This window comes from Spinacia oleracea, chromosome 4 (assembly GCF_020520425.1).
Source record: "Spinacia oleracea cultivar Varoflay chromosome 4, BTI_SOV_V1, whole genome shotgun sequence".
Taxonomy (NCBI): Eukaryota; Viridiplantae; Streptophyta; class Magnoliopsida; order Caryophyllales; family Amaranthaceae; genus Spinacia; species Spinacia oleracea.
The window spans coordinates 135,015,795-135,087,883 of record NC_079490.1 but is presented as its reverse complement, the minus strand read 5'-3'; the positions used below and the strand labels follow the sequence as shown (position 1 = coordinate 135,087,883).

The 72,089-nt window shown below is 37.0% G+C and overlaps 4 protein-coding genes across 12 annotated transcripts; 3 read left to right on the top strand and 1 right to left on the bottom strand.

Moving 5' to 3' along the window:
- Positions 1-3,324: 3,324 nt before the first annotated feature.
- LOC110806088 (F-box protein CPR1) lies at positions 3,325-6,904 on the top strand. 5 transcript variants are annotated; one of them, XM_056843869.1, is made up of 4 exons: positions 3,325-4,574; positions 5,209-5,304; positions 5,799-5,951; positions 6,659-6,904. In XM_056843869.1, the coding sequence occupies exons 1-2, from the start codon at positions 3,463-3,465 to the stop codon at positions 5,255-5,257; spliced, it is 1,161 nt and encodes a 386-aa protein (XP_056699847.1). In that variant the 5' UTR covers positions 3,325-3,462; the 3' UTR covers positions 5,258-5,304; positions 5,799-5,951; positions 6,659-6,904. The 5 variants fall into 5 exon arrangements, with proteins under 5 accessions (XP_056699847.1, XP_056699846.1, XP_021867419.1 ...); XM_056843868.1 differs by having other exon boundaries at positions 5,209-5,951; XM_022011727.2 differs by having other exon boundaries at positions 3,327-4,574; positions 4,666-5,951.
- A 4,640-nt stretch (positions 6,905-11,544) lies between these two features.
- On the top strand, positions 11,545-14,580 carry LOC110806092 (uncharacterized). Of its 2 annotated transcripts, XM_056843867.1 has the most exons (4): positions 11,545-12,325; positions 12,443-13,406; positions 13,940-14,312; positions 14,421-14,580. In XM_056843867.1, the coding sequence occupies exons 1-4, from the start codon at positions 11,676-11,678 to the stop codon at positions 14,501-14,503; spliced, it is 2,070 nt and encodes a 689-aa protein (XP_056699845.1). In that variant the 5' UTR covers positions 11,545-11,675; the 3' UTR covers positions 14,504-14,580. The 2 variants fall into 2 exon arrangements, with proteins under 2 accessions (XP_056699845.1, XP_021867423.2); XM_022011731.2 differs by having other exon boundaries at positions 13,940-14,580.
- Positions 14,581-28,441: 13,861 nt separating this feature from the next.
- On the bottom strand, positions 28,442-51,521 carry LOC110780318 (uncharacterized). The gene is made up of 9 exons (XM_056842277.1): positions 51,432-51,521; positions 51,261-51,313; positions 50,759-51,113; positions 50,536-50,622; positions 49,717-50,412; positions 49,492-49,629; positions 49,192-49,413; positions 47,892-47,956; positions 28,442-28,511 (listed from the first exon to the last, which is right to left on the bottom strand). The coding sequence occupies exons 1-9, from the start codon at positions 51,519-51,521 to the stop codon at positions 28,442-28,444; spliced, it is 1,776 nt and encodes a 591-aa protein (XP_056698255.1).
- A 3,056-nt stretch (positions 51,522-54,577) lies between these two features.
- On the top strand, positions 54,578-60,058 carry LOC110778892 (F-box protein CPR1). Of its 4 annotated transcripts, none has more exons than XM_056843863.1 (3): positions 54,578-55,790; positions 56,460-56,555; positions 59,750-60,058. In XM_056843863.1, exons 1-2 carry the CDS (start codon positions 54,667-54,669, stop codon positions 56,506-56,508), a joined length of 1,173 nt encoding a protein of 390 aa, XP_056699841.1. In that variant the 5' UTR covers positions 54,578-54,666; the 3' UTR covers positions 56,509-56,555; positions 59,750-60,058. The 4 variants fall into 4 exon arrangements, with proteins under 4 accessions (XP_056699841.1, XP_056699839.1, XP_056699842.1 ...); XM_056843862.1 differs by having other exon boundaries at positions 54,579-55,790; positions 59,697-60,058; XM_056843861.1 differs by lacking the exon at positions 56,460-56,555 and having other exon boundaries at positions 59,697-60,058.
- Positions 60,059-72,089: the final 12,031 nt, after the last annotated feature.

The following is a 72,089-nucleotide window of genomic DNA, read 5'->3' as shown; positions in this document are numbered from 1 at the left end:
TACCTCTGTTTCAAAAAGATCTTTACACTTATTATTTACACGGACTCCGGTGTAATATTTGACCAAAAAATATATTCAATTCTGTACGACAAAAAATTATAAAATTTTGATATTTATAAAATACATTTTGAGACGAATCTAACAAGATATCTCATGATACTTTTTTATAGATAAAATAGTGAGAATTTATGGTCAAAGTTTTGATTATTAGACACATTTTCAAAGCTTAAAGAACTTAATAAAACTTAGGTAGTAGAAGATATTGTGTCGGATGAGTAGTTTTTTCGATTCTGTTACTTGGTCTCGTGTTAAAAGGAATAAAAATTGTGTTGCTCATCACTTTACTAAGCTAGTTTCTTTTGGTGTAGAACAAATATGGGAGAATCATTGCACTGCAGGGATCTCCCGTATGTACTCATGGACTCATTGTTACTTGATTAATGAACTAGCTTAATTTTCCCCTTAAATAAAAAAAAAAGGGTCATTATTATTGTTTTTGAGTAAATAAATTATTTTCATTTATACTAAGTAAGGAACAACTAATCAAATTTGGTAAATGTATCTTTTGATGTTAAATAAATGTTTTATATTCAGTCAAATTGTGTTATTTTTCTATAACTTTTTTGTTCCGTTTTTATTTCTTTTATTTTTTTTGTAAAATTAGACAGAGAAAAGAATGGTGGGATATTTTGTGAAAAAGGGAGACAGAGAAAAAGAGGGAATGAAAAAATGGCGGGATATTTTTGAAAAGGTGGACAGATAAAAATTAAAAAGTGGGAATGAAAAAATGTGGGGATATTTTTTTGAAAAAGGGAGAACATCCTATGATCATATCACCAATTAAGTTACTCCATACTTTTTCTCGTGGTAGCTAGGATACTCGACAGTCGACACATACGCCGGTAGAAACTGAATCCTTACAAAACAGGTATTTATTGTTCCTATTTGTTTGTCCTATATTATATTGAATTTTTTTCATAGTATTTTAAATATTACGGAGTATCTCATTTTCTTATATAGTACTCTCTCGTCTTAAAAGATTTCCCTATTGCAATTTTTCGGTCAAAATTTTAAAACTTTCACCATGAATTTTCATTAGCATAGAACAAATAATATAGTCATGTGATGTCTTGTTAGATACGTTTCAACATATTATTTTCAGAACATTAATTTTCTATAACTTTTATGCGTGTAGAATTAGAGAGACTTGTGTTTTAAGTCTGTATTGGAAACAATGAAAATGGATACTTCCGTTGTCCCTTAATACTTGCACCATTTTGACTTTTTGCACTATTCACATAATTCACTTTGACCCTATTTTATTTTTAGTATATGAAAACAAATGTTAGTATATAATATATTGTTGGCTTCATCTTAATACATATTTCAAATTTTATTATTTTTACAAGTTTTATAATATATAGTTAAAAATATTGGTGGTCAAAGTTGTGCATTGGCAAGCGTGTCCAGTCAAAACGGTGCGAGTATTAAGGGACGGAGAGAGTAACTTTTTAGGGACTGAGGTAGTAATAGGTTCTCACCATTTACCCATTTGCATAGAAACATATGTTTTCATACACTAGAAATAATATATGATTATAATAAATTATGTGAAGAATGCAAATCAAAATGATGCAAGATTAGGGATAGAGGAAACAAAAGTTAAAAAGACAATGTTACTCCATCTCTTTATCGATAGGATAGGGCGAATGGATTAGAGGGAAGTAGATCGAAGCAATTTGGGTGAGAAAACACCAAATTGGAGTCTTTAACCCATTCAACAAATTACATCTTGCCACGTTTAGATCTGTCAAACACTGACTCGACCTGAGTCAAATGTATCCGTAATCGAAACCCGAAATGTTGTTAAAACAAGAAACTCGTAACCCGACATATATGTACCGGACTCGATAAAACCGATGACCGGTTTTGACCTGGTACTGTTTGACACAAACCCGAACCCGACACCTGACCTGAAGATCAACGACAACCGAATTAACCCGACCCGACACTGATCCGGACTCGATTCAACACTCGACCCGATGCCAACCCAAAACGATTGTAACTACTCGATGAAACTTGTTATTGACCCGACCTGTGACAATCCGACCTTTCATTGGCCCGATTAGATAGCAACTTCAACCACAATTCTTTATTATTAATTTTATTACTTGATCCAGAAAAATGGAAACTTGTAGAACATATTAACGATATTATTTAAATAAACAAAAACTAACTGCTAGAAACCGTGTCCGAAAGTGAACTCGACCTGACACTGAACCGATTCCGATTCAAAAGATAGTTATTGGACTCGATCTTAATCCTTGTCCGAGATTGAACTCGACCTACTCCCTCCGTATTTATTTAAGAGATACACTTGGCTGGGCACGGGTATTAAGAAGAAAAATTGAATGAAATAAAATAATAAAGCAAGTGGAGTTGGATAGATATTTTAATAATTAAACAAATGGAGACCATGTCATTTTGGTGGGTGGGATGTGAGGTGGGTTTATGAAATTATTTGTTTAATAGGATGGTGGGTCATAGAGTAAATTAGATGTATTATTTAATTAGATGGTGGGGTTGATAAGTTACTAAAAATGGCAAGTGTATCTCTTAAATAAATACAGCCGGAAAAGGCAAGTGTATCCCTTAAATAAATACGGAGAGAGTAATTTCAACCGATTTAAAAATTATCCGATCCGAACATGACCCAAAGCCGATATTAGCTGTTTCAAACCCGACTATATAAGACACGAACCAAAAATTGAATTCGTCTGGCTCGATCCGATCTGACTTGTACCCAAAATGGGGTAAAAATCAGACATGACCAGATTGGAAACCAACACGACCAAATTCGAATGACAAAATAATCCGTCACGATCCCGACAATGACCCGAGACCCAAATAAGTTATTTTAACAGCTCTAGCCACATCTATCAAAGTCAAGTCACTCCAAGCTTTCGAAGTCCGAATCCGAAATATCCCACCGACTCAATATAATGGTATCTTTTAATCTTAAGTCTGCAAAACAACAGAGCTCGAATGGGTTGGGAGTTGGGAGAAGAAAGTTCCCAACTCCCCAGGATAATGCTTGAAGTTGAAGGGAAAGAGGGAAAAAATGGCGGGATATTTTCTTTTAAAAGGGAGAGCATCGTATAACCAATTAAAAGCTACGCCGTAGTATTTGTCGTGGTAACTCGACAGTCGACACATAAGCTTGTAAAAACTGAATTCCCAACAAACAGAGAAAGAGAAGTAAAAGCAAATTTGAGTATTTTAACCCATTTAACAAATTATATCCTGACACGTTTCACAAGTCGCCCCGAACCCGCAACATATCTCGCCGACTCAAAAATCAAAATAATGGGACGCCGTGCTTTAAATTAAAATTCCAAATCTGCAAACTACAGAGCTCCTACAATTTAAATTACAAAACTAAGCTCGACCAACAGAACAACAATGGCGGCACTACCCACTGAAATAATCGCCGAGATTCTGTCACAACTGCCAGTTAAATCACTTCTTCGCTTTAGATGCGTCTGCAAATCTTGGTATTTCTTGATTAAAACCCCTAATTTTGTCAAAATCCATCTCGATCAAACCATAATTTCCAACTCCGATCGTCATCTCCTCCTTTACTACCCCCGTCTTGACTCTGCCGAGCTCGACCAAAACCTCGTATGTTTCTCGGAGGTCCTCCATCCTCTTGAACCCCAGGCAGTCCACTTGTTTGGTTCCTGCAACGGTATCATCTGTATCGCCGACCTCCACAAAACCGACATCTTTCTGTTCAATCCACTAACAAAATCACATTATAATCTCCCTCTCAATCAAATCCTTAACCTTAAAGTTGGTTATATGCTGTTTGGGTTTGGGTACGACAGTAAGAACGACGATTACAAGATTTTGAGGTTGGTTCAGGGGTTTACAAAAGAAAAGGTTTTCTACAGTGAAGCTCAGATGTATAGTCTGAACAACAATTCGTGGAAATCTGTTCAAGGTATCTCATCCTATCTCCTCTTTAGTGATTGTCATGGTGTTCTTGTTAACGAGGCGTTACATTTCTTGGCGAATTCCGAAGAATTGGGTCTAACAGGTGAATACATTGCTAGTTTTGATCTTCAGACTGAGAGTTTCTCGCTTATGGACTGTTCCAAATTTGTTCATAAAATTGGGAATTATTTGATGATACTTTTGGCTCAATTGGGTGGATGTTTGTGTGCTTTGGTTAATAATAATACGAATTTTATACTGGAAGGCGCTGATTTGTGGGTAATGAAGGAGTATGAAAACAAAGAGTCATGGGTTAGATTATATAGTATTGGCCAAGAGTGTATCCAGAGTCGTGTTCAGATCAAGCCTATTGTTTACTCTGTAGATGGGAAAAGAGTTTTGTTACAGATAGACAGTTTGAAGTTCGGTTGGTATGATTTGGAGTCAGAAAATGTTGAGATGTTCACACCTCAAGGACTGCCGGATGGATCTTTGGAGACTGAGAGTTTTCTGGGCAGCCTTGTTTCGCTCGAAGATAAGCATCATTCTGACAAAGAAACTTCACCAAGGCAAAACAAGTATGAATATTTGTTTTCCTTTCCAATTCAATGCACATTTTTCTTAAAATAATGATTTCAACTCTGTGTTTGGTTCATGGTTGCTATGCAGGGGAAATTTACTACTAATACTTACCATTGATATGTAAAAGAGACGCCCACTGCTCTTGACTAGGAGATAGTCATAGTACATACATACTCCGTTCATCTCGTATTAAAAAAAACAGGTCAAATAGGGCAAGTAAAATGAGACGGAGGGAGTAGCTTTATCATTTTCAGGTGGTTGCTAAGCTATTCCTTTTAAGTACATTTCAATTACTCTTGTAAGGGGTTACACTTGCTTGCTGGTATAAGGTAGTTATGATTTCCATGAGAAGTCTATTAACGCAGAGGCCATTGGTGATATTTCACTCGGTTTGTCAAAGCATTGAGTATTTCTGAATATTACCTTCAAGATATAGTCTTAATTCTTAAATCTGGAATGTGTTCAGAAGCACGTACTTTATAACTTAACTTTGTGTCATTTTATCCTATCTTTTGGTTTCGTTTGCTTTCAGAACTGTGTTATGCATTGCTATTACCTTGGGAAGACCATTTGTATGTAATGGTACATGGCAGTAATAAATGCTTTGAAGCTCTTCCTTCTTTTCTTCAGAAATGATGTAGATAGTTTTCTGTCTTCGGAGTTCAAGCTGATACTGTGACCTGATTCAAGATGCCACAGCTAGGACTTTGTTCAGAACTGTGTATTGTAAGTATAAAGTATGAAGTCGTCTTGCATTAATTTGAAATTTCTGATCATTTATGGAGAATCCTTGTATATGTTCTCTTGCTAAACATTTAACATTGACTTTGGTGTGCCCCTTCACTTTTGAAATGAATGATGCTATAGTGTATTTCTTTGAAATTTTTTATCCTCATTTGATAAAATCTGTAAATAGAGAAGGTGCCGTTTAGATTGGACCAAACTTACACCTTTGACTACGGTATGCATGATATAATATCCTTCAAACTAGATGGTCATATGGGATTATGCACAAGTTAACATGAACTTTTTCACTGGTATGTCTCTTCTTCACTGCCTCTTTTTGGATTCCTGTACGAGTATGATGCTGTAAATGTTCTAGGGCGCTATTTTGTTTATGTCCTAGAAGTATGCGATTAGCTGCTTCATTGATGCTTCTTTTTATTAATAATGAAATTAGCTAATGCTTTTGAGCTCCCTGCCCCCTTCGACTTGTAAAGGAAGAAAATGGAAATCCACGATGGGGACGGAATAGAACAAAGACTGATATCTGTAAGGAGTAGAGAAGAGTTCAGAGTCATATTTTGCTGAAGAACGATAAGGCTTTGGTATTAAATCTCAAGGACTCACATGATGCTTACTATGTTCAATAGGTATGGAGTATATTTTCTTTTTTTATCAAAGTATGACAACATTCCTCTAACTGCCACATGCCCACATCACTTTGTTTAAATTCTCATTTGTATTGTTATTTAAGGTGATGTTTGGTTGCAAGTAAATAGAGGGGGAAGTGTGACTTCCTAGGAAGTGCACATTTTCCATGTTGTTTGGTTGACATTAAATAGGTAAAATGTGGGAAGTAGAACTTCCTAGGGAATTTGGACTTCCCATGGACATGGGAAGTGGCTTATCCATCCTCCACTTGGTAAGTCACAATTCCCATGTTAATTCATAGGAAGAGTGAATATCTTAAGCCAACCAAAACAAGTGTAAGCAACTTCCTAAGAATTTTACAAGGGAAGGAACTTCCTAAGTAAATAAACTTCCCATGGGAATTCAATTCCTATGTGAACCAAACAAGCACTAAGTATTTTCTTTCTCACTTGTCAAGAAAAAATCATAAACAAGATAATGCTCGTCTCTTTACAATTTCCTATAATATGAGTGTGATTACGTCCTATGAGCTACAAGCCTACAATGTTCTTAATGATAATTGCTGCTCGTCTCTTTGCAACTTTGGCGTTTTTGCATTGTCAACATTTTACATACTTTTTGAGTTTTTGGCCCTTTTGCCTTGTTGATAGTTATTTTTGGAGTTCTGAAGCTTAAACTAATGTCAATGTACTTTCTTTTTCCCTAGGAGTGACCCATGGACCATGATTGAGGTGGCATTGGAGCTCAGGTGATGCGTGGATGAGTACGTTTCAAGACTCTTCGTATTTTATTGCTTAATTAGATTTAGTTCATGAGTTTTTGGTCTCACTTGGGACGGTTTTCTCATTTCGAACTTAGTTTACATTGCAGTTTGTTTTATGTTAGGTTTCCTAATTCAATTAAAATTGAGAGTTGGTTTCCTAAACCTATTAGGATTCAGGTTTAGCTTTTCTATTGCGTGTTGGATTGGTTTTGCTAGTTGTACTATTATTAGGATTTAATTGTCTGCTTTTATTTCGTGTGTTTAAGGGTTCCTAAGCTAGTTAGGACTCCTACTTTATGTCTGTTTTGTAGGCTATATAAACTATAAAGGCACATTTATGTTCAATGAAATTTAGTCTTTGTGAGAATTATCATTCTTTGGATGAGCTATGTTATCTGAGGTTAAGGAATCAAACCAAACATACAATCAAGAGCTGATTGTTCAGGTTGTCCAATCAAACAATAATAATTTAAGTATGACATTCATTCACATATTTACATCAATTGACAGAGCCGGGCAAAGGGAGGCCCAGGTGGACCTACAGCACCGGGGCACAAAATTTTGGGGGCCTAAAAAAAATTTATATTGGTTAAACCCCAAGAACAAATATTATATAACAGCTGTTTTTTATGCATTATGTGATCTTTGTCCTAGTTGGTAAGGACTAACAATTGAGGCAGCACAGTCTAGAGTTCGATTCTTCCCCTACCCCCTTTTTATTTGTTTTTTTCATGTCCATCAAACATTCACATCAATTTTCTCAAACCATCGCACATAAAACGTTAAACAATATTATTAATTCGACTCTATATTTTGTATAAATAAAATAATTATGTGTTCACATTAAATAATTGCCCGTAAAAATATATAAGGGCTAAATATCTGTATTTTAGCACAGGGCCTCCAAATTGCCGGAGACGGCCCTGTCAATTGATATTAGAGCCATTTTCATAATGATGCGAAAACAAAGTGAATGCTTAAGGGTGCGTTCTATTCACCTGATTTTCACTTGTTTTTCATGAACTTTTTTGAATTTATTAGAACTGCTTTTAGTTATAAATTTATACATGGTTAACCCTTATTTTCCCTAAACTTATCTAAACTTAACTTATTTTTCCTGAAATGAGTGGAAATAAGGTGAACATAGTAGAGCCTGAGATTAATAATTTAATTATTACTTTTCAAATTCAATAGAAAACAAGAAAGAGTATTTTTTTTTTACCGTTAAATTCGTCAAACGGATGAAGGAAGGTGATCTTAGTTGGAATTAGCGGTACCGCAATAGGGAATCCTGTCAAAATTATATGGAGGAATCACGATATGTTACATAGGTTCTTTGCTTGAGTTTTTTTTTCTTCTAAATACATCTTTTCTACATTTGGTAATTTTCTACCATGTATTTTTTCTCTTTCATTAATCCAACTGAAAAGAAAAAATCACGAGTTTTAGGCAACGTAAAACAAGAATTTTAGTTATAAATTTGGCCCGGTCAGAAAATGACTCGAAAACCCCGCTATTTTTGGCTCGAATTAGCGGGTTTTGGACACACAAATTGCCCCGAAACATGACCCGGCCGACATAATGGGCAGATTTTTATGGTAGCAGCCCAACTCGAACCCGGCTCGGCACACCTTTTAATCAGGTCTATTAAAAAGGTTGGTACACTGAAACTCTTACTCCCTCCGTATTTATTTAAGAGATACACTTGGCCGGGCACGGATATTATGAAAAAGAATTGAGTGAAATAAAGTAATAAAACAAGTGGGGTTTAATAAATATTTTAATGAGAAAAACAAGTGGGGACCATGTCATTTTAAGGAGTGGGGGTGGGGGTGGGTGTAGATATATTATTTAATTAGATGGTGGGGTTGATAAGTTACTAAAAATGGCAAGTGTATCTCTTAAATAAATACGGTCGAAAAAGTATTATAATTTAGAAATTTAAGTGATAAAAATCTAAAATATTGTGGATGAATCTGAAATGGGTACTGATGCGACTCATGTGAGAGTAGAGGAAGTCCAAATACATGCCATGCATGTATTGGCAAATACATGCCAACCCCCAAAAAAAAGATAAATGTAATTGTGAAATAATTTTGGGGGGAAATGGATAACGGAATAGTGAAATTGTAAAACGGGATGGTGACGTGGCATTGATGAGTTGGCAATCATTAAACCCCTAGCTGAGTCTTCTTTCTTACTGAGTGTTGGGTTCCAATTGCTAGACTCACCATTTTCGAACATCACCAATTGGAAGAACTCCATTTTCGAACACTGTAATTCATACAAAGGGTGCACCGAGGAAGGCAGCGGCGCACCATTCTTCTTCTTTTCCTCTTTTTCTTCATCAAACCCATATTCGAACATCATTTTTTTCGAACACCACGTTGCTCTCAATTTCGCAAAAAATGGAGGGCATTGGTGACGAAATTGGTGACGAAATTGGTGAAGGTAGTCGCGAGGTTGAAGTAGAAGAGGAAGAAGAAGACTTCATATGGAGGTATGAACCACAATCCTCCTCCGACGAAGAGGTATGAATCTAGATCTGTTCTATAAATTATCCAATTGATTTTTCATGGAAATGGCACTCATATGTTTCTGGAAATGGCATTCAATGGCACTTCACTCCAATATTTGATGTTTTATGGATTTTGTAGCAATCATGTGTTAGGGATTGGTTATTTTGTAGCAATCTGATTGTTTTTCGTTATTTGAAATTTATTGCGATTGGTTAATGTGTTGATTGGTATTAATCTATTGGTTTGTTGGTATGAATTTATTGATTTACTGAATTTGTTGTTTGTTGAATTAATCATTAAAATGAATGATTGAATGCATTAATTAATCATTAAAATTAATACTGAACTTGGAAATGATGCTAATTAATGGTGTAAGATTATAAATTTGATGGTAATTAATAATAATGTAAGATTTCCAAAAAGATTATAAAGGATGATTTTTTTGAGCATTATATTGGTGTGTGTTCTGGTTTGGAATTGGTTGGTTGAGATTGGTAATTGTGATGGGGGTTGGCTTTAATGTAATTGTAGGAGGGTGGTGAGGATTGTTTCACAACCCCAAAAAAGCGAATGGTAGTAACTGCCCACGAGGAAGAGGAGGAAGTTCTTGAATTGAAGGTTGGTATGGTGTTTCCTTGTTGGGAGGAGATTGAAGAACAGTTTAGGGGGTATGCCAAACAAAAGGGTTTTGGTATTGCCCGTCGTTGTGGTACGGTGAAATCTGTGGTTGGTTCTGATAAAGAGAAAGGAATCGGGAAAGAGAAGCGTAATTGTTTGTGGACTTGTGAGTGTTATGGTGTGCCGGAAAGAAGGCGCAAGGCATCCGATTCACTCCATGAAGTAATTGGGAGTGGGGTACGCAAGTCTAAGAAATGTCAATGTCCCGTACATGTATTTGCAAGTGTAAATAAGTTAGGAGAGTGAGTGATACGTAGAGCAGTAATGGTTCATGAAAATCATCACCCCACCCCTAGTAAGTCTAGGATTATTCCTTATAACCGGAAGAAGTTTTTAAGGGAAAACCCTCATGTGTTGAGACAAGCGAATGTATGTTCGCAATCTGGTATGTCTGTAGCTCAAACTTATAACTTAATGGCGGTGCAACGGAATGGTAGAGGTAGAATGTCTTTCCTACGGAAGGATCTTAATGAAGTGGTTGCGAAGGTGAGGAAGGCAAGGACAAGTGGTGGTGATGCGAGGGCAATGTTTGACTATTTTAAGAAGATGAAAGCGGATAATTCTGATTTTTTTCACGTGTACCGGCAAGATGCAAAAGGGATGTTGCAGGATGTTTTATGGGTTGATGCTCGTAGTAGAGCTGCTTATGAGGAGTTTGGTGATGTTGTCTGCTTTGATAGTACGTACTTGACCAATAAATATAAAATGCCGTTTGCGAACTTTGTTGGTGTGAATCATCATGGTCAGAGCATATTACTTGGATGTGCGCTTGTTTCGCATGAAAATAGTGACACTTTTGAGTGGATTTTCGGCAATTGGTTAAAATGTATGGGTGGTAAAGCCCCAATTGGGATATTGACTGATCAAGATCCCGCGATGAGGAGGGCTTTGAGAACAACCATGAGCAATACATGTCATAGGTGGTGCATATGGCACATTCTTCAGAAGTTTAGTAGGAAGCTTGGAACGCATGTAGAGTACCCCGATTTAAAGGTAGACTTGGAGCGCGCAATATATGATAGTCTAACATGTGATAAGTTTGAATTAAATTGGGCAACAGTGATGGAGAGGTACCAGGTTAATGATGATTGGCTTGAAGGTACATTCTCCGTCTCTGTGAATTATATATTTAATTTGAAAAAAATAATCTAAACTGATGCGTGCACACCACCACTGATCTGTGCACACACCACCACTGATCTTTGCACACACCTGATCAGTGCACCTGATCAGTGCACCTGATCAGTGCACCTGATCATCAGTGCACCTGATCAGTGCACCTGATCAGTATACCTAATCAGTGTACCTGATCAGTGCACCTGATCAGTGTACCTGATCAGTGCACCTGATCAGTGCACCTGATCATCAGTGCACCTGATCAGTGCACCTGATCAGTGTACCTGATCAGTGTACCTGATCAGTGCACCTGATCAGTGTTCTTTGATCAGTGCACCTGATCAGTGTACCTGATCAGTGTACCTGATCAGTGCACCTGATCAGTGTACCTGATCAGTGCACCTGATCAGTGTTCTTTGATCAGTGCACCTGATCAGTGCACCTGATCAGTGCACCTGGTCAGTGCACCTGATCAGTGCACCTGGTCAGTGCACCTGATCAGTGTACCTGATCAGTGCCCTTGTCACATGTTCCTGATCAGTGCTTTGATCAGCCTATATGATCAGTGATCCTGATCCTGTGCAACTGATCAGTTACCTGAGTTGTTGGTGAAATTCATCTTATCAGGGTTGTATGCGGAAAGGAACATGTGGGTTCCTGCGTATGTGAAGCATTTATTTTGGGCTGGCATGAAGACGACCCAACGAGTTGAAAGTATAAACAGCTTTTTTGATCAATTTGTACACAAGCATACTCATTTGTATGAGTTTGTTGAGGCTTATTGTGAAGCAATGGAGGCAAGGGAAAATGAAGAAAGTATGGCCGATACGAGCACTGCGAGAAATATAAGGCAAATCGTCACCTGTTTCCCAGCTGAGGAACTTTTCCAGAAATTATACACGGACGCCAAATTTCATGAGGTCCAAAGAGAGTGTAGTAGGGTACTGTACGTGCGGTGTTTGAGCAAGAAAATGTTGGATGAGTCTGTTGAAGAGTACGAGCTTGAGGATAGGGTTTGGATAAAGCCTAAACACGCAAGGAAGGAGATTGTTACGAAGCATAAGACGAAGTTTTTTGCAACGTATAATTACGTTACCAAGGAAGCATCTTGTGATTGTAAGCACTTTGAATGTCACGGTATAATGTGTAGGCATATGATATTGGTTTATGACTTGAATAACCAGACTGAAATTCCTGGCAAGTACATACTTCGTCGTTGGCGGAAAGATGTTGAAAGGAAGCATACGAAGGTCAGGGTGATGTACCACGACCCATTGAAGACAGAAGTTGTGTGTAGGTAAGAATTATTATTTTATTAAAACAATTATTATTTTATTAAAGCTGACATACCTCATAATGTGTACATGTTGTCATTGTGTATCCGTTGTTCACATATAATGTTTAATATTGACAGGTACGATAAGCTAATGGTGTTGTTTGAGCCTTTACTTTCAAGGGCAGCTACCTACAAAGAGTCGATGGATGTTGTTGTTGAAATATCTCACTTGTTGGCAATGCGTTTGGATGAGAAGATTGCAATGCTTGACAGGCAAAGGAAAAATGAGGATGTAGTAGTTGGTACCCCGTCATCTGTGTGTTTGGAGAAAGGTGGTACGGAATTGACCCCCTCATCCGTTGGCCAGTTACAACCTATTAGGGTACGACGTACGATGGTGTTTGATTCCCCACAAACGAATGAACATGAAGGAAGTTGTGCTGGTGGTGGTGGTGTATCGGGAAGCGTTGGAGGTTTATCTGGAAGCTTTTCTCGGGGTTTATCAGGAGGCTTCAATGATAGAATATATGCAATGGATGCAATTGCAGCTGGTTTAACAGGTGGCTTTGGTGGCAGTCCTAGCCTTGAAAGCATAGATGTGGGCCTAGATGGGGTCCAAGAAAATGGCAATGAGGTTTTTCCTTTGTTAGATCCTCCAATACCTCCAAGATCGGCCCATAGGACTACTAGTTACCGGTATAGGTCATGTACCGAGCGTCTGAAGCGGCCAATTACCCAAGAACAACTAATGAACAGAGAGACTCTAACTCCTAGCTCAACCAATGATGTTGGTCCTTCTTCTCCTTGTCCTCCATGTCCTCCATGTCCTCCTCCATGTTCTCCTCCTCCATGTCCCCCTCCTTGTCCTCCATGTCCTCCTCCAGCTCAACCAAAGGCTGCACCGAGGAAGGCAGCGGCACCGAGGAAGACAGCGGCGCCAAGGAAGCCTGCGGCACCCAGGAAGCCTGCAGCAGCACCCAGGAAGCCAGCAGCACCCAGGAAGCCACGGAAGAGCAAGAAGGTTGATGAGCAACAACTTATAGTGCATCCGCAGCAACAACAACCGCAACAAAACTTCGTGCATCCCCAGCCACCCCAACAGGTAATTTACAAAGCTTTCATTATACAAGTTCATCTTTCGTCTGAAATATAGTTTAAGCTAGTTAATTAAGCTAGTTATGTAGTTTAAGCTAGTTAATTAAACAATTAAGCTAGTTAATTAAGTAAAATAGCACTAGTTGGAAATTAAGTCTATTTTAGTAAAATAGAACCAGAAGAATTGGTTTTGGCAGTTGGAAATTAAGTCTCTGATTTTTGGCAGTTTCAAAGTAATGATTTGGTTTTGGCAGTTGGTCTGTTAGTTTGGTTTTGATTTGGAAATTAAGCTTCTTATTTGATTTGATTTGGTTTGGTTTTGAATTGATTTGGTTTGGTTTTGATTTGGAAATGAAGCTGCCTTATTTGATTAAGTTTGATTTGATTTGATTTGGTTTGGTTTTGGCAGTTGGATCCTTATTTGATTTGATTTGGTTTTAGCAGTTGGATCTTTATTTTCAGAAATTAAGTCTAGTAGTCTGTTTCACTGTTGGAAATTAAGTGGACAAGTTGGATCTTTATTTTCACTGTTGTTTTTAGGAATTTGTACAAAGTGTTGGTGGTATACAAATGTTGGATGGTTCCTTTAGGTACTATGCCCGGCCTGTTTCAGCTCCCGGATGTGTATATCAACAACAACGACCATATGTTAGCGATGGATATATTGATGGCTACATAGACCCGTCTGTGGACCATGTCACATTTGGTTCTCCTCAATCGGGGCATTCTCAAATGGTGCATCCTCAAATGGGCCATCCTTGTCAAATGGGCCATCCTACTCAAATAGGTCATCCTTCTCAAATTGTCCATCCTTCTGAGGTGAGCCATCCGTCTCAAATGGGCCATCCGATCCCTGTTATAAACTCGTACCATCCTGGGTCGTCTTCTTGTCAAGGGTGTTCCTCCTCCGTAGGTCAGTTTCGTCCACTAAACAACATCAACAACAACACTGCTATTGTTTATAATAACCATTTTCCTTCGTTTACGCAAAATGGAAGTGTTTCTATGCAACCTGTTTCAGGCAACGATGGTGGTTCAAAGGCGACGATGGTGGTTCCTAGATTTATACAAAATATGTTGTTGGGAGGAAATGACGAATGTTAAGGACTTGTAATTCATTCAATTGGAATAGTTGTTGTGTTTGTTATTTACTCAATTGGAATGGTTGTTCTGTTTGTGAATTTATTTTCCTTTGTTAGTGCGTAATTTCGAAGGCCCATATGCATATTCAAAATTGGAGTATCCAAACATACGTTGTTTTTTATCACTAATTTACATAAAATGGCATTCATGTACATAAAATGGCACTCATTTACATAAAAATGAAGTTATATTGCATGACCCATATAAATGGCCCATAAAAATGATACTCATTTGCATGAAAATGGTTTTCGTTTACAAAAGTGGTACACAATTACAAAAAGTGGTATTCATTTATATTAAAATGGTATTACTTTTACAAAAGTGGTACTCATTTAAAGGTGTTATTCAAGATATATGGTATTAAATTAACACAATTACAAAATGGTTTTCGTTTACATAAAAATGGTACACAATTACAAAAAGTGGTATTCATTTATATTAAAATGGTATTACTTTTACAAAAGTGGTACTCATTTAAAGGTGTTATTCAAGATATATGGTATTAAATTAACATATATGGTATTAAATTATCTTTATTATGGGATTCTTTAATATTCTTTGAAAAGTTATAAATAAACTAAATTTATAAATAAACCATGTTCACTTGAATAAATAAACCATTTATAAATAAAAGTTATAAATTGGATTGATTATTAAACCATGAATTTTATAGATTAAACTATGATTAATCATTAAGTCCTTTAAACTAACAATGAATCATAAATCGAATACATAAATCGAGCTACAAACCCTTATTCAAATGATTTAAAGGGAACCATGTTCGCTTGAGTCACCATGTTTGAATCATTCGTGAAATCGATTCATAATCGAATCATTAATTCATCGAATTAATTCATCGAATCCATCGAATCATAATGAAATCATAATACGAATGATGTGAAATCGAATCATTATTTATAAGTAAAAGTATCGAATCGTATATCGAATCATTAGAATGATTTTTGATTCATATGCCGAATTAGAAATCGAATAATCTATCAACCTTAGGGTCAACCATATTCAAATAATTAACCATTTTACTCAAATATCACTCTAAATTCAAAATTAAAAATTAAAAATTTTAACTCTAACTTCAAAATTGACAATATTACCAATCCCTAAAATGGTATTTAATAATTTAACAATGACATTGATTTCTGAAAAATGGTTTAACATACATTTAGAATGGTGTTATATTGTCAAAAATGGTGTCAGTCATCCCCAAAAATGGCATTCAAAAACAGAATACAATTTTACACCATGTAACCCTAAACCCTAAACCCTAAACCCTAAACCCCATACCCCAAACCAAACCCCAAACCCCAAACCCTAAACCCCATTAAGTCACACCAAGTCACTACATCACGTACATAATTCGAATTAATTAATCAAAACATTACACCATGAATCCAATCATCCTTATTTACATAATTACCGAATATCCTAGTTCAATATGGAATGGAATTGAATCATCAATCATTCACCTTATTCAACTCTCCATTTGAATCATTAATTTGAATACATAGTAGAATCGAATTGTGAATCACAATTCATGATTTTATACGAATCATTATCCATGATTTAACTCTCACCTATAATTACACACCCTAAAATTAAAATTAATCAAATTAATGATTTAATTCAAAATTTTCAAATTTAATTCAAAATACATAAAAATGGTATTCAAATAGGTAAAGTGGTATTCATTTGTGAAATGTGTGGCACTGTGTTGTCAAAGGTGGTGTTATGGTTAAATAAAGTGGTAGTAAGATATCTACAATGGTATTAAGATATCTATAATGGTATTAAGTTATCTTTGAAAAGTTATGTTTTATAATTAAAATCATAATATAGCAATTGTAATTGGATTGATTATTAAGTCATTCACCATATTTTATTTTCCAAACTAAGATTCCTAATTATTCACTCATTAACCATCAAATTCCCATTCAAATGATTTAGAGGGAACCATGTTCTCTTAAGTAACCATGAGTCTTATGTGAATCGTAAATTTGGATCATTTGTATAATTGAATCATAAATCGTTATGTGAATATGAATCATAAATCGAATCGTTAAATCATATCCTTAATTTCATACAATATTTAAACTCTTAATTGTAGAAATTAATCCTAATTTCAAAATTAAACCATACTTTACTTCACTCTAATCATTTTCTAAAATTAAACCATACTTCACTCGTTTATACATGGTATTGTTTTATGAAAAATGGTATTACTTTATAAATAGTGTGCCACTATTTTCTCCAATATGGTACATAGTCATCAAAAATGGTTTTATTAATAGAACAATGGTGTTATTTGTTATAAAAATGGTACTCATTGCACTTAATTTACATTGAATGGTTCTCATTATTAAAAAATGGTATTCGTGTTATATAAATTGGTATTAAGTGTATGATTATGGTGTTAAGAAGGGTACAAAATTGGTACTGTTTTTTGAAAAAAATGGTGCGAATATGGTCATTTTTTGCATATAATTTGGGCCATATTTTGCAAAGACTTTGGGCCATATTTTGCAAAGATTTGGAAATATTCATCCTGCAAAAAAATACATCCTCTAGCCTGAAATATTCATCATGCAATCCATCCATGATCACAAATTCTTGATGCAACTACAATATTATCCATGATCCTAAATCGATCCTAAATCGATCCTAAATCGCAACAACAACAACAATATTATCCATGATGCAATATTATCCTAAAGTCTTCCAACAATATACATCCTAAATATTCAACAAAGTCTTCCAACTACCAAATTTACAAATTAATAACAATTTATCCAACAACTATGATCACCCACATTATCCTGCAAATCATCCAAGAACCAGTTTAGGGCAAACCACTACTACCCCCCCTTGTCCTAGCTCGAGGCAGCATTGCTTCAAGCATGACGTAAGTCACGTCATTGTATTCCGACAGCAAGTCGTCAAGCATTAAGGTCGTTCTTAATTTCACCAAATCATGCTACAAAATCAGGAAAAATGTAAGTCCTACTACTATGTTGGACCAAAATCTTGAAGTTGAAGTTGAGAAAATTATACTTACCACTTCATACTGTGCCACGAACCGAGGCGCACATGCCTTCATGCAGCTTAACATTATAACCCCGCACGACTTACTACAACACATTTACACATTTTTAAGTCAAACAAGTAATAAACTTTACAGGCACAAATAAACCGCATATATACTTACTTGTCCACATTGCCTGCTATGTTGATGACCTCAGTACGCCAATTGCTCATTGTCCCTGTCTGGTATCCAGGTACATTCACCTCGAACATGGTGTCCATTGCATTAACCTGGTACGAGTATACCAATATTCACATATTTAACTCCAACATGTTAGGTTATGATACATATGACAATTCATAAATCATGCGGAAAAACCATAAACCCAGGAAAACATATTATTTACACATAATCATTTAGCATAGATTAGATGCATACTCTTTGTTGCGTGCCTTCCCTAGCTGCGCCCGAACCGAACAAGAACAAGTCTTTAGGACTCCAAGTGTCGTCCCTCCGTAGATAGTCCACAGCACGTCCGGATCCGCCTTAAGATTGACCAACTAGAATCGCCCTTAAGGTACTATTATTTTCGGCACTTTATAGGCAAATGTGTGACAGAATTTTTCTCTCAAAAACTCACTTTGAATACTTTTAAACTTGTGTTATAAATTGTGAGCCCTAGCCTCATATTTATAGCGGTATGGAAAGGGAATCGAAATCCTATTCAGATACAAACTAATTAAACCTAGAATCCTACAAGAACTCTAATTTAATTAATTTATCAAATAGAATTAGGAATTTAATCATTAACCGAACTCTGCATGTTTTAGGAAACGTGCACGAACACAAACACTTGCACACACACGCACGGCAGCCACGATGGGCCCCATGCGTGCGCGCGAGCAGCAGCCCACTCAGCGCCCGCGCGCGCTGCGCGCTGCGCGTGCTGTGCGCGCTGTGCGCGCTGCGCGCTGCGCGCAGCCTGCTGGGCCTGGCCTTGCGCTGGGCCTGGCGTTGCTGTTTGTGCGGCGCGCTTGGCTTGCTGGGCGATGGCCTGGCTTCGTGCTGGGCCTCGTCCGGCAGGCCTCGTCCGATGCTTATTCGTACGATGCGCTTCCGATTAAATTTTCCGATTCCGGAATTCATTTCCGATACGAACAATATTTAATATTTCCGATTCCGGAATTAATTTCCGTTTCGAACAAATATTTAATATTTCCGTTTCCGGAATTAATTTCCGATTCCGGTAATATTTTCGATTCTGACAATATTTCCGTTTCCGGCAATATTTCCGATTCTGGCAATATTTCCATTTCTGATAATATTTTCCGACACGTACCATGTTTCCGTTTCCGGCAACATCTACGACTTGGATAATATTTATATTTCCGATACGATCCATATTTCCGTTTCCGGCAATATCATCGTTTCCGGAGTATTCATTCCTTGCCTGTGACGATCTCAGCTCCCACTGAAACCAAGATCCGTTGGTTCCGAATATTCATAGATGGAGTATTTAATGCTATTAAATACTTGATCCGTTTACGTACTATTTGTGTGACCCTACGGGTTCAGTCAAGAGTAAGCTGTGGATTAATATCATTAATTCCACTTGAACTGAAGCGGACTCTAGCTAGGCATTCAGCTCACTTGATCTCACTGAATTATTAACTTGTTAATTAATACTGAACCGCATTTATTAGACTTAACATAGAATGCATACTTGGACCAAGGGCATTATTTCCTTCAGTCTCCCACTTGTCCTTAGGGACAAGTGTGCATTTCCTAATTCCTTTGTCGCTCGATGCTTGCTCTTGAACATAAGGTAAGAGTTGTCATCCTTATTATGTCCAGAGGTGTTCCTCGGTTTCAGAGTTCAACTGATCAAATAAACAGATAATCATAGCCTATGATTCATCCGAGCACGGCCATGCATTTCACAGTTTCTAGCTCTCCGAGTGGCCTTGTACAACTTTTAAGCATCTCATCCCGATTTATGGGAGGACAATCCCAATCTTGCGATCTTGAGATTAGGCTTCGTTTGATAGGTGATTACCTGAGCGTTGCCTTTATAGCCTCCTTTTACGGTGCGACGGTTGGTCAACGTCAAAGCAACCAGTTCTCAAACAAGTAATCTCAAATCACTCAGGTATTGAGGATTTAGTGTCTAATAATTTAATGAAATTTACTCATGACAGATTTTCATCTCTTACAGTAAAGTTTCATAGGTCTTGTCCGATACTAGTCTTCCCAAAGTAAGTATCTATGCAAATGATTATGACATTGCCATGTCCACATAGTTCAAGAAACAGAACTACTAGTCATCTTGCATTCTAATCGTCTAACGTTTTCTATGCGTCCAATTTTATAGAAAACTCCGATTAGGGACCATTTTCAACCTTTGACATTCAAGTTCACTTGATAGACATTTCTTAGTCACAGGACTGGTCCTGACAGTCTATCTTGAATATATCGTCAAATTGAAGGGACTCATCATTTAATACTAAACCAAGATTAAATGGAATATGAAAATATATTTCATATATGATAAATGTTCAACCCCAATGTTTTATAACCATGGGCCTCAAACCCATCTTCTAAAACAATTCATGGAATTCAAAGCTATGCTTGATTTCCAGTGCTACAACGTGAGTGTTGCTTCTCACTTGTTGCATAGGTTTAGTTATCATGCTTTGCCAATCTTAATATCCTTTTCATCGAATGTTCTTCGAGATATGATGATAAGATCTTTTCGAGTTTGTTTATTATGTGATCTAGTCTTTCTTACTTCGATGGTGGTTTTACTCATTTTGCAATGAAGAACCATCAAGTTAGCAGACGTTTTTCTTGCTTCAAGAGTGGTTCTACGCATTTTTCAATGAAGAACCATCAAGCCAGCAGATAGGTGATCTACCCAAGTTCAGTGAAGAACTTTAAACAACCCTGTTTTATTGCTTCTTAGGCAATAATTACTTTTACTTCAACTGTATAGGTTGCTAGTGATGCTTTGTTTGGATTTACCTATCCAGGCAGTTCATAGATATGTGGAAGATTCTCCAACTATATCTTAGAACATAGAAATTATTATTTTAATTTCCCACGCAACAACTCATGGTCTCCAATCCATGTTGCCATTTTCAAAACACAATGCTCTATAGCTCGTCCTTGTCAATGGTTAACTCCAAAGGGTCTTGCTTGATCCTTTGCCAGTGTTTATGCGTGCAGCATCAATATTTAGCATATCCTTATTTCCTTGAATCAAGAACTATTCCTATGTACCTTTTCAAGTACCATAAGTATTCTTGATCTCAATCTAGTTGATCTTTACTTAGATCAATAGAGATTGGTATATGTTCGTCATGCCTAAAGTCATACGATACGTTTTTGGCGATCCTCATATTATATCATACATGATAAATTCTTTTGCAGAATATTTCCCAATTGAATTCTATTCATGTAACTTTAGCTTATCTAGTTTCAGTAGATACTAAATTCAGCTAAATTCTTTGACATATAATATAGGTTAAGAATCTCATTTAGACTCTTTGATGTTTAACTTAGTAAATGCTTATACATAGTTCAAAACATCCTTTACTTAGATTTATTCATATGGGTCGAATATCTCCAATGGAGTCTTTCGTGTTTGATTTAGTAAATGCCATTACTTAATCCAAAACAATATCATAAGATCTTTGTAAATAGATCTTAATACCCAGTATGTACTAAGTTTCGCCTTGATCCATCATTGATGAATAATTTCAAATTTAAGTCATTAGCATTTGAATGTTATTTCACAATAGAGAGATATGTGTGATATACATAGGACCAAATAAGTTTTACGTACTCCCACTAAACTTCTTATATATCTATAAGAATCATGTATATTTTATGAAACTAAAATACTTATTAGTTTCACTAAAATACAGTTCCAATTCCCAATTGCTTGCTTAAATCTGTACTTAGATTTTATAAGCTAGCTTTCCTTTTCAAGCATTTATTTGGATCCACAAACTCTATGACATACCATGTACATATTGTATTCCATCATTTGATTGAGGAATACGTTTTGTCATCCAATTGCCATATGTACCAATATGCAATCATTGCTTGAATTATAGACTTAAGCATTACGATTTTGCATGAGGTTTCAACACAATCCATGCCATGAATTTGCTTGTAACCTTTAGCAACTAATCTAGCTTTGTGTGTGAACATAATTCCATGTTTGATGGTTTTTATCCTTAAAACAAACTTGCAACCAATAGGTGTGAAACTATTCTTGCAAATCAACAAAATTTCAATTTTGTCATCAAAGCATTGAGTATGTTTTATGGCCTCTAACCATTTAAAACATTTGAGTCTATATATGGCCTCTAACCATTTTAGGGAATCTGGGTTTCGTCATAGCTTTCTTACAAGTCACAAACTCATTAATCTACATGATAATAGTTTGACTGCAAGTTGTAGGTTTCTTCACTATTTAATAGAAGAATCTCATAGTTTCATTGACCTGATCTCTATGTTTCTTCACTATCTAATAGAAGAATCTCATAGTTTCAGTGACTTGAATTCTATGCCTACTTGGGTATAGAACATCAAACAATAGAATATCAATAGCCACTTGAAAGTCCTTTGAATATTCTGTTCTCCTTGAAGCACTTGTAAAGTCTTCTAAGAGATATCTATTCTTTAAAGCCACTTCTAAAGTCCTTAAAGAATAAGTTCGGATTTTCTGAAGCACTTCGAAAAGCCTCCGGAATGTCCGTTTATGTTTGTTGTTCGCCTCGAAGACTTTCGAGGTCTATTTTCTCCCACTTGTCATTTTGGAAACGAATCTCCAAAAGGACATTATTTCGAGCAAACAAACATTATGTTCTCAAAAATTCGTGGTAGAAACAATACCCTTGTGTCTCATTTGAATAAATCACAATGAAACATATATCTATACTTGGGCCTTAGTTTGTCGAATAACAAACACTAAGCTCCCACTGAATTTAGCAACTCTCTAGATATATATTATCGAAAAGATATTCTGAAATTTCTTTTCTATAGCTTTGACGAATTTAGTTTAGTTTGGTGGTAGTTGAGCATTTTGTTTTAGAAATTATAGGAAAAGTCTTTATGATTCATCATTGATCGAATCAAGTACTAATTGACTTCGATTATTCCAACTAAGATATGCCATATCTTATGGACCTAGATTGTGAAATTACAACACACAATCATTGATGATCATATTTGGTCTCAAGTAATCATCAACATGATCTAACCTAGATCTTTATGATTTCTTGCCAAGTGGATTTTATACCTCTGAATCTTTGAACTAGCCAAACAGATTCAACTTATATCACATTTGAGTAAATAAACCTATATTCACTCAAATCCATGTGAAATAATAAAGTCATAAAACCTTTCTTTAGCTTTGAACTCTATCGTCTAGGCGTTCTAACAATAGTTCATATTCTTTGTTACTTTCAACAAGTAAGACTAGCTTGTCTTAAGTTGATCTAGAAATCAACCAACTTTCAAAAGTCCATCAAAATAGAGCTTTTTAATGTTAACTTGTTGATATGGTCTAAGCAACAATGCCAAAGATTAGTGGAACTCAAATCAAGAAGTTGATTTGAACCTAGTAAAGTTCTTTAAAGAGTTGTTTGTTTTAATCAAGCATATTGACTCAATCTGTAATTGACCATTTCATTCAAATAAACAAACAAACATTGTTTTTGTTTTTCTTGAATGTGAGTTTTTCTGTGTTTTGAAAAACAGAAATTTAGGTATGCTGATTATGGAACAAAATAGCCATTAAGTTCCAACCTTTGAAAGGACTTAAAACAAACTAGATGACCCTACAACTAATGTAGCATTGCCATGCTTCATTTCCCACTTGTTGGTCATTAGTGTATCCTAGCTTCCATTGTTTGAGTTATTACCGAAGTAAGAACCTCAAGCGGTATATGATACCAAGGAAGTTTGATTGCTAGGTCACTTCTCTTTAAACATAAACTTATAGGTAGAAACGGAATCGTAAATTCCTTTCATTTGTTCCTCGTTTTCCTATTTCTTGTACCCTTTCTTATAGTCTTAAGAATTGAATTCTTTAGTGTTGACTTTTATACTTTGTTAGACATGTCTAATGTCACCAACAAGGTTCTTTACCATTTTAATTTATGTTGAATATTTTGTTTCAACTAGATGATCTTACCAGAAGCTTCTAAAGTTCTCTAAGTATCGATCTATTCGAATGTCTAGGGACTAGACTCATTCGAGAAATAAATGGACAAAGATATTAGGTTGTTAACCATTGGTAAGGCTGAGCGTTTAAACTCAATGCTTTATGATCTCAAAACTACATTGTATTTTGAATTCACAAGCACCAATTGGTTTGCCATTCGATTTTGATATTCGAAAACAACCATAAAAGTCGATATAAGAAACGTACATTTTAAATTGCTCACTTTCTCTCTTTTCCGTGAATCGTTCTTGGATTCACTACCAATCGAGGAAATTTACTGTTACCTTTCTAAAAGGATTTATTGCAGTGCAAGATATTTAATTATAAACAATAATTAAAACATACATTGAAGCATGCAAAGTTTAAACATTTATCATGAATAATAACTTGAAATTAAAGCAACCATGCAATTCAAACAAGTTATTAGCATTTTATTCGATTTTATTGTTCCGGCAGGTGTGAATAAAATGATTCCAAGACCCTAAAATCATTGAAGAACTAAGCACAGTTTGTCGACTTAATCCTAAAACATCTTAGGTAAGCAAAAGCCTTTTGCTAATAGTCTAGAAACTACTCTTGGTTGATAGGTACGTCTAAGAACTTGTTAGGTAAACCTATCGATTTAGCCACGACATAAAAGGACTCCTTACTTATATCGTTGAGTTTCACCAAAACTAACATGTACTCACAATTATTTGTGTACCTTGCCCCTTTAGGACCAATAAGTAACACCTCGCTGAGCGAAAACTATTACTAGATTGATGTAAAGGATATCCAAGCAAGTGTATATTTTGGCATGGCACCTTTTAACTCAATTTTTAAGTTTGGAACTTAAGGCTCTTACTATGTTGGTTAGATTTTAAGTGAACTAAAATCCTTAATCATGCAACATAATCAAGCTTTTGATCTCATGCATTTTAAGACATATTTAAAACAATAAATAACTTAAAACATGCATAAGATATTTGTGATCTAGTATGGCCCGACTTCATCTTGAAGCTTTGACTTCAAAGTCCGTCTTGAAAATCTCCGTGGGAGGCACCATTTTCTTCAAATAGGATAAGCTATAACTAATTACAACTATTTGATGGTTCGCAGACCATATTTGAATTGAAAAATAACTTTGGTACTTTAGACCAATTACATTCAAATTAATGGTACGCAGAACATATTTTCTATCCTTTTTGGGCCATACTAGTCACTTCATAACCTGCAAAACAGTACATATACAATATATACCATTCACCCATTCATTATCATGAATGGCCCACATAGCTGGTTAGTAAAACACATTATGCATCACGTAAACATTTGCAGCAATTAATCAAGGGCACCAATAATCTACCAATTATTCAGTCCTTATTAATTCTAATCAAGTTGTTTTAACCTTAAGGATTTGTAGACCTAATCAAGAGTTTATGACTAAAAAGCGCTCCCACTTAAACCAATAAATTCATATGCTTTACCAATTTTAAACATAAAAATGTATTTCTAGTCTAACCGGAAACATACAAATTTAATTAAAATTTAAAGCTCATATAAATTTATAATTGAATCCAAAAAGTTTAATTTAATTTCAGTCGCATTTAAATTAATTCATGATTTTAATTTTAGTAAAATAATTAGAATAAATAACATTTATTATAATTATAATATTCAAAATTAAAATCCAAGAAAATAATTTAAATTATTAATTTTAAAATTAATTAAAATTACGTGAACTGAAATTTTCAAATTAAACATTCAAAACGATCTAATCGTAACGCAAACACCCTACGCGTTGCACGCCCATGGGCCGCACGCACACAGCCATTGCTGGCCATGCGCGCGCAGCCCATGCGCTCGTCGCATAGCTGCTGCATCCCTATCGCAAGCCTCCGCACGCATTGGTGCTCGCTGCGCGCGCGACATCGCTCGCTGGGCGCGCGACATCGCTCGCTGGGCGCGCGAGCCATCGCTCGCTGGGCGCGCGACATCGCTCGCTGGGCGGGCGACATCGCTTGCTGGGCGGGCGACATCGCTCGCTGTGCGCGCGAGCAATGCTAGGCGCAGCGCTCGTGGCACGCGAGCTTGCGCTCGCTGCGCGCGAGGCTGCGCGCTCTTGTGCGAGGCAGCGCGCGTTGTGGCGCAGCTCGCTTGCTGCCCACACGCGACTGCCTTGGCTCGCCCTACGCCCATGCCCATTCGTCCATTGGTCGTGGCACACGACACAAGGCAGGGCTGCTGCCTTGTGCTCGTGCACTACGCCCTTGCTCATTGCATTCGTGCCGCATGGGCGACGAGCTCCCTTGCTCGTCGTCGCATGCCCGCATTATACAACACCCCTTAAGGGTAACACGAAGCGTCCATTGCTTCGTGCGTGCAAGTTATATGAACGAATCGCATAAAATTTAAAATTTATATTTAAAATTAATGACAAATTAATAAATAATATTAATTTCATAATTTTAGGGCGAAAAATCGAAAATTTATTATCCAATTGATTTCCGATTGTTATGGATTCAAGTCTAGGTCATAAAAATTTAAAATTTATCGTAAATTTACAATTTTTATGGTGGTTTTTAATCATAGGTTTCTAATTAAATTACAATTAATTATGAAAATCAAATTAATTCTAAATTATTCTAATTTTCAACAAATTAATCATAATTACAAATTAGATTGCATAATTAACAAGACTAGGCATTCAAACTTGTTAAACATATGCAGTAGGTCAATCAAAAATTCAAGATTTATCAACAAGAATCGCAAATATTTAATTTAACATCTTAAATTTACGAAATTTTGCATTCGAAAAACTAAAACCTTCGAAAAGTCATAGTTAGGCTTCGAATTTGAGAATTCTGGGTTCGGCAGAAAAATATTATTTTTGTCAAAATTTTAGAATGCCTTTTACATGCGGAATTGACACAAAAATCACTCAATTCGGATGAGTAACGAAGAAACTGCCGAAAAACTGCGTACGTATAATTAAATAAACGCAATTTGCAATTAATTAACAATTACGAAAATTAATCACCCCTTTTAATTCTTGCAAATTTGTAATATTTAACCATGTTCATGCAATTTAGATTATGAAAATAATAAGGGGCTCGTGATACCACTGTTAGGTTATGATACATATGACAATTCATAAATCATGCGGAAAAACCATAAACCCAGGAAAACATATTATTTACACATAATCATTTAGCATAGATTAGATGCATACTCTTTGTTGCGTGCCTTCCCTAGCTGCGCCCGAACCGAACAAGAACAAGTCTTTAGGACTCCAAGTGTCGTCCCTCCGTAGATAGTCCACAGCACGTCCGGATCCGCCTTAAGATTGACCAACTAGAATCGCCCTTAAGGTACTATTATTTTCGGCACTTTATAGGCAAATGTGTGACTGAATTTTTCTCTCAAAAACTCACTTTGAATACTTTTAAACTTGTGTTATAAATTGTGAGCCCTAGCCTCATATTTATAGCGGTATGGAAAGGGAATCGAAATCCTATTCAGATACAAACTAATTAAACCTAGAATCCTACAAGAACTCTAATTTAATTAATTTATCAAATAGAATTAGGAATTTAATCATTAACCGAACTCTGCATGTTTTAGGAAACTTGCACGAACACAAACACTTGCACACACACGCACGGCAGCCACGATGGGCCCCATGCGTGCGCGCGAGCAGCAGCCCACTCAGCGCCCGCGCGCGCTGCGCGTGCTGTGCGCGCTGTGCGCGCTGCGCGCAGCCTGCTGGGCCTGGCCTTGCGCTGGGCCTGGCGTTGCTGTTTGTGCGGCGCGCTTGGCTTGCTGGGCGATGGCCTGGCTTCGTGCTGGGCCTCGTCCGGCAGGCCTCGTCCGATGCTTATTCGTACGATGCGCTTCCGATTAAATTTTCCGATTCCGGAATTCATTTCCAATACGAACAATATTTAATATTTCCGATTCCGGAATTAATTTCCGTTTCGAACAAATATTTAATATTTCCGTTTCCGGAATTAATTTCCGATTCCGGTAATATTTCCGATTCTGACAATATTTCCGTTTCCGGCAATATTTCCGATTCTGGCAATATTTCCATTTCTGATAATATTTTCCGACACGTACCATGTTTCCGTTTCCGGCAACATCTACGACTTGGATAATATTTATATTTCCGATACGATCCATATTTCCGTTTCCGGCAATATCATCGTTTCCGGAGTATTCATTCCTTGCCTGTGACGATCTCAGCTCCCACTGAAACCAAGATCCGTCGGTTCCGAATATTCATAGATGGAGTATTTAATGCTATTAAATACTTGATCCGTTTACGTCCTATTTGTGTGACCCTACGGGTTCAGTCAAGAGTAAGCTGTGGATTAATATCATTAATTCCACTTGAACTGAAGCGGCCTCTAGCTAGGCATTCAGCTCACTTGATCTCACTGAATTATTAACTTGTTAATTAATACTGAACCGCATTTATTAGACTTAACATAGAATGCATACTTGGACCAAGGGCATTATTTCCTTCACAACAAACTCCTACAAATTTATGAAAATCAATACAAAGTCAAGTCCTCAACATTTACCAGATTATTAAGGTTATCGGCATGTTTCTCCGCTGGGTTTTTGAAGATCGAATCAATCAATCTTATTGCCTTCCCCTTAATGTCAAAACAGACACCCCACCAATGTTCTTTGACCAGTACGGGGACAAATACCTGTAACACACAGGTGTCCCGTTATAACTGCTTCACTTAAAAATTAACCACACATATATTAAACCATAAAACATTGTTAGGTTATGATTCATATGACAGTTCATAAATCATGCGGAAAAACCATAAAGCCAGGAAACATATTATTTACACATAATCATTTAGCATAGTTTAGATGCATACTCTTTGTTGCGTGCCTTCCCTAGCTGCGCCCGAACCGAACAAGAACAAGTCTTTAGGACTCCAAGTGTCGTCCCTCCGTAGATAGTCCACAGCACGTCCGGATCCGCCTTAAGATTGACCAACTAGAATCGCCCTTAAGGTTCTAATATTTTCGGTTAGGTAGGCAAGAATATTGGCTGATTTTTCTGCTTAAAAATCTTAGTTTTGAATACTTAAAACTTGTGTATAAATTATGACCCCTAGGCCTTTATTTATAGAGTTATGGAAAAGGAATCGTAATCCTAGTAGGATACGAATTAATTGAAATTAGAATCCTACATGAATTCTATTTAATTAATTTATCCAATTAGGAATAGAAATTTAATCATACACTGACTCTTGTAGATTTAGGAATCACGCATGAGCACAAACTCACACACACACGGCAGCCACAAGGGCTGCCCATGCGCGTGCGAGCAGCAGCCCACGCAGCGCGGCCCACGCATCCGTGGCCTTGGCGCGCGCTGGGCCTGCCTTGTGGTAGGCCTGGGCGCTGCCTTGGCTGGGCTTGTGGCGTGCATGCTTGCTGGGCGATGTCCCCGGCTTCGTGCTGGGCCTTCGTCCGGCAGGCCTCGTCCGATGCTAATTCGTACGATACGCTTCCGATTAAATTTCCAGTTCCGGAATTTATTTCCGATACGAACAATATTTAATATTTTCGATTCCGGAATTAATTTCCGTTTCGAACAAATATTTAATATTTCCGTTTCCGGAATTATTTTCCGATTCTGGTAATATTTCCGATTTCCAATAATATTTTCCGATACGTACCATGTTTCCGTTTCCGGCAACATCTACGACTTGGATAATATTCATATTTCCGATACGATCCATATTTCCGTTTCCGGCAATATCATCGTTTCCGGAGTATTCATTTCTTGCCTGTGACGATCTTAGCTCCCACTGAAACCAAGATCCGTCGGTTCCGAATATTCATAGATAGAGTATCTAATGCCATTAGATACTTGATCCGTTTACGTACTATTTGTGTGACCCTACGGGTTCAGTCAAGAGTAAGCTGTGGATTAATATCATTAATTCCACTTGAACTGAAGCGGCCTCTAGCTAGGCATTCAGCTCACTTGATCTCACTGAATTATTAACTTGTCAATTAATACTGAACCGCATTTATTAGACTTAACATAGAATGCATACTTGGACCAAGGGCATTATTTCCTTCAGTCTCCCACTTGTCCTTAGGGACAAGTGTGCATTTCCTAATTCCTTTGTCGCTCGATGCTTGCTCTTGAACATAAGGTAAGAGTTGTCATCCTTATTATGTCCAGAGGTGTTCCTCGGTTTCAGAGTTCAACTGATCAAATAAACAGATAATCATAGCCTATGATTCATCCGAGCACGGCCATGCATTTCACAGTTTCTAGCTCTCCGAGTGGCCTTGTACAACTTTTAAGCATCTCATCCCGATTTATGGGAGGACAATCCCAATCTTGCGATCTTGAGATTAGACTTCGTTTGATAGGTGATTACCTGAGCGTTGCCTTTATAGCCTCCTTTTACGGTGCGACGGTTGGTCAACGTCAAAGCAACCAGTTCTCAAACAAGTAATCTCAAATCACTCAGGTATTGAGGATTTAGTGTCTAATAATTTAATGAAATTTACTTATGACAGACTTTCATCTCTTACAGTAAAGTTTCATAGGTCTTGTCCGATACTAGTCTTCCCAAAGTAAGTATCTATGCAAATGATTATGACATTGCCATGTCCACATAGTTCAAGAAACAGAACTACTAGTCATCTTGCATTCTAATCGTCTAACGTTTTCTATGCGTCCAATTTTATAGAAAACTCCGACTAGGGACCATTTTCAACCTTTGACATTCAAGTTCACTTGATAGACATTTCTTAGTCACAGGACTGGTCCTGACAGTCTATCTTGAATATATCGTCAAATTTGAAGGGACTCATCATTTAATACTAAACCAAGATTAAATGGAATATGAAAATACATTTCATATATGATAAATGTTCAACCCCAATGTTTTATAACCATGGGCCTCAAACCCATCTTCTAAAACAATTCATGGAATTCAAAGCTATGCTTGATTTCCAGTGCTACAACGTGAGTGTTGCTTCTCACTTGTTGCATAGGTTTAGTTATCATGCTTTGCCAATCTTAATATCCTTTTCATCGAATGTTCTTCGAGATATGATGATAAGATCTTTTCGAGTTTGTTTATTATGTGATCTAGTCTTTCTTACTACATTAGTGGTTCTACGCATTTTGCAATGAAGAACCATTAAGTTAGCAGACGTTTTTCTTGCTTCAAGAGTGGTTCCACGCATTTTTCAATGAAGAACCATCAAGCCAGCAGATAGGTGATCTACCCAAGTTCAGTGAAGAACTTTAAACAACCCTGTTTTATTGCTTCTTAGGCAATAATTACTTTTACTTCAACTGCATAGGTTGCTAGTGATGCTTTGTTTGGATTTACCTATCCAAGCAGTTCATAGATATGTGGAAGACTCTCCAACTATATCTTAGAACATAGAAATTAATATTTTAATTTCCCACGCAACAACTCATGGTCTCCAATCCATGTTGCCATTTCAAAACACGATGCTCTATAGCTCGTCTTTATCAATGGTTAACTCCAAAGGGTCTTGCTTGATCCTTTGCCAGTGTTTATGCGTGTAGCATCAATATTTAGCGTATCTTTATTTCCTTGAATCAAGAACTATTCCTATGTACCTTTTCAAGTACCATAAGTATTCTTGATCTCAATCTAGTTGATCTTCACTTAGATCAATAGAGATTGGTATATGTTCGTCATGCCTAAAGTCATACGATACGTTTTTGGCGATCCTCATATTATATCATACATGATAAATTCTTTTGCAGAATAATTCCCAATTGAATTCTATTCATGTAACTTTAGCTTATTCAATTTCAGCAGATACTGAATCTAGCTAAATTCTTTGACATATAATATAGGTTAAGAATCTCATTTAGACTCTTTGATGTTTAACTTAGTAAATGCTTATACATAGTTCAAACATCCTTTACTTAGATTTATTCACATGGGTCGAATATCTCCAATGGAGACTTTCGTGTTTGATTTAGTAAATGCCATTACTTAATCCAAAACAATATCATAAGATTTTTGTAAATAGATCTTAATACCCAGTATGTACTAAGTTTCGCCATGGTCCATCATTGATGAATTATTTCAAATCTAAGTCATTAGCATTTGAATGTTATTTCACAATAGAGAGATATGTGTGTAATACACATAGGACCAATTAAGTTTTAAGTACTCCCACTAAACTTCTTATATATCTATAAGAATCATGTACATTTTATGAAACTAAAATACTTATTAGCTTCACTAAAATACATTTCTAATTCCCAATTGCTTGCTTAAATCTGTACTTAGATTTCATAAGCTAGCTTTCCTTTTCAAGCATTTATTTGGATCCACAAATCCTATGACATACCATGTACATAGTTTATTCCAACATTTGATTGAGGAATACGTTTTGTCATCCAATTGCCATATGTACCAATATGCAATCATTGCTTGAATTATAGACTTAAGCATTACGATTTTGCATGAGGTTTCAACACAATCCATGCCATGAATTTGCTTGTAACCTTTAGCAACTAATCTAGCTTTGTGTGTGAACACAATTCCATGTTTGATGGTTTTTATCCTTAAAACAAACTTGCAACCAATAGGTGTGAAACTATTCTTGCAAATCAACAAAATTTTAATTTTGTCATCAAAACATTGAGTATGTTTTATGGCCTTTAACCATCTAAAACATTTGAGTCTATATATGGCCTCTAACCATTTTAGGGAATCTGGGTTTCGTCATAGCTTTCTTACAAGTCACTTCTTTTAGTTTGACTGCAAGTTGTAGGTTTCTTTACTATCTAATAGAAGAATTGCATAGTTTCAGTGACCTGAACTCCATGTTTCTTCACTATCTAATAGAAGAATCTCATAGTTCCAGTGACTTGAACTCTATGCCTACTTGGGTATAGAACATCAAACAACAGAATATCAATAGCCACTTTGAAAGTCCTTTGAATATTCTGTTCTCCTTGAAGCACTTGTAAAGTCTTCTAAGAGAAGTCTATTCTTTAAAGCCACTTCTAAAGTCCTTAAAGAATAAGTTCGGTTTTTCTGAAGCACTTTGAAAAGCCTTCGGAATGTCCGTTTATGTTTGTTGTTCGCCTTGAAGACTTTCGAGGTCTATTTTCTCCCACTTGTCATTTTGGAAACAAATCTCCAAAAGGACATTATTTCGAGCAAACAAACATTATGTTCTCAAAAATTCGTGGTAGAAACAATACCCTTGTGTCTCATTTGAATAAATCACAATGAAACATATATCTAGACTTGGGCCTTAGTTTGTTGAATAACAAACACTAAGCTCCCACTGAGTTTAGCAACTCTTTAGACATATTATGAAAAGATATTCTGAAATTACTTTTCAATAGCTTTGACGAATTTGGTTTAGTTTGGTGGTAGTTGAGCATTTTGTTTTAGAAATTATAGGAAAAGTCTTTATGATTCATCATTGATCGAATCAAGTACTAATTGACTTCGATTATTCCAACTACGATATGCCATATCTTATGGACCTAGATTGTGAAATTACAACACACAATCATTGATGATCATATTTGGTCTCAAGTAATCATCAACATGATCTAACCTAGATCTTTATGATTTCTTGCCAAGTGGATTTTATACTTCTGAATCCTGGAATTACCCAAACAGATTCAACTTATATCACATTTGAGTCAATAAACCTATATTCACTCAAATCCATGTGAAATAATAAAGTCATAAAATCTTTCTTTAGCTTTGAACTCTATCGTCTAGGCGTTCTAACAATAGTTCATATCTTTTGTTACTTTCAACAAGTAAGACTAGCTTGTCTTAAGTTGATCTAGAAATCAACCAACTTTCAAAAGTCCATTAAAATAGAGCTTTTGAATGTTAACTTGTTGATATGGTCTAAGCAACAATGCCAAAGATTAGTGGAACTCAAATCAAGGGGTTGATTTGAACCTAGTAAAGTTCTTTAAAGAGTTGTTTGTTTTAATCAAGCATATTGACTCAACCTGTAATTGACCATTTCATTCAAATAAACAAACAAACATTGTTTTTGTTTTTCTTGAATGTGAGTCTTTCTGTGTTTGAAGCAGAAATTTAGGTATGCTGATTATGGAACAAAATAGCCATTAAGTTCCAGCCTTTGAAAGGACTTAAAACAAACTTAGATGACCCTACAATTAATGTAGCATTGCCATGCTTCATTTCCCACTTGTAGGTCATTAGTGTATCCTAGCTTCCATTGTTTGAGTTATTACCGAAGTAAGAACCTCAAGCGGTATATGATACCAAGGAAGTTTGATTGCTAGGTCACTTCTCTTTAAACATAAACTTATAGGTAGAAACGGAATCGTAAATTCCTTTCATTTGTTCCTCGTTTTCCTATTTCTTGTACCCTTTCTTATAGTCTTAAGAATTGAATTCTTTAGTGTTGACTTTTATACTTTGTTAGATATGTCCAATGTCACCAACAAGGTTCTTTACCATTTTAATTTATGTTGAATATTCTGTTTCAACTAGATGATCTTACCAGAAGCTTCTAAAGTTCTCTAAGCATCGATCTATTCGAATGTCTAGGAACTAGACTCATTCGAGAATTAAATGGAAAAAGGATTTTAGGTTGTTAACCATTGGTAAAGCTGAGCGTTTAAACTCAATGCTTTATGATCTCAAAACCACATTGTATTTTGAATTCACAAGCACCAATCGGTTTGCCATTCGACTTTGATACTCGAAAACAACCATAAAAGTCGATATAAGAAACGTACATTTTAAATTGCTCACTTTCTCTCATTTCCGTGAATCGTTCTTGGATTCACTACCAATCGAGGAAATTTACTGTTACCTTTCTAAAAGGATTTATTGCAGTGCAAGATATTTAATTATAAACAATAATTAAAACATACATTGAAGCATGCAAAGTCTAAACATTTATCATGAATAATAACTTGAAATTAAAGCAACCATGCAATTCAAACAAGTTATTAGCATTTTATTCGATTTTATTGTTCCGGCAGGTGTGAATAAAATGATTCCAAGATCCTAAAATCATTGAAGAACTAAGCACAGTTTGTCGACTTAATTCTAGAACATCTTAGGTAAGCAAAAGCCTTTTGCTAATAGTCTAGAAACTATTCTTGGTTGATAGGTACGTCTAAGAACTTATTAGGTAAACCTATCGAATTTGCCACGACATAAAAGGACTCCTTACTTATATCGTTGAGTTTCACCAAAACTAACATGTACTCACAATTATTTGTGTACCTTGCCCCTTTAGGACCAATAAGTAACACCTCGCTGAGCGAAAACTATTACTAGATTGATGTAAAGGATATCCAAGCAAGTGTATATTTTGGCATGGCACCTTTTAACTCAATTTTTAAGTTTGGAACTTAAGGCTCTTACTATGTTGGTTAGATTTTAAGTGAACTAAAATCCTTAATCATGCAACATAATCAAGCTTTTGATCTCATGCATTTTAAGACATATTTAAAACAATAAATAACTTAAAACATGCATAAGATATTTGTGATCTAGTATGGCCCGACTTCATCTTGAAGCTTTGACTTCAAAGTCCGTCTTGAAAATCTCCGTGGGAGGCACCATTTTCTTCAAATAGGATAAGCTATAACTAATTACAACTATTTGATGGTTCGCAGACCATATTTGAATTGAAAAATAACTTTGGTACTTTAGACCAATTACATTCAAATTAATGGTACGCAGACCATATTTTCTATCCTATTTGGGCCATACTAGTCACTTCATAACCTGCAAAACAGTACATATACAATATATACCATTCACCCATTCATTATCATGAATGGCCCACTTAGCTGGTTAGTAAAACACATTATGCATCACGTAAACATTTGCAGCAATTAATCAAGGGCACCAATAATCTACCAATTATTCAGTCCTTATTAATTCTAATCAAGTTGTTTTAACCTTAAGGATTTGTAGACCTAATCAAGAGTTTATGACTAAAAAGCGCTCCCACTTAAACCAATAAATTCATATGCTTTACCAATTTTAAACATAAAAATGTATTTCTAGTCCAACCGGAAACATACAAATTTAATTAAAATTTAAAGCTCATATCAATTTATAATTGAATCCAAAAATTTAATTTAATTTCAGTCGTATTTAAATTAATTCATGATTTTAATTTTAGTAAAATAATTAGAATAAATAACATTTATTATAATTATAATATTCAAAATTAAAATCCAAGAAAATAATTCAAATTATTAATTTTAAAATTAATTAAAATTACGTGAACTGAAATTTTCAAATTAAACATTCAAAACGATCTAATCGTAACGCAAACACCCTACGCGTTGCACGCCCATGGGCCGTACGCACACAGCCATTGCTGGCCATGTGCGCGCAGCCCATGCGCTCGTCGCATAGCTGCTGCTGCCCTATCGCAAGCCTCCGCACGCATTGGTGCTCGCTGCGCGCGCCAGCGCTCATCGCACGCGAGCTATCGCTCGCAGTGCGCGCGCGCGACATCGCTCGCTGGGCGCGCGACATCGCTCGCTGGGCGCGCGAGCCATCGCTCGCTGGGCGCGCGACATCGCTCGCTGGGCGCGCGACATCCCTCGCTGTGCGCGCGAGCCATCGCTCGCTGGCGCGAGCCATCGCTCGCTGGCGCGAGCCATCGCTCGCTGGCGCGAGCCATCGCTCGCTGGGGCGCGACATCGCTCGCTGGGCGGGCGACATCGCGCGCTGTGCGCGCGAGTAATGCTGGGCGCAGCGCTCGTGGCACGCGAGCTTGCGCTCGCTGCGCGCGAGGCTGCGCGCTCTTGTGCGAGGCAGCGCGCGTTGTGGCGCAGCTCGCTTGCTGCCCACACGCGATTGCCTTGGCTCGCCCTTCGCCCATGCCCATTCGTTCATTGCTCGTGGCACACGACACAAGGCAGGGCTGCTGCCTTGTGCTCGTGCACTACGCCCTTGCTCATTGCATTCGTGCCGCACGGGCGACGAGCTCCCTTGCTCGTCGTCGTATGCCCGCATTATACAACACCCCTTAAGGGTAACACGAAGCGTCCATTGCTTCGTGCGTGCAAGTTATATGAACGAATCGCATAAAAATTTAAAATTTATATTTAAAATTAATGACAAATTAATAAATATTATTAATTTCATAATTTTAGGGCGAAAAAATCGAAAATTTATTATCCAATTGATTTCCGATTGTTATGGATTCAAGTCTAGGTCATAAAAATTTAAAATTTATCGTAAATTTACAATTTTTATGGTGGTTTTTAATCATAGGTTTCTAATTAAATTACAATTAATTATGAAAATCAAATTAATTCTAAATTATTCTAATTTTCAACAAATTAATCATAATTAATAATTAGATTGCATAATTAACAAGACTAGGCATTCAAACTTGTTAAACATATGCAGTAGGTCAATCAAAAATTCAAGATTTATCAACAAGAATCGCAAATATTTAATTTAACATCTTAAATTTACGAAATTTTGCATTCGAAAAACTAAAACCTTCGAAAAGTCATAGTTAGGCTTCGAATTTGAGAATTCTGGGTTCGGCAGAAAAATACTATTTTTGTCAAAATTTTAGAATGCCTTTTACATGCGGAATTGACACAAAAATCACTCGATTTGGATGAGTAACGAAGAAACTGCCGAAAAACTGCGTACGTATAATAAACGCAATTTGCAATTAATTAACAATTACGAAAATTAATCACCCCTTTTAATTCTTGCAAATTTGTAATATTTAACCATGTTCATGCAATTTAGATTATGAAAATAATAAGGGGCTCGTGATACCACTGTTAGGTTATGATTCATATGACAGTTCATAAATCATGCGGAAAAACCATAAAGCCAGGAAACATATTATTTACACATAATCATTTAGCATAGTTTAGATGCATACTCTTTGTTGCGTGCCTTCCCTAGCTGCGCCCGAACCGAACAAGAACAAGTCTTTAGGACTCCAAGTGTCGTCCCTCCGTAGATAGTCCACAGCACGTCCGGATCCGCCTTAAGATTGACCAACTAGAATCGCCCTTAAGGTTCTAATATTTTCGGTTAGGTAGGCAAGAATATTGGCTGATTTTTCTGCTTAAAAATCTTAGTTTTGAATACTTAAAACTTGTGTATAAATTATGACCCCTAGGCCTTTATTTATAGAGTTATGGAAAAGGAATCGTAATCCTAGTAGGATACGAATTAATTGAAATTAGAATCCTACATGAATTCTATTTAATTAATTTATCCAATTAGGAATAGAAATTTAATCATACACTGACTCTTGTAGATTTAGGAATCACGCATGAGCACAAACTCACACACACACGGCAGCCACAAGGGCTGCCCATGCGCGTGCGAGCAGCAGCCCACGCAGCGCGGCCCACGCATCCGTGGCCTTGGCGCGCGCTGGGCCTGCCTTGTGGTAGGCCTGGGCGCTGCCTTGGCTGGGCTTGTGGCGTGCGTGCTTGCTGGGCGATGTCCCCGGCTTCGTGCTGGGCCTTCGTCCGGCAGGCCTCGTCCGATGCTAATTCGTACGATACGCTTCCGATTAAATTTCCAGTTCCGGAATTTATTTCCGATACGAACAATATTTAATATTTTCGATTCCGGAATTAATTTCCGTTTCGAACAAATATTTAATATTTCCGTTTCCGGAATTATTTTCCGATTCTGGTAATATTTCCGATTTCCAATAATATTTTCCGATACGTACCATGTTTCCGTTTCCGGCAACATCTACGACTTGGATAATATTCATATTTCCGATACGATCCATATTTCCGTTTCCGGCAATATCATCGTTTCCGGAGTATTCATTTCTTGCCTGTGACGATCTTAGCTCCCACTGAAACCAAGATCCGTCGGTTCCGAATATTCATAGATAGAGTATCTAATGCCATTAGATACTTGATCCGTTTACGTACTATTTGTGTGACCCTACGGGTTCAGTCAAGAGTAAGCTGTGGATTAATATCATTAATTCCACTTGAACTGAAGCGGCCTCTAGCTAGGCATTCAGCTCACTTGATCTCACTGAATTATTAACTTGTCAATTAATACTGAACCGCATTTATTAGACTTAACATAGAATGCATACTTGGACCAAGGGCATTATTTCCTTCAGTCTCCCACTTGTCCTTAGGGACAAGTGTGCATTTCCTAATTCCTTTGTCGCTCGATGCTTGCTCTTGAACATAAGGTAAGAGTTGTCATCCTTATTATGTCCAGAGGTGTTCCTCGGTTTCAGAGTTCAACTGATCAAATAAACAGATAATCATAGCCTATGATTCATCCGAGCACGGCCATGCATTTCACAGTTTCTAGCTCTCCGAGTGGCCTTGTACAACTTTTAAGCATCTCATCCCGATTTATGGGAGGACAATCCCAATCTTGCGATCTTGAGATTAGACTTCGTTTGATAGGTGATTACCTGAGCGTTGCCTTTATAGCCTCCTTTTACGGTGCGACGGTTGGTCAACGTCAAAGCAACCAGTTCTCAAACAAGTAATCTCAAATCACTCAGGTATTGAGGATTTAGTGTCTAATAATTTAATGAAATTTACTTATGACAGACTTTCATCTCTTACAGTAAAGTTTCATAGGTCTTGTCCGATACTAGTCTTCCCAAAGTAAGTATCTATGCAAATGATTATGACATTGCCATGTCCACATAGTTCAAGAAACAGAACTACTAGTCATCTTGCATTCTAATCGTCTAACGTTTTCTATGCGTCCAATTTTATAGAAAACTCCGATTAGGGACCATTTTCAACCTTTGACATTCAAGTTCACTTGATAGACATTTCTTAGTCACAGGACTGGTCCTGACAGTCTATCTTGAATATATCGTCAAATTGAAGGGACTCATCATTTAATAAACCACAAATTAAATGGAAAAATGAATTCCTTTCATTTATTGTGAATGATTAACCAATAATGTTTTACAAAGATTTAAACTCTAAAACTTTAAAACATTAAACAGAGACATCAAAGCCATTCTCCAATATGCTTGATTCCCATAGCTGCAGTGTGCGAGTTGTGCTTCGCTTGCGGCAGAGGTTTAGTTAATGGATCTGATATGTTGTCATCAGTTCCAATTTTGCTTATCTCGACTTCTTTTCTTTCAACGAACTCTCGTAGAAGGTGAAATCTACGAAGTACATGCTTGACTCTCTGGTGGTGTCTAGGCTCTTTTGCCTGTGCAATAGCTCCGTTATTATCACAATACAGGGCTATTGGTCCTTTAATGGAGGGGACTACACCAAGTTCTCCTATGAACTTCCTTAGCCATATAGCTTCCTTTGCTGCTTCATGTGCAGCAATGTACTCCGCTTCAGTTGTAGAATCCGCAATGGTGCTTTGCTTAGCACTTTTCCAGCTTACTGCTCCTCCGTTGAGGCAGAAGACAAACCCAGACTGTGATCTGAAATCATCTTTGTCGGTTTGGAAACTTGCGTCCGTATAGCCTTTAACAATTAATTCATCATCTCCACCATAGACCAGGAAGTCATCTTTGTGCCTTTTCAGGTACTTCAGAATATTCTTGGCAGCAGTCCAATGCGCCTCTCCTGGGTCTGACTGGTATCTGCTCGTAGCACTGAGTGCGTACGCAACATCCGGGCGTGTACATATCATAGCATACATTATTGAACCAATCAATGATGCATATGGAATCCCATTCATTCGTCTACGCTCATCAAGTGTTTTTGGGCACTGAGTCTTGCTTAGAGTCATTCCATGAGACATGGGTAGGTAGCCTCGCTTGGAGTCCGCCATCTTGAACCTATCAAGCACCTTATTGATATAAGTGCTTTGACTAAGTCCAATCATCTTTTTAGATCTATCTCTGTAAATCTTGATGCCCAATATGTACTGTGCTTCTCCTAGATCCTTCATCGAAAAACATTTCCCAAGCCAAATCTTGACAGAGTTCAACATAGGAATGTCATTTCCGATAAGCAATATGTCGTCGACATATAATACTAGGAAAGCAATTTTGCTCCCACTGACCTTCTTGTATACACAAGATTCGTCCGCGTTCTTGATGAAACCAAAGTCACTGACTGCTTCATCAAAACGTATATTCCAGCTCCTGGATGCCTGCTTCAATCCGTAGATTGATTTCTTTAGCTTGCATACCTTTTTAGCATTCTTTGGATCCTCAAAACCTTCAGGCTGTGTCATAAACACAGTTTCTGTTAAAACGCCGTTTAAGAAAGCAGTTTTGACATCCATCTGCCATATTTCGTAATCGTAATATGCAGCGATTGCTAACATTATTCGAATAGACTTTAGCATTGCAACTGGTGAAAAGGTTTCATCGTAATCCACACCGTGGACTTGCCTGTAACCTTTTGCAACCAATCTAGCTTTGAAAACTTCAAGTTTCCCATCCTTGTCCTTTTTCAGTTTGAAAACCCATTTGCTTCCAATGGCTTGGTAGCCATCTGGCAAATCGACCAAATCCCATACTTGGTTTTCAGACATGGAGTCTAATTCAGATTGCATGGCTTCTTGCCATTGCTTGGAGCTAGGGCTCGTCATATCTTGCTTGTAAGTCGCAGGTTCATCACTTTCAAGTAATAGAACGTCATAGCTCTCGTTCGTCAAAATACCTAAGTACCTTTCCGGTTGAGATCTATATCTTTGCGATCTACGCGGGGTAACATTTCTAGATTGACCATGATTCTCACCAGATTCTTCTAAAGATCTCTGAGTTTCATCTTGAATGTCATCTTGAGCATTCTCTAGAGTTTGTTGTTCGACTCGAATTTCTTCGAGGTCTACTTTTCTCCCACTTGTCATTTTGGAAATGTGATCCTTCTCCAAAAAGACACCGTCTCGAGCAACAAACACTTTGTTCTCAGATGTATTGTAGAAGTAATACCCCTTTGTTTCCTTTGGATAGCCCACAAGGATACATTTGTCAGATTTTGGATGAAGTTTGTCTGAAATTAATCGTTTGACGTATACTTCACATCCCCAAATCTTAAGAAAAGACACATTTGGAGGCTTTCCAAACCATAATTCGTATGGAGTCTTTTCGACAGCTTTAGACGGAGCTCTATTTATAGTGAGTGCAGCTGTATTTAGTGCATGTCCCCAAAATTCTAATGGAAGTTCGGCCTGACCCATCATTGACCTGACCATGTCTAGCAAGGTTCTGTTCCTCCGTTCTGACACACTGTTCCATTGTGGTGTTCCAGGAGGAGTCAATTCTGATAGAATTCCACATTCTTTCAGATGGTCATCAAATTCATAGCTCAGATATTCACCGCCTCTATCAGACCGCAGTGCCTTAATCTTCTTGGCTAATTGATTCTCTACTTCACTCTGAAATTCCTTGAATTTGTCAAAGGATTCAGACTTATGCTTCATTAGGTAGACATAACCATACCTACTGAAGTCATCAGTGAAAGTGATAAAGTAGCTGAAACCACCTCTAGCATTTGTACTCATTGGTCCACATACATCTGTATGGATTAAACCCAATAGTTCATTTGCTCTTTCTCCAACTTTAGAGAAAGGTTGCTTTGTCATTTTGCCAAGTAAACATGATTCGCATTTACCATAATCCTCTAAGTTAAATGGTTCTAGAATTCCTTCCCTTTGAAGTCTTTCTAAGCGTTTCAAGTTTATATGGCCTAATCGACAATGCCACAGATAGGTGAGATCTGAATCATCCTTTTTGGCCTTTTTGGTATTTATGTTATATACTTGTTTGTCGTGATCTAATAAATAAAGTCCATTGACTAATCTAGCAGATCCATAAAACATCTCTTTAAAATAAAACGAACAACTATTGTCTTTTATTATAAAGGAAAATCCCTTAGCATCTAAGCAAGAAACTGAAATGATGTTTTTTAGTAAGACTTGGAACATGGAAACATTCTTCCAGTTCCAAAACTAGCCCGGAGGGCAACGACAAATAGTAAGTTCCTACAGCTAATGCAGCAATCCGTGCTCCATTTCCCACTCGTAGGTCGACTTCACCCTTGCTTAACTTTCTACTTCTTCTTAGTCCCTGTGGATTGGAACATAAGTGTGAGCCACAACCTGTATCTAATACCCAAGAAGTTGAATTAGCAAGTATACAGTCTATAACGAAAATACCTGAAGATGGAACGACTGTTCCGTTCTTCTGATCTTCCTTTAGCTTTGGACATTCTCTTTTGTAATGGCCTATTCCATCACAATAAAGACAGCTTGATGTGGACTTGTCCTGCTTTGATTTAGCATTGCCCTTGGACTTTCCACCTTTCTTGAATGGTCTCTTTCTAGCCTTGAGTAAATCTTTGGCTTCACAGTCCAGTACTATTTCAGCCTTTCTGACAAGGTGAATAAATTCTGCAACTGTTTCTTCTCTTGGTTCACTTAGGTATAGTTGCTTGAAGCGACCAAACCCACTGTGTAGTGAATTGAGCAAGACAGAGACTGCCATCCTTTCGCTTATTGGTGTTCCTAGTAGACTTAGGCGATCAAAATATGAACACATAAGATCCACATGGAACCTCAGTGGGACGCCTACCCTTTGTTTAGTGCGAAGGAGCTGAACATGTGTTTCTTGGACCTCCATCCTATAACACCTGTTGGGAGAACTAACCTTTAGACCAGACATTGATTCAATCAACTCATGGACGTTCAGGTCCCTGTCCTCCGTACTTCCACGACAGATATCCCTCAGATTCTTGATGAGCGTAAAAGGTTCATAGGCTACAAACCTTCTAGCCCAATCATCAGGGATATTGTTCAGCATGAGACTCATAACCTTTTTGAGATCCGCATCCCAGGCGTAAAACCTCTCAGGGGTCATGTCTCTGGCATAGTAGCTTGGCATGGGATGTGACAGTACATACTCAAGTCCATTGAGTTTGACTATTTCAACTAGCTTAGCTTCCCATTCAAGAAAATTTGTCAGGTTCAGCTTGACCATAAGCTCAGAACCCATGATGATGTTTTGATTGTTGTTTGCCATATTAAAAACTACAATTGAAAACAAATAAATAACCATTCACAGTTTCTCTTAATAAACTTAAATTCTAGCATACATGCATAATTCAATGTTTATTAAGCATTTTATTCAAATTATGTGTTCCGGCAGGTGTGAATAAAATGATTCCAAGATCCTAAAATCATTGAAGAACTAAGCACAGTTTGTCGACTTAATCCTAGAACATCTTAGGTAAGCAAAAGCCTTTTGCTAATAGTCTAGAAACTATTCTTGGTTGATAGGTACGTCTAAGAACTTATTAGGTAAACCTATCGAATTTGCCACGACATAAAAGGACTCCTTACTTATATCGTTGAGTTTCACCAAAACTAACATGTACTCACAATTATTTGTGTACCTTGCCCCTTTAGGACCAATAAGTAACACCTCGCTGAGCGAAAACTATTACTAGATTGATGTAAAGGATATCCAAGCAAGTGTATATTTTGGCATGGCACCTTTTAACTCAATTTTTAAGTTTGGAACTTAAGGCTCTTACTATGTTGGTTAGATTTTAAGTGAACTAAAATCCTTAATCATGCAACATAATCAAGCTTTTGATCTCATGCATTTTAAGACATATTTAAAACAATAAATAACTTAAAACATGCATAAGATATTTGTGATCTAGTATGGCCCGACTTCATCTTGAAGCTTTGACTTCAAAGTCCGTCTTGAAAATCTCCGTGGGAGGCACCATTTTCTTCAAATAGGATAAGCTATAACTAATTACAACTATTTGATGGTTCGCAGACCATATTTGAATTGAAAAATAACTTTGGTACTTTAGACCAATTACATTCAAATTAATGGTACGCAGACCATATTTTCTATCCTATTTGGGCCATACTAGTCACTTCATAACCTGCAAAACAGTACATATACAATATATACCATTCACCCATTCATTATCATGAATGGCCCACATAGCTGGTTAGTAAAACACATTATGCATCACGTAAACATTTGCAGCAATTAATCAAGGGCACCAATAATCTACCAATTATTCAGTCCTTATTAATTCTAATCAAGTTGTTTTAACCTTAAGGATTTGTAGACCTAATCAAGAGTTTATGACTAAAAAGCGCTCCCACTTAAACCAATAAATTCATATGCTTTACCAATTTTAAACATAAAAATGTATTTCTAGTCCAACCGGAAACATACAAATTTAATTAAAATTTAAAGCTCATATCAATTTATAATTGAATCCAAAAATTTAATTTAATTTCAGTCGTATTTAAATTAATTCATGATTTTAATTTTAGTAAAATAATTAGAATAAATAACATTTATTATAATTATAATATTCAAAATTAAAATCCAAGAAAATAATTCAAATTATTAATTTTAAAATTAATTAAAATTACGTGAACTGAAATTTTCAAATTAAACATTCAAAACGATCTAATCGTAACGCAAACACCCTACGCGTTGCACGCCCATGGGCCGTACGCACACAGCCATTGCTGGCCATGTGCGCGCAGCCCATGCGCTCGTCGCATAGCTGCTGCTTCCCTATCGCAAGCCTCCGCACGCATTGGTGCTCGCTGCGCGCGCCAGCGCTCATCGCACGCGAGCTATCGCTCGCAGTGCGCGCGCGCGACATCCCTCGCTGGGCGCGCGACATCGCTCGCTGGGCGCGCGAGCCATCGCTCGCTGGGCGCGCGACATCGCTCGCTGGGCGCGCGACATCGCTCGCTGTGCGCGCGAGCCATCGCTCGCTGGGGCGCGACATCGCTCGCTGGGCGGGCGACATCGCTCGCTGTGCGCGCGAGTAATGCTGGGCGCAGCGCTCGTGGCACGCGAGCTTGCGCTCGCTGCGCGCGAGGCTGCGCGCTCTTGTGCGAGGCAGCGCGCGTTGTGGCGCAGCTCGCTTGCTGCCCACACGCGACTGCCTTGGCTCGCTCTTCGCCCATGCCCATTCGTTCATTGCTCGTGGCACACGACACAAGGCAGGGCTGCTGCCTTGTGCTCGTGCACTACGCCCTTGCTCATTGCATTCGTGCCGCACGGGCGACGAGCTCCCTTGCTCGTCGTCGCATGCCCGCATTATACAACACCCCTTAAGGGTAACACGAAGCGTCCATTGCTTCGTGCGTGCAAGTTTTATGAACGAATCGCATAAAATTTAAAATTTATATTTAAAATTAATGACAAATTAATAAATAATATTAATTTCATAATTTTAGGGCGAAAAATCGAAAATTTATTATCCAATTGATTTCCGATTGATATGGATTCAAGTCTAGGTCAAAAAAAATTTAAAATTTATCGTAAATTTACAATTTTTTTATGGTGGTTTTTAATCATAGGTTTCTAATTAAATTACAATTAATTATGAAAATCAAATTAATTCTAAATTATTCTAGTTTTCAACAAATTAATCATAATTAATAATTAGATTGCATAATTAACAAGACTAGGCATTCAAACTTGTTAAACATATGCAGTAGGTCAATCAAAAGTTCAAGATTTATCAACAAGAATCGCAAATATTTAATTTAACATCTTAAATTTACGAAATTTTGCATTCGAAAAACTAAAACCTTCGAAAAGTCATAGTTAGGCTTCGAATTTGAGAATTCTGGGTTCGGCAGAAAAATACTATATGTTCATGCAATTTAGATTATGAAAATAATAAGGGGCTCGTGATACCACTGTTAGGTTATGATACATATGACAATTCATAAATCATGCGGAAAAACCATAAACCCAGGAATACATATTATTTACACATAATCATTTAGCATAGAATAGATGCATACTCTTTGTTGCGTGCCTTCCCTAGCTGCGCCCGAACCGAACAAGAACAAGTCTTTAGGACTCCAAGTGTCGTCCCTCCGTAGATAGTCCACAGCACGTCCGGATCCGCCTTAAGATTGACCAACTAGAATCGCCCTTAAGGTACTATTATTTTCGGCACTTTATAGGCAAATGTGTGACTGAATTTTTCTCTCAAAAACTCACTTTGAATACTTTTTAAACTTGTGTTATAAATTGTGAGCCCTAGCCTCATATTTATAGCGGTATGGAAAGGGAATCGAAATCCTATTCAGATACAAATTAATCAAACCTAGAATCCTACAAGAACTCTAATTTAATTAATTTATCAAATAGAATTAGGAATTTAATCATTAACCGAACTCTGCATGTTTTAGGAAACGTGCACGAACACAAACACTTGCACACACACGCACGACAGCCACGATGGGCCTCATGCGTGCGTGCGAGCAGCAGCCCACTCAGCGCCTGCGCGCGCTGTGCGCGCTGTGCGCGCTGCGCGCTGCGCGCAGCCTGCTGGGCCTGGCCTTGCTGTTTGTGCGGCGCGCTTGGCTTGCTGGGCGATGGCCTGGCTTCGTGCTGGGCCTCGTCCGGCAGGCCTCGTCCGATGCTTATTCGTACGATGCGCTTCCGATTAAATTTTCCGATTCCGGAATTCATTTCCGATACGAACAATATTTAATATTTCCGATTCCGGAATTAATTTCCGTTTCGAACAAATATTTAATATTTCCGTTTCCGGAATTATTTTCCGATTCCGGTAATATTTCCGATTCTGACAATATTTCCGTTTCCGGCAATATTTCCGATTCTGGCAATATTTCCATTTCCGATAATATTTTCCGATACGTACCATGTTTCCGTTTCCGGCAACATCTACGACTTGGATAATATTTATATTTCCGATACGATCCATATTTCCGTTTCCGGCAATATCATCGTTTCCGGAGTATTCATTTCTTGCCTGTGACGATCTTAGCTCCCACTGAAACCAAGATCCGTCGGTTCCGAATATTCATAGATAGAGTATTTAATGCCATTAAATACTTGATCCGTTTACGTACTATTTGTGTGACCCTACGGGTTCAGTCAAGAGTAAGCTGTGGATTAATATCATTAATTCCACTTGAACTGAAGCGGCCTCTAGCTAGGCATTCAGCTCACTTGATCTCACTGAATTATTAACTTGTCAATTAATACTGAACCGCATTTATTAGACTTAACATAGAATGCATACTTGGACCAAGGGCATTATTTCCTTCACACCCATACCACTACCGCTCGCTAACCATTCCCTCTCGGACACAACATTCACAATCATACGCTCCAACTCGGGTTTGAACAACTCAAGTACCTGCACAAACCAAACATGGTGCACCAAAACAACTCAACTCAACTCAACATCCAAAACAATCATACGCTCGGGTTTGTACATAAATTACACTAACCCTAACCAACAATAACACAAAAACTCAATCTAAATTCAATCAAACAAGTTTCTTGATTTGCACATAAATTACCTGATGCGCCAGTTCTTGTTAGGAATGGCAATGGATCGGACTCGGATCGGACCCTATAGGATCCGAATCCGATCCGATTCATAAATGGACCTAAAATTTAGGTCCGAATCCGAGTCCGACTCCGAATAGACATCCTCCGAGTCCGACTCCGAATGTATATTTGGAGATCCAGATCCGAGTCCGCGTCCGACTTAAATCGGACCTCCATACCGAGTCCAAAATTTCAGCCTCAACTTAAACAAACAAAAAATAAAGCGAACTCATGTAGATCCCAGATCCAGCAATATACGAATTGGGGTAAATCCAGTACTACAAAGTGAAGTAATTCAAGTAATAAAAACTTGAATCTTTTATTAATGATAATAAATACAAGTATGTTGCTACTTTATATACGAGGTAAAATCAAATTTGTATGAGTTGATTTAGTAATATATAAAGCATAATATTTTATTAAGTAACAAATTGTAAACAGTTTGAATATGAAACTGAACAAAATAATCGCACCCCAAAAATCTGACATGAACCACCGCCCACCGCTTCTCGTCTTGAATCAATCTATACTTCTACCTGACAATATGTTCGCGGCCTCGAGACAACGGAGATGTTTTTCTTCACCGTATTGTGAGTTTTTGGGTTTTGTTTCATAAAAGATGAGAGAGATTATCTTTTTCAAAATTTGTTGAATTTTAAGTGAAATATTCAGAGAGAATAAAGAGGAGAAAATGTTGAATATGATAAAATGTTGAAGATGATCTGTAACTCCATACAAACTTGAGGAGGGAGAAAGGAGATGAGGGAGAAAGATAGAAAAGTTGAAGAAAAGCGGCAGAATACATAGAAATAAATTAGGGTTAAGTTATTTATACCATACATGTGATATGTTTTGAACGCGGGTCGGAGTCGGGTCGGAGTCGGGTCGGATGCTGTCCAGGCTCTGAATCCGATCCGACTCCTATTCGGATTCGGAGTTTTTTTATCGGATACGGACTCGGATTTTATTTTTTCGGACTTGGATCGGACTTTTTTCAACGGATCGGATCGGACTCGGATCGGACTCGGACTGAATTGCCATCCCTAGTTCTTGTACAGCGGCACTATCTCTACTTAGATTTCCTAAGAGGGAAACACCAGCGTTTCCCCCTGCATTGCCAACATCTGCCCTGCTAGGATCAGTTTCCGTGCCCTTGCCGGTCAACGGCTCATCCACAATTTCAATCCGCCTGTCAACTTCCTTGTTTGTCAGGCCACTAACACTGTTTCTCACTTCACCATCATAAACCACCTTCTTTGACTGCAAATACATAAGTACCTCGTTAATTACAACGTAACTAAATATTTTTCAATCAAACATCAAGTAATTTTGTATTACCTTGGATCTACCATAGTCATATCCTTTTCTCTTGTCTCTCTTGATTGCTTTTTTCACTTCCAGGTTCCCCCAAACCTTCAACCTAGGTAAAGGTTCTACATCAACGGGGGTTCCCGCCAAGCGATCAAGGTAAAAAATCTGCAAATTTAGTCAAACAAGTATTAGAACTAGATTTGCAGTTATATAAAATCAAATAAATAAATTAAAATGTGACACAAATCTTACCATTAAGGCCACAACACAGCCACCGCATCCACGAGCATAACCATCATCGTAAAAACTCTTCAAAAACACTTCCACACGTTCCATCAGCCTATTATAACTCCACGTGCACCAATCGTACTCCTCTGCCACACCACCAAACGAAACCACAACCATCAATTTGTGTGACAGGTTGGTGCACATGGCTGTAAGGCAAAGTAAGTGGCCCACTACCACAGCCAAGAACGCATTACTAAATGCTAGCTTCTCACCAGGGGTACTTAGAGGTATAACCTCCCCCGCTGAATCTTTCTCCCCCTCCACAACTTTGGCTACCTTCGCCAACAACACCATATCCTTCGAAGGATCAGCAACTCCAGTACCGTACATCTTAAATAGCTCAATGGCAGGACGTACCATTTGCTGATCCTTCCAATCAATTGCCACAGGTGCAGGAACATCCTTCGTTCCCATTGGCAACCCAAAAATCCTTTGAACATGTTGCGGGGTAAACCGGAACACATTCCCATCCCCAAACTCTACATGCCCCTCAACATCTACCCTGGTCATCAACCAGTAACAGAACCTCCTGTCCAACTTCCCCAACTTCATTTCCAACAACCCCGAGAAACCCATTTTCTCTACTTCTTCCCGTCTTGAATCATCCAGTTTCTTGATTAACTTGACGAACGACTCGACCCGGCAAATAATTTTAGGGGCCTGATTAAGAAATATTTTAAAAATAATACATATAACTTTTATAAATTATATAACTTTTATAATACATTACTAAAGAAATTCTAATACTCAAATGTTAAATCTAACATAAATAACACAATTTACCTTTTCACAAGTTCGTAAATGCGTCAAGACAACACGATTACGTGCCTTGACAATCTCCCCGGCACTCTTGCTCTTTTTCTTCGAAACCTGAAAATATATTACGCAAACCTGTTAAAGCTTATTTAACATAATACTAAATTTATTTAAATTTATATTTTATTGCAAATAATACTTATTTAATTTAAAACAATAATTTAGTATTACTTAAAATACTAAAATTTACCTTCTTCGAGGCCTTTTTTGAGGCCTTCTTCGAGGCCTTCTTCGAGGACTTCTTCCTCTTTCTCTTTCTTGGCTCTTCCTCCTCCTCCGAAGAAGATGAAGACGAGGAATCACCTTCTGTCCCTTCCGTGGATGACGCAGAAGATGAAGCAGAGCACTCCTCAGAGGAGGACTCCTTGGAGGAGGACTCCTCTTCACTACTTTCCTCCTCGCTGCATTGTACGCCATCTAGATCTTCACTTGCCTCCTGGTACACCAGCTTCTGCCTCTTTTTCTTCCTACTACCACTTGCACTAGGTTTCACAACATGCTTCTTTCGGAGGGGTTCTCCCAGCTTTCTTTGAACCACCCCCTTTCTTCGTCATCTTTAAATTCCCCATACTAACTTCTACACAAAATTAAACCATGAATGTCAAACTACACAACTAATACCAGGACACTCAAACTACACAAACTCGATCAACATCGATTAACATTCAACTAACAACAAACAACTGACAAACAAGAAGCGGGGGTTCCCTAACACTTTCACAACAACGGCAACAACCCTTACAAGCTTGTTGCAAATACCATGCATTCAATCACATCAACATACTCCTCTTTTTATAGAACCGGCTTCCGACTACCCAAACACCAATCAAAAAACAAGATAAAAAGGCAACATTTGCAAATACCATACATCGATACATCACAACTGAGACCCATCCACCACCACCACCACCACCACCACCACCACCTACACCTCCACCATCACAACAAGGCATGCCACCACCTTATTCTAAAAAAATCAATCAGAGTTTCATTATAAACAAAGTTATGCCCAATTTCTATTTCGATGAATTGCAAATACCAATACCAAATTATTGGCAAAAAAACCTAACACTATTTCCCATTTAACCAACAAATTGAAACTACTTCAACCATTTAAACAGAATTATAAAACCAACTCAAGCAATTAATTAAATCGTATCAATTTATCATCTTTATCAGGAATGATGCAAGCACTTTATCACATTCAATTTATCATCTTTATCAGGATTAATGCACAAGCAATTCACAAATCAACAAAAATCCATTCTCACCAAAATAGGGTAAATTAGTGCGAATTAATACAATTTATGCAAACATTTGCTCAAGTGGTGTTAAAATTTATGCAAACATTATGCAAAAATCATATCAAGCCCAAATCTATAAACAATTGACAATAATTTCAAATATATAAACAAAAACCCTAATTAATTTCAAATTAGGGTTTTACCTCGAAAATTTGGGGCTTTTTCACGAACAGAAATTCGATCAAATTCCTAGTGATTCTTGCGCGAAATTCTGTCACTAGAACTTGAATGCTTCCTCCGAGAACAAACGCACCTTGATTGAGTGATTGTTTTTAGAAATTCAATTTCGTTTTTTGGGTTTTCAGAAATCGCGCAAGGAGAGAGAGAGAAGTTGGAAGATGATTCAAGTGAGGAGTGAGTGAGGATGACAAGTTGGCCGTTACGGAGTCCACGTAGCCAAACGGAATTGCTTGCTCAGCATTTTCAAATTGTGCGCGAAAGTACCAATATGCCCCTGGCATGTATTTGCAAATACATGCATGGCTGCTATTTTGACGCCCTCTGTGAGAGTACATGTATTCTACGATCCAAATTGAATCAGAGGAGAGCCTAGATTTTGATAACTTAAGATTCTTGGAACGGAATAGCTTTACTTAGACTAAATTCAGATCGGGCATGAAAAAATGATCCCAAATCCAGACCATATTATTTTGGGACCTGTTTTAAATTTATTTTTATATTTAAAAAAAAAAGGGTGATGATAAAGGTCGCAAGTTGCAACAACATTTAGTTGTCACAATCTTACGTGTCGCGGTTTAATTGGTACATATAGGCGCCACATAGGCTATGTGTCATCAGAATTATTTTACTATCAATTCAATATTTTTACTATGAAAATATGTAAATAAGGTAAACGATATAAATAAGGAAACAAATTAGAATATTAAGATTTTCCTACATTTTTTGAAACATGTATAATATATTATATAAGTTAAATATATTAGTTTCCAATTTAAATCATGACACATAAGCATGTCATGTCATCGTTGTGACACGACTTAAAGGTCGCATGTTGCGACCTTTATCATTTTCGAAAAAAAAAATCTATACGGTAAAAAACAAATTAATGTAGAAAATTAATTATTCAACGCCATTTTTTGAAAAGCTAATCTAAAATACTTCATCTGTTCTTTTTTAAATGACACAATTATTTAGGCACATTTGTCAATGCATGATTGGCGAATCTAATAAGACGTCACATGACTATATTTTTTCTTAAATATAAATCACAAAGTGAAGTCAAATGGGCTTGTGTGAATAAGTGTCATATACTCAATTGTGTCATGTAAATACGAATGGAGGAAGTATTTCATACTCCTGTATTTATTTAATGGATACACTATTACACTTGTTTTTTCCGACCGTATTTATTTAAGAGATACAGTTGTCATTTTTAGTAACATATCAACCCCACCATCTAATCAAATAATTTATCTACACCCCACCCTCACCATCCACCCCCTAAAATTACATGGTCCCCACTTATTTTACTTATTAAAATATACAAACTCACTTATTTTATTACTTTATTTCATTCAATTTTTTTTCTTAATACCCGTATCCGGCTAAATATATTCCTTAAATAAATACGGAGGGAGTAATCTATAAGCTTCCACATTTGATGGAGAAAAATAACTTTTTAAGTGGTTTATGTTGTTCACATTTTTTAGGAAAAATCGGTTGATTTAAAAAACGATTGACCGAAAAATATAAAATTTCGACCCGGTAACTTCACTGTTTGCTTGGGTCAGGGTAGAGCTGTCAAAAACTGACCCGACCCGAGAAACCGACCTGAACCGACCTGTATTTTTAAGGACCCGGACCCGACTCGAGACCCGAAATTTTGTTAAAATAGGAAACCCGTAACCCGACCATAGCCAACCTGTTAAAACCGACGACCGATTTCGACCCGTTAATGCATGACCCGGACCCGAACCTGATACCCGACCGAAATATAACCGATAAAAAACTGAGTCAGCTTACCCGACCGAAAAATGACCCGAACCCGATTCAACACCCGACCTGATGTCAACCCGAAACCGATTATAACCCGATGAAACCTACTATTGACTCAATTCGTGACAACACGTAACCTGAATTTACGGGACCTGTTGACAACCCGATTTGTCATTGACCTAACTAAATAATAACTTAAATCAAGTTAATATATTTTTTATAATTACCTAATCTAGAACAAGTGAAAAGCGTTTAACCAAATTTATAAAAGTTAAATTATAAGGTTAAAACTTGACTAATCCTGATAGCTATCGTACCTGGTCTTAACCCGTGTCCGATAGTGAAACCGACCTGAATTTTAACCGACCCGGTAATTATCCGATCTGAACTTGACCCGACTCATTAAGACCCGAACCCATAATCGTACCCGGCTAGAAAAAGACCCGACCAAACCCGAACCGAACCCGACCTAAATCGAAATGGAAAAATAACCCGACATGACCCGACAAATTTTCAACCTGACCGAACCCGATCTGAACCCGACCTGCACCCGGTAATAAAATAACCCGACACGACCCGACCACTTCATGACCGAGACCCGAGATGACCAGACCCGGACCCGACTCGAGTAACCGTTTTGACAGCTCTAGGTCAGGGTGACAGGGTGTGGTCGAGATGTACGGACTGGAATACATTTTGATTTTGACCCATTTAACAAATTACTCCATGACTCGTTTAACAAAGTTACTACAAACCCGCATTTTCCAATTACTCAAAAGAATTGACCGGTCATTGACTCATTTAGTAAAAACCCTAGAGCTTGAGAGCTCAAGCAACAATGGCGGTACTGCCTACTGAAATCATCGCCGAAATTCTCTCAAAATTGCCTGTCAAAATACTTCTCCGCTTTCTTTGCGTCTGCAAGGCTTGGAATTTGTTAATCAAAACCCCCAATTTCATCAAACTTCACCTCAATCAAACCCTAATTTCCAACTCCGATCGTCATATCCTCCTCTATTACCCCTTTCTTTACTCTGCCGAACTCGACATCCACCATGACCGCATCTCTTTCTCGAAGCTCCACCACCCTCTATCACCTCTGCAAGTTCACTTGTTTGGTTCCTGCAACGGCATCATTTGCATCGCCGACCCCTCCAAAACCGACATCTTCTTGTTCAATCCGCTAACCAAATCACATCGTAAGCTCCCTGCCAATAAAATTCTTAACTCTGATATCGGTTATGTGTTGTTTGGGTTTGGGTATGACAGCAAGAACGATGACTACAAGGTTTTGAGGCTGGTTCAGGGGTTTACAAATGACAAGATGTTCTACAGTGAAGCTAAATTGTGTTCTCTGAACAACAATTCGTGGAAATCCGTTGAAGGTATCTCATTATATCTCATTTATGCTGATTGTCATGGTGTTCTTGTTAATGAGGCCTTGCATTACATAGTGAATTCCGAAGAATTAGGTTCATCGGGTAAGTTCATTGCTAGTTTTGATCTTCAGAATGAGAGTTTCTCGCTTATGGACTGCTCGAAATTTTTGGGTAAGGGTGAGAGTAATTTGATGATGCTTTTGACGGAATTGGATGGATGTTTGTGTGTTATGGTCAATCATCTTAATAACTTTATATTGGAACGCGCCGATCTGTGGGTAATGAAGGAGTATGGAAACAAAGAGTCTTGGGCTAAATTGTATAGTATTGGCCAGGAGTGTGTTCGGAGTGGTATGCAAATTAAGCCTATTGTTTACTCCAAAGATGGGAAAAGTATTTTGTTAGAGATAGACGTTTCAAAGTTTGCTTGGTATGATTTGGAGTCCAAAAATGTTGAGATATTCACACCTCGTGGACTGCCAGATGGAGCTTTAGAAACTGGGTGTTTTATTGGCAGCCTTGTTTCTCTGGACAATAAGCTGGATTCTGAAAAGGAAACCTTACCAAAGAAAAACAAGAAAAAGTAAGCAGATTTTCAGCGATCTTGTTAATTCACATGTTTTCTTAACATAAGAGTTTGAGTTTTAGTCGTTTCGATGCTTATTCGGCGCTGTTGTGTGACTTGTTTGGTTCATGGTTGTTATGCAGGGAAGCCTTGTTTCAAATTACTAATTGCTTACTACTTCGTATTTATTTTCAAAAGAGATGCCTATTGATCTTGAGTCTGGCTAGGTGATAGTCAAAGTATATTTAGTTAAATCATGTTTCAGTTGTTTCTGAGCACATTTAAATTGCTCTTATCAAGAATATTACTTTCTCGCTAGTGTAAGATACTAAGGTAGTTATCATTTCCTTTACAAGTCTAGAAATAAATGACATGGCCAACATTTCTCTTGTCACCAAAGAGCTATTTTTGTTTTTTTAATTTCTTTCTGAATGTTTATCGTACCTATAATCTTATGATGATTTAATATGGATTGTGTTCAGAAGCTCTTTATAATTTAATTGTGTAATTTTTTCTCCTATCATTCGGTTTCTGTTGCTCTCAGTTTTGAGAACTAGATAGTTCTGTGATTCATATTTTGTAATTGCATCTATTAGTAAGCATTGCTAATTTTGTTAGAATCTCAGGTAACATTTTGCATATAGTGACAACAGTGAACGTTCTGAATTTCTCCCTTCTTTTCATCAGAAAAGTTATTGATAATTTTCTGTCTGCGGGGTTCAAGCTGAGGTTATAACCTTATTGAAGATGCTACTGCTGGGACTTTTTTCTGAACTGTGTAATGTAAGTATGAAGTTATACTGCACTAAATTATTTTTTGGTATGTAGGACTATAATTGATTTATTCTTTTAGTACATATTTTATTGCTGCTTTTAAATTTGATTGTATACCCTTCACTTTGAAATGAATAATAAGGTACGAAGAATTTCTTAGACTAATATTAGCTGAATGCTGAACTGAATATCTGAATTGTTTTATCCTTAATTGAAAAGTCTGTAAATAATGGCCTTTAGATTAGACCGACCATAGACCTTCAATCTTGGTATACATTATGTCAAAATTTCCAACTAGATGATCATATGATATTATGCATAAGGATTACATGAATTTTTGTTTGTTTGAAATCTAATTGTCACTTCTTTATGCCCCCTTTTTCGGCCTTTGTTAACTTTGTATACTGAGATATTCCTGTATGAATGTATGATACTTTACATATTCCATGGTGACAACTTGTTACATCATATGTGATTAGCTTTCAATTGGGAGATTGAGGACTAAACAGGACAGGGTTTCTATGTGTAAGCAATGGAGAAGAGTTTTTGGTATTTTTATCTTGATTAAACAATGATTACGTTGTTTTGCTTCCTCTTCTTTGAAAAAAAACCACTTTCAATTAACCTCATTGCACGCACCATGAGGGAGAAATTAGGGAAGGCAAGCAGACATTTTTCTATTAAGATAACTTAAGCTATTAAGAGAGAAGGGTTGGGTTATTACTTATTAGGTGTTTAAAGTGTCTGTCATGAGGCTATTTTGCAAGTAAAAAAACAGAGGAATTAAAATATACTTCCTTTTAATTAGTTGACACGTATTCCTTTTTAGAAAATTTATTTTTAGTTGTCACGTTTCTATTTTGAGCAAGTTGTGTTAATTGAAATGTCAATATTACCCTCAACTTTTTAATAACCCTTTTTCTCTCTCCTTCATGCTCTTGGAGACCATTTATCTTTTTAGTTTTAACCTTACTTGACCAGCTGCTCTGATCATGACCTATGATATCTTTGGTGACATCGGCATCCATATCTACATCCGCATCCGCTTGTAAGGATCAAAATAATGGTGTCAGCGTGCGATGGAGAATGGGAACGAATTGATTGACAAACGAGTTAGATTTCCGGCTGGAGGAACGTCTATGGTGTTGGTGGAGATCTCGGGAAGGGGAGGAGAGAGTGAAAGATTTATCTTCATCTGTTGAATCTTTAATCGTGATCTGTCCCATCCTTTCACGAAACCCTAATGTTTTAGTACATTTGGGGATTCTTGACAAAGAAGAAGGCGATGATGATGAATTTGAATGCAGGAGAGAGAAAATAAGAGGTTAGTCAAATGGGATCAGATGAATTATCAAAAGGCGGTGATGAAGGTGGCGTGCCGTGAAGGTGGTCATGTGGATGTAGCCGGTCGTGGGATGAATATTTTTATAAATTTTTGACGTAGTTCTTTTAGAGTTTAGATCTGGTATTTTTCTATAAATTTAAGGTAATTATCTTTGAGTCAGTGTTCATGATTATGAGTATTCTTTTCTTTTTACAAATTTTAACCTTTGAGGTGGTTATGGAATGGTGGTGATGATTCAATTTGCAGTAGTGGTGGTGTAGATGGTTTTGCAATGTTGGTGTAAGCGGCCGTGTTCATATTTTGCAGTGGTGGTGTAAGCATCGGTGGTGAGCTTGATGGCCTGGCTTTCTCTGTTTTTCAAGGAGAACTGCATGTGGGTTAGTGGGTAGGGGTAATGTTTTCTTTTTCCTTTTCTTCCACCCTTAGTGTGTGCCAAATGAAATGTGTCAACTAATTTGGAATGGAGGAAGTACGTAGTTTAAGTATGGCAATGTTCCTCTAAGTATTGTAATGTCTAGTCTTCATGTTTTTATGGTTTTACTTGAAGACTTTCTACATAAAAAAGTTGGGTATTGTTCTGTGCTTCTTGCTTCTCTGCAAGGGTTCTTGGCCGAGCACAAAAACCCTTAATTTAGTGGGTTATAATCTTCAACTCATTTTCCGTTAGTTGTGTATACTTGAGCATTCATACTAATAATCAGGTTAGTTTTCTTACCCAATTTGGTGAACTAGCAGATTAAATAATATTTTAGAGAATTTTAAGGGAGAAAATTTTATGGGAACTAGCAGATTAAATAATATTTTAGAGAATTTTAAGGGAGAAAATTTTATGGGAACTAGCAGATTAAATAATATTTTAGAGAATTTTAAGGGAGAAAATTTTATGGGAACTAGCAGATTAAATAATATTTTAGAGAATTTTAAGGGAGAAAATTTTATGGGAAGATGATCAGGGAAATAAATATAATTACAGTTAACAACACTTCGATTGGTAGGTTTACTCCCGACAATCAGAATACACAATACTCTACACAATTTCGACAGTTTCCCTTCAATTGCGTGTTGCTCTCTCATGTAACTAACATCTCCCACCCCTTCTGAAAATTAATAACTGTCTCACTGTGTATTTCTTATAGTTAGCACGATAAGAGAAATAGGTGGTAGCAATGGAACATATCAGCCTTTCTTGAGCTTATGACCTTTTTCCTTTATAAAGAGAAAATTCTTCAATCTTGGCAGCATTACACTCTTGATGGCTCTGTTTCTGGCTCTAGTAGAACTCTGGTCAAGTCTGGGCTAGGCTTGCCAACTGATCTGTTTTCCTATTAATTTTCTTGATTGCTGCCTTGCTGGGGTGGTGTTCCAGAATATATATGGACTGAATTGGTGATACAAGGATGGAGATGTTTGTTGGCAATCTGATAGTGATTTTTGCTCTATCTAGTCTGTTCATCCTTTCTTTCATCTTGTAACAAGAGACTGTTTGCTTGCTCATCCTGGACAGAGGGGAATCACCAATGAATATCTGTTTAGTTTCTTGCTCTATTAACGAAAACCCGAAAAGGTAAAGCACCTGTAATTATATGCTATTTCTTGAAGCGAACGGATTTTTGGTTTTCTACTCTGCTGCCTTCGGCTACATGGAACTATAGCCACTAATCCACACATTATAGCTTACTATCACAGCCTAGTTAACAACTCATTCATTTTTTTCTATTGCCAGCTGATAATTTATCGTTTCTGTATATTAGTGGGGGTTATTTTGCACTCTTTTTTACTTATGGCCTTTTAACCCTTGTTAATAGGTATTTTGGAGTTCAGAAGCTGAAACATCGGCAACTTACTTTCTTTTTCGTAGGATTGACCAGCACTGGTTTAATGATTTCAACATGAAGAGACCAAGAAAAAGTCCTACTAGAAGTAAATGCAATGCTGGCTATCTCTTGTAGTACATTTGCAACATCTACCGTTTGTAAATTGATGGTTGTGACTCGCAAATTGCAATGCATCAAACTGTACTGTAGTCTGTACTTCCTAGCTAGTTCCTAACACGATTTCTTAGAACTTATGTTGTAAGCAATGCTAATACATTAATCAATCACGTAGACTGTAGATTCTGGTGTATACACTAATTCTCGTTGTTTAATTGTGCTTGTGATTTGTGTGACCTCCTTGGTAAGGCTTGATAAAAGCCTTATGCTATTTGATTTTGCTACAAGTCAGTGAAACTTCGTTAGAATTGAGCTTGAACAAGCTAACGACCAATCTTGTTTTTGGTTATAGTGTGGCTAAGAGCATGTACATTGGTGAGAGCTCTCCACTATCTCTCTACCACCATCTTTCTACAAGACACTCTTAAGAATCCCTTTCAAAAAAACATCCAAAGTTGGTTTCTTTTTCAAAAGAGCTCTCCAATCTATTTTTTACTATTATGTGATCCTATATTATACGGAGTATTATTTATTTATTCATAATTGATTGTCTTTCACAGAGGTTAGACATGTAATATTCGTAAGGAATATTTTTTTAAGTAAATTAATTATTAATGTATTTTTTTTTTTTTTTTTTTTTTTGACATAGGCTCGATTTAACATAAATAAAAGAGTTTTACAAACTAAACAATTAAACTAAGGCCTTTATAGACCATTACAAGTACTACGAAACAAACTAAAAATAAATGCCTAACAGCTGCAAGGGAAGCCGGCTCTTCCCGTGGCGGTCCTTGATTGTCAAAACCTTGTTTACACCACCAACAAGGTGTTATTGTGCCAAGATCACTCATGGTAGTGATATCATTGCAGGAGATTGGCCAGTAGCTTAAGTAGTTAACACTAAGAGGTTCCTTAACTAACCTGTAATACATAGAAAACAAAGAAAAGAGTGGAAGGGAAACAAAGGGACAGGGAATTTGGTTAAACCTTGTGATTAACACACAAGCATTTACAGTCATGGGACATGACTTAGGTAGCATACTATGAAACCCCAAAATTTGGGGAGCAGCGCTCAAATAACAGATTTTGAAAGCATCGAGAACAACTCTCAACGCTAACCTAAACAGAGGATTAACAACAACTATCCTCCAAAACCACTTAACAACCAAAACCCCAATACCCAGGCCCTTCCTAAAACCTAAAACTCTTTTCTTCACCAAGGTAGATGAACACAAAACACCAACCTCCAAGATCCCCCAGGAGATGACTATCTCCCCCAATACCCATACTGCTCCTCTAGCAGACCAAAACCCCATCGCAGAGGAGAGGGGACCTTCTAATTCCTTAACCTCCCACCAATTATTAACCACCCTTATTGCTACTACAACCCTCATGACCAACATAAACCACAATTGATTACCACTAGCAACAATCACAGGAAAACCTTTACCATCAAAAAGAGAAAACAACACAACTACCCACAACAGCCAAGCATTGACATTAGACCTAATAAAACAACCAAAAACAACCAAACAAGCCAACAACCAAACTCCAGAGGCTACAGAAACAAAAGAAAAATTGGCACTTAACTGAAACCCTTGACTACCCTTTACCTTTACCATCAAGATCGGGATATATCCGACACTACAGGACGGCGGCGGGTGATAGATTTCAGAATCCAAAATTCCCAAACTCACAGATCACAACCAAAAATTAACAATCTAAACCGAAATTGAACCCTTTTCCCTAAACCTTTACCTTTACCTACAGATTAAAAGAGGCGGTTTTTTACCTTTACCAGCAATTAATGGAGGCGGCGATTTAGGGGAGCTCGGATTAGAAGACGATGTGAACTGGACCGATCACCTCCGAAGTCGAAGAAAACCAGCGAACCCTTGTCGGTTGAAACAGACCCGGTGAGAAGAGCGGCGTAACTAAGAGGAGGTGGAAGCTACCGCTTGACTCCTTCTTCTTCTTCTCTTTCCGGAAAACCACCTTCGTCGGCACCGCAAAAGAGCTGCAAAGGATTTCAGTCACCCAAAGTCGAAACCCTAACTTCGATTTGGTCGGAATCCTTGATGCAAGCTTTGCCAACGAGAATTAAAAACAAAACAACCCTAAACTATAACAGAGGCTCACCGGCGACCCGATTTATGAGTCAAGATCTGGCCGCCGGTGAGCAGGGGAGATATTAGGGTTTTGGTTTTTTGGGATATTTTAGAGAGAAGTGAGAGAGTTTAGAGAGAGAAGTATTTAATTAATTATTAATGTAAATCAGAACTAGCAAATCAAAACAATTTGGATCACATAAAATTTTTATTTGCAGAAGTACGATTATTGTGGATGATATAGAACACTAATTAATACCCTATTTTACATCATTGTTTGATACAGCCTTCTATTATGGGTCTTTCGATCTATTATTGTTTTAGAATTGAATTAAGTTTCGGTTCAATTAATTGTAAATGTAAATCTGATAATATGTCGTAATAGACTAACATCGCAAAAATATTCATCAATGAATTAACTTTTCCTTCGAAATTAAAAACATAGTTTTAAACTCTCACAAGGAGAAAAATAAAGCTCAATAAAGGGTAGACATGAATCATGATCCAATAATTGGTGGAGAAGTTCTATAAGAGGTAGATAATGGGGTTTTTATTCCAAAAATAAATCAAAGTCTAATAATAAAATAAATAAAATAAAAAGAGGGAGAGGAGGCTACTTGTTTTGTTAGGAATAATTTTAGTTATAAATAAGTTGGTCATTTTAAATTTATATTAACTAATAAATCGGTTTAATATCAATTAACTTTTGTGAATATTGTTATTTCAAAGGTAAAATTAATTCACTAATAAAATACGCAGGTCTTTGTTAGTTTTGATAAAATGAATTCTAAATTGGCAAAACCCCATGTCTCCTTATCTTTTTGCTCTAGGCATAGAGTATCTCTCAGGCTTGAGTGTTACTTTAACTTGAATTATCACTTGAAATGTGAAAGGACTAAGCTAAGTCATTCGTTTTTTGCTGATGATCTCTTGCTTTTTGCAAGAGGTGATGTTGGTTCCGTTTATCTTCTACATAAGGCTTTTCAGAAATTTTCCTCTGCTTTTCGGCCTTAGTGCAAATATGGAAAAAGTTGTATTTACTTGAGTGGTGTTTCTGGAGCTGAAGAGGAGAAGATTCTAGAAAATCTTCAAATGACTAAAAAGGTACCTTGCCATTTAAGTACCTAGGGGTTCCTCTTTCTCCTAAAAAGCTCAACTGTATTAACTTGTTGAGAATCTCGGAGCTAGGATCAGATCATGGTCTTCGAAATTGTTGTTTTATGGTGGAAGGCTACAACTAATAAAAGCTAGTATAGGCATTCTGTTTAGTATGCAAACTTACTGGTGCTAGATCTTTATATATGTTGCCAAAGAAGATTCTAAAACAAGTTGAAGCTTGTTGTAGGGTTTTCTTGTGGGCTGGAGATGATATTAAATCAAAGAAGGCAAATGTAGCCTGGGATCGAGAGAGTTTGTTTACCCAAGTCTGCTGGTGGCCTTGATGTTAACAAAGCTGTTATAACTAAGCTTCAATGTGACTTGACTCACAAAATTGATAGGCTTTGGGTCAGGTGGATACATAGATATTATGTCAAAGGTAGGAGTTTCTGGAACTTGTCTATCCATAACAGCACATCATGGATGGTCAAGAAAATTTTGGTTTGCTAGAGAAATAGTGAACCACTGTGGAGGATGGCAGACCTTATGCACAAAAGTTAACTTTTCAATTCAGAAAACCTATAGTCAACTTCTTGGTACCCATTTGAAAGTTCCATGGAAAAGAGTATTGTGTAACACTTTGGCTAGTCCTAGCAGCATGTTTATATGCTGGCTCTCTTCGCAAGAGGAAGTCAAATCCCATGTTGTGATGTATCACCAAAAACATATCAGTAACAAAGAGACAAAATAGAGAAAAGACAAAACTGCTTGCTGTCACATTTTTTTGGACCGATTATGGATACAAACAAATGATGTAATGGTACAAAAAATGAAATAAAATGGTATTTTTCACCCCTACTTGCCAAAATGGTCATTGCAATGCTTCTTGAATATCTTACAGCGTGCGTGCAATCGTGTTCGAATCCTAAAAGCAACGTTATAAAAAAAACATTATTTTTTTTTAACTCTGACTAAGATTTTACGGGAGCATTTTAACTTTAAGGAAATCAAAAGATGATTTTTTAAACTTTTGACTCTGAATTTATGATTTTAGTTTCTTAAAAATAATAAATTGTAAATTTGAATTTACGGGTGCTTCCCAGAAATCAAATAAAATGAACCGTTGATATACAACTAAAACATACGTAGTAAATAGATAAAAACAATTTATTTACAATGTACGAAAGCCCAATGAATTTCCAGGAGGAAAGCTTTTGAGTTTTGAGAGACTTTTTGTATAAGATTGTTGTAAGAAGTTGAAGATCTCCCATCTATCTCCATTTCCAAGATTATGATTCTCCTTAGGATTTTCGGAACTTGTGATGAGTATTTTTGGAGAAGATTACGCAAGACTTGTGTAAGTTGACCATTTCTCCTTGAGATGTTACAAAATTCTACCATAGTGGACTTCATTTCTGCAAAATTGGGGATATTAGCCGCAGTTTTTCTTCAGGTTAGTGGCATATTCATTGTTATAGGTTAGATGATTTCCTCATACTTTGCTCAGAAATATGAATTGTATTGCTCGTGCTAATATTAAACTGCTTACTGCTTAGTGTTGAGATTTTGCACTTGTGATAATTTTTTTGGCCATTTTGCTTTGGTGATGGCTGTTATTAAGTGCAAAAGGCTTTACTTTCTTTCCTTGAAGTGACCTTTGGTGCAATATATTGGATCAGGGAGCATCGGCTAGGTGACTTCAGTATGAAGAATTTAGAAGTAACCTATAGTTTAGTGGCTATCTTTTGTCCTACATATTATAAACATCTGATTATATTTGGTATTTGTCTAGCACTGTTGGCTTGATTATATGAATTATTATGCAATTGCATATGACTGATTAATATTTAATAGTGATGTTAGGACCCTATTCTGATTAACAGTTACTACTACTTGTTTGGTTCGTTGCTATGCAGAGAAAATTCCTAATAGCTTACTAGTAATGTTCGAAAGAGATGCCTATTATAGTTGAAAAATAGCCAAATCATGTTAAGGTCATTGCTAAGTGCTAAGTGCTAAGTGCTAAGTGCTAAGTGCTAACCCATTGTAACATTTGTAGTCCAGAAAATCTTCCAAAGTGTGTACTGTGTAGTCCAGAAAATCTGCTCAACATTTGCAACTCCGACTTATAGTTGTGATCAATATATATTCTTGTGTGAAAAATATGCAATTCCCTTGACTCCAACCTATTTCCTGAGGCTGAGCCGATACAGAGAAGCTCACATACTCGCTTACAAAGAACACTCGGTCTCCCAAACTCGTCACTAGTTCCCACTTCCCAATGGTGGTTCTTCTCCCCATTAATCAAGATTCAAGATAGATACCTTAAACTCAAGTGGTTCTCCAACTTCACACAAGTATTAAAGAGTCACAATCTTCTTCTTTACCGTGTCATAGAAAAGTGAAAACACCATATATATATATGATATATCCACGTAACGAGCAGCCATATTTATAACTTTGTTAACCAGGTAAAGTTTCCCACATGATTCCACCAAATAAGAGTAAATGAAAAACCCCTGCGACGATCAGTTTCGTTGTCGTTTAGGCCTCCAAGGACTAAGGAGAGTGTGTCAGCACTCAGGCCTCAGCAGGGAGACTACTCCAATCTCTAACTATTTCTGGTTGGTTCTTCATCCATTGTAGATACTAGATAGATGGAATTTAATTTGGATGGTTTCAGTGAATAAGTTTATGGTTATAACTTATAGAGGAGCTGAGGAGAGAATTGTGAAATCTCTACTTTCTGGTGTTTTATAATGTTGGTCTACATACTCTGTTCTAGGAAACTTAACAGACTAGGGAATTTATTACTCCATATTATTTTTGAAATCGATGGGGTTTTCGTTTAATTAGGAGTGCAACCATATTTATATATTATGGAATATCATTCAATCAACAGGGTAATTCAAGTAATTTTATTACTCGATTTATAATATTTCTCCTACCTTTTCTGAATGCATTAACATTGGAAGGTAACATACATTTCATGGATTATTTTCTTTCCATAAGAGAATTACTCTGTACTTCGTAATTTTTTTATAAAAAGGAACTATGAAGTTTAATTAATTAATAAAATAACATTTTATCAAATTTTGGATGACTTAAATTAAGGGTTCAAATATGAAGTACTTTTAACAATAATTTATTTATTAAAATAAAGTAAAAAGCTAGCGTGGAATATATAAAAGTTTTAAAACAAGATTCCCCGTGAACTTTCTCTAGAAGGAACGTTTGAGGCGACGTGAAAAAAATGATTTCCTATTTTACCCTTACTCAAACCATAAAATAAAAACAAATTAAACACGAAAACATCTATATAATTAAAGCAAATTGATGGTTAATGAGAGATGAGCAAACCCCCAATACTCTATTCTAACCTATGTCATGTCAATTGCCACGTCGTATCCACTCAAAAGACAACTAATCAATTTGAACCTTCAACCAAACACTAATCAAGAAAGAGAAAAAAATAGGAAATTCAAACTATCAATAAAAAGAAACATAACCATTCATAAAAAATAAAAAAAAGGAAATAGTAAATTTTGTATTAAATAAAAGCAAATTTGCGAAAGACAACCTTTTATAACCACTTTTTTGCGAAAGAAAACCTTTTATAAAAAAAATTGCGAAAACAGACCTTAAACTAAATTATATTTGCGAAAGACAACCTTTTATAAAAAAATTGCGAAAACAGACCTTAAACTAAATTATATTTGCGAAAGACAACCTAAATGGGGTTTCAGGCATTGACCTAACGTTTTCCGGCTTGACTTACCCGATTTTACTATTTACACCATCTTTCCCTCCCATTTTCCCACTTAAAACTAATTTGGAGCCAAAAATCAATAAAAAAATCCCCCAAAATTTCTTCCTCTTCTATGTTCTTCCTTCCCCCAACAGAGAGTTGGATTGGAGAAGAAGATTATGTTCACCAGATAACCAACTTTTTCCAAGGATTGTCGAGCGTACAAAACCTTGATCTAATGTTCGGTACCAATATATTTTCAATGAATGAAGGGATTCCGCCAACTTTTCTTAATCCATACCGTCTTTGAATAATTGTGTGCCAAGTTAATGGTCTCCATTCCTAGAAGGATTTGCTACTATCTCTACATCACTTCCCTAATTTAAAGGATCTTACAGTGAGCACCGAAGATTGATTTCACAACAACCGAGCATGCGGATTGGTTTGTGCCAGATTTTATACTGGATTATTTGGCTCGTAATCTCAAGACAATTGCAATCACAAAACTTGAGGGGGATGATGCTGATATTAAGCTGCTGGAATACATTCTAGAACACGCGACTGTTCTAGGAAAATTTTACATACAAATGAGTATCATTATCATTGAATTCACAAATTTGGGGCAAAAAGCCCTAACTTTTCTTCATCAAAATTACACAAAATTAATGAACAAAACTTACCGAAATTTAGTTGTAGAGTGTCGAAAAACAGTTAATTGAGAAGCAATTGCAACAATTTCATCCCATTGATTCAGCCGGAAGATTGGGTGGAAAAAAAAATGGGGGAAGGAAGAACACAAAAGAGAAAGAAATTTTGGGGGATTTTTATTTTTTGATTTTTGGCTCCAAGTTAGTTTTGAGTGGAAACAAGGGAGGGAAAGAAGGTGTAAGTAGTAAAACCGGGCAAGTCAAGCCGGAAAGCGTTGGGTCAATGCCTGAAAACCCATTTAGGCCGTCTTTCGCAAATGTAATTTAGTTTAAGGTATGTTTTTGCAAAAAAAAATTATAAAAGGTTGTCTTCCGCAAAAAAGTGGTTATAAAAGGTTGTTTTTCGCAAATTTGCCTTAAATAAACGGAATATAAATGCAAATAAATATGGAAAACTAAAAAAATATATTAAAAAAACCCAGGTTGTATATCTTTAGAATGGAAATTTGAATAACATAAATATAATGACAGACTATTTTGAAACAAGTCTTCAAAATCATGAAATAAATTGAAAATAATTTGAATTCGAATAAATGTAAAAAATATAGAACACGTCGTTTTTTAATTATGCATTTTATGCACATATAATCAGTTTAATAATTAAAAAAGTAGGTACTTTATTCAAATGGTTAAATCGGACCATACAATTTATAACTTACGCTATATTGTTAGAATATAACATTTTATATTAGTACCAACGTTCCAGCTATCTAACATCATTAAAAAAATATTTCTCATATAGATGTAGATATATCTTCATTTATTAATTTCATAACTACTCTCCATTTGTGTTATTACCATTATATTGTACAGTGTAAATATTATAAATCTAATGCACAATTTATGTACTTCTTAATTCAAAAAAAATCTCGTGCATTAGCACTGGCCCATACTAGTTTTATATTATTATTTTTTTGATAAATAAATTAATTCATTGATAAAAAGTCATACGACATCTACATAAAGATTTAAATCTAACAAATACATAACAATCGAATCAAATAAAAATTTCTTTTCACCATAGCTACGATCGTAGTATATCAAACATTCCGTATACCCTCTTTTATATCGCTGAGATTTACAGCCTTCATTGACGAGGGGGTCTATAGATCTGTTGTAGCCGTGACAAATATAATTTCCGTATGATTAGTCTGATTGTAGTCGAAACATTGACATCCTCTTCGATCCCGCATAAATCTTTACCAAAGAAACAACCTCAATTAAACTAAACACACAAAACTTAACTAGAAACAAACCCACCATAGATAGGGGTACTTAATAAACTGAAACAAACAAACCCACCATAGGGGTACTTACTACACTGAAACTATGTAGTTTTATTGAGACCTAACGCAAAAACACAACCGAATTGAAAGAGAAGGGGGTGGAAATAACCAAATTTTCGAAGAAAATTGGCTATTTCCGTCCTAGAAAACCCTAATTTTTGTAAACCCTAAAAAGAGAGAGAAAAGAGGGAGAGAGGGGAGACGTTCTTTACTATAAAAGGGAATCAATATAAAAGATTTTTATATTATAACATAACATAAAAGGGAATCAATATAAAAGTTTTTTATCAAAATAATCAAATATTAAAGCTAAAAAAAAAAAAGAAAAAGAAAAGGGTAAGAAGTAATTCACCAATTAAGTACAGAGTATTTATGTGCATTTTTTTTAAATTTTAAGTACACATTATGTGTATAGAAAGCTAGTCTAAATTTTAAGATATATTAAGTATTAGGTTTATCCTATAATTCTATTTACGTAGGATCAGGAAAACGCTAGCTTGAGGCTCAAGCTACTTGCCGCGCAAGTAGACTTAGGCACTTAGCGCCCAAGCCTACAACAAGCGCACGGTTGGGCCTGCGTGCTCGCTGCACACGCGTGGCGCCAAGCCCACGCTGCAGTTTTCTTGTCGCCCACGCATGCCTTTGGGCCTACGCTAGGCGCTGGGCTTTGCGCTCAGTGCTGGCGCTGGGCCTTGTGCTTGGCGCTGGCCTGTCGAGCTTGCGGGCCTTGCTCGTCGAGCGATGAGATGGCTCGCTTGTCGGCCTGTCGCTCATTTCCAATTCGAACAATATTTACGTTTCCGATAATATTTCCGATTCCGACAATATTTTCGATTTCGACAATATTTCCGATTCCGATAATATTTATGTTTCCGGGAATATTTCCGATTCCGGTAATTAATATTTCTATTTCCGTTAACATTTTCCGATACGAACCATATTTTCGTTTCCGGCAATATTTTCGACTTAGATAATATTTATATTACGTCATGAACCGTAATTTCGTTTCTGGTAATATCTTCGTTTCCGGTATATATATTTTTGGTGAGAGCACCCGGTTCACCATTAGGGCTAATCCGGATTCGGGGCAAGTTATTGGTGGATAGGTTTCAGTCCCCTCCCAATTGTTATTGCGGGGGATCGAACACGGGTTCTCACTATCAAATTTAGCCTCAATCACCACTGAACCAACAAGCAATTGGTATAGGAATAAGATATATTGGGTTTACATAAGAAAACTGTCTTGATCCTGTTAGGTTATGATTCATATGACAGTTCATAAATCATGCGGAAAAAACCATAAAGCCAGGAAACATATTATTTACACATAATCATTTAGCATAGTTTAGATGCATACTCTTTGTTGCGTGCCTTCCCTAGCTGCGCCCGAACCGAACAAGAACAATTCTTTAGGACTCCAAGTGTCGTCCCTCCGTAGATAGTCCACAGCACGTCCGGATCCGCCTTAAGATTGACCAACTAGAATCGCCCTTAAGGTTCTAATATTTTCGGTTAGGTAGGCAAGAATATTGGCTGATTTTTCTGCTTAAAAATCTTAGTTTTGAATACTTAAAACTTGTTTATAAATAATGACCCCTAGGCCTTTATTTATAGAGTTATGGAAAAGGAATCGTAATCCTAGTAGGATACGAATTAATTGAAATTAGAATCCTACATGAATTCTATTTAATTAATTTATCCAATTAGGAATAGAAATTTAATCATACACTGACTCTTGTAGTTTTAGGAATCACGCATGAGCACAAACTCACACACACACGGCAGCCACAAGGGCTGCCCATGCGCGTGCGAGCAGCAGCCCACGCAGCGCGGCCCACGCATCCGTGGCCTTGGCGCGCGCTGGGCCTGCCTTGCGGTAGGCCTGGGCGCTGCCTTGGCTGGGCTTGTGGCGCGCGTGCTTGCTGGGCGATGGCCCGGCTTCGTGCTGGGCCTTCGTCCGGCAGGCCTCGTCCGATGCTAATTCGTACGATACGCTTCCGATTAAATTTCCAGTTCCGGAATTTATTTCCGATACGAACAATATTTAATATTTCCGATTCCGGAATTAATTTCCGTTTCGAACAAATATTTAATATTTCCGTTTCCGGAATTATTTTCCGATTCCGGTAATATTTCCGATTCTGACAATATTTCCGTTTCCGGCAATATTTCCGATTCTGGTAATATTTCCATTTCCAATAATATTTTCCGATACGTACCATGTTTCCGTTTCCGGCAACATCTACGACTTGGATAATATTCATATTTCCGATACGATCCATATTTCCGTTTCCGGCAATATCATCGTTTCCGGAGTATTCATTTCTTGCCTGTGACGATCTTAGCTCCCACTGAAACCAAGATCCGTCGGTTCCGAATATTCATAGATGGAGTATTTAATGCCATTAAATACTTGATCCGTTTACGTACTATTTGTGTGACCCTACGGGTTCATTCAAGAGTAAGCTGTGGATTAATATCATTAATTCCACTTGAACTGAAGCGGCCTCTAGCTAGGCATTCAGCTCACTTGATCTCACTGAATTATTAACTTGTTAATTAATACTGAACCGCATTTATTAGACTTAACATAGAATGCATACTTGGACCAAGGGCATTATTTCCTTCAGTCTCCCACTTGTCCTTAGGGACAAGTGTGCATTTCCTAATTCCTTTGTCGCTCGATGCTTGCTCTTGAACATAAGGTAAGAGTTGTCATCCTTATTATGTCCAGAGGTGTTCCTCGGTTTCAGAGTTCAACTGATCAAATAAACAGATAATCATAGCCTATGATTCATCCGAGCACGGCCATGCATTTCACAGTTTCTAGCTCTCCGAGTGGCCTTGTACAACTTTTAAGCATCTCATCCCGATTTATGGGAGGACAATCCCAATCTTGCGATCTTGAGATTAGACTTCGTTTGATAGGTGATTACCTGAGCGTTGCCTTTATAGCCTCCTTTTACGGTGCGACGGTTGGTCAACGTCAAAGCAACCAGTTCTCAAACAAGTAATCTCAAATCACTCAGGTATTGAGGATTTAGTGTCTAATAATTTAATGAAATTTACTTATGACAGACTTTCATCTCTTACAGTAAAGTTTCATAGGTCTTGTCCGATACTAGTCTTCCCAAAGTAAGTATCTATGCAAATGATTATGACATTGCCATGTCCACATAGTTCAAGAAACAGAACTACTAGTCATCTTGCATTCTAATCGTCTAACGTTTTCTATGCGTCCAATTTTATAGAAAACTCCGATTAGGGACCATTTTCAACCTTTGACATTCAAGTTCACTTGATAGACATTTCTTAGTCAC

Excerpts from the sequence above, each read along its gene's own strand:
- LOC110806088 (XM_022011726.2), top strand. The coding sequence starts at position 3,463 with ATGGCGGCACTACCCACTGAAATAATCGCCGAGATTCTGTCACAACTG.
- LOC110806092 (XM_022011731.2), top strand. The coding sequence starts at position 11,676 with ATGTGGGTTCCTGCGTATGTGAAGCATTTATTTTGGGCTGGCATGAAG. Across the intron at positions 12,326-12,442 it reads AAGACAGAAGTTGTGTGTAG|GTACGATAAGCTAATGGTGT; the intron begins GTAAGAATTATT and ends TAATATTGACAG. Across the intron at positions 13,407-13,939 it reads ATCCCCAGCCACCCCAACAG|GAATTTGTACAAAGTGTTGG; the intron begins GTAATTTACAAA and ends TGTTGTTTTTAG.
- LOC110780318 (XM_056842277.1), bottom strand. The coding sequence starts at position 51,521 with ATGCCTTGTTGTGATGGTGGAGGTGTAGGTGGTGGTGGTGGTGGTGGT. Across the intron at positions 49,630-49,716 it reads GCTGTGTTGTGGCCTTAATG|ATTTTTTACCTTGATCGCTT; the intron begins GTAAGATTTGTG and ends CTAAATTTGCAG. Across the intron at positions 28,512-47,891 it reads GTTGTGTCCGAGAGGGAATG|GTATTTGTCCCCGTACTGGT; the intron begins GTTAGCGAGCGG and ends TGTGTGTTACAG.
- LOC110778892 (XM_056843861.1), top strand. The coding sequence starts at position 54,667 with ATGGCGGTACTGCCTACTGAAATCATCGCCGAAATTCTCTCAAAATTG. Across the intron at positions 55,791-59,696 it reads CCAAAGAAAAACAAGAAAAA|GTATTTTGGAGTTCAGAAGC; the intron begins GTAAGCAGATTT and ends CCTTGTTAATAG.